Source organism: Gasterosteus aculeatus, chromosome 15 (genome assembly GCF_964276395.1).
Source record: "Gasterosteus aculeatus chromosome 15, fGasAcu3.hap1.1, whole genome shotgun sequence".
NCBI classification, from domain to species: domain Eukaryota; kingdom Metazoa; phylum Chordata; class Actinopteri; order Perciformes; family Gasterosteidae; genus Gasterosteus; species Gasterosteus aculeatus.
The window spans coordinates 3,030,103-3,090,691 of NC_135703.1; the positions used below are offsets into that span (position 1 = coordinate 3,030,103).

At 48.9% G+C, this 60,589-nt stretch overlaps 4 protein-coding genes across 21 annotated transcripts in view; all 4 read right to left on the reverse strand.

Annotated features, from left to right (window-relative positions):
* Positions 1-433: 433 nt before the first annotated feature.
* LOC120832560 (uncharacterized) lies at positions 434-12,798 on the reverse strand. 2 transcript variants are annotated; one of them, XM_078089408.1, is made up of 5 exons: positions 12,234-12,751; positions 11,518-11,585; positions 3,568-3,787; positions 3,185-3,303; positions 434-2,859 (listed from the first exon to the last, which is right to left on the reverse strand). In XM_078089408.1, exons 3-5 carry the CDS (start codon positions 3,764-3,766, stop codon positions 1,954-1,956), a joined length of 1,224 nt encoding a protein of 407 aa, XP_077945534.1. In that variant the 5' UTR covers positions 3,767-3,787; positions 11,518-11,585; positions 12,234-12,751; the 3' UTR covers positions 434-1,953. The 2 variants fall into 2 exon arrangements, with proteins under 2 accessions (XP_077945534.1, XP_077945533.1); XM_078089407.1 differs by lacking the exon at positions 11,518-11,585 and having other exon boundaries at positions 12,234-12,798.
* A 1,189-nt stretch (positions 12,799-13,987) lies between these two features.
* On the reverse strand, positions 13,988-38,414 carry syt14a (synaptotagmin XIVa). 4 transcript variants are annotated; one of them, XM_040198894.2, is made up of 9 exons: positions 37,655-38,414; positions 33,103-33,150; positions 29,083-29,235; positions 26,446-26,673; positions 21,083-21,348; positions 20,548-20,997; positions 19,860-20,046; positions 19,206-19,262; positions 13,989-16,940 (listed from the first exon to the last, which is right to left on the reverse strand). In XM_040198894.2, the coding sequence occupies exons 1-9, from the start codon at positions 37,665-37,667 to the stop codon at positions 16,627-16,629; spliced, it is 1,716 nt and encodes a 571-aa protein (XP_040054828.2). In that variant the 5' UTR covers positions 37,668-38,414; the 3' UTR covers positions 13,989-16,626. The 4 variants fall into 4 exon arrangements, with proteins under 4 accessions (XP_040054833.2, XP_040054828.2, XP_077945531.1 ...); XM_040198899.2 differs by lacking the exon at positions 19,206-19,262 and having other exon boundaries at positions 13,988-16,940; XM_078089405.1 differs by lacking the exon at positions 33,103-33,150 and having other exon boundaries at positions 37,655-37,732.
* Positions 38,415-40,049: 1,635 nt separating this feature from the next.
* On the reverse strand, positions 40,050-43,784 carry sdsl (serine dehydratase-like). The gene is made up of 9 exons (XM_040198964.2): positions 43,183-43,784; positions 42,539-42,720; positions 42,334-42,370; positions 42,099-42,238; positions 41,913-42,001; positions 41,600-41,833; positions 41,373-41,503; positions 41,173-41,259; positions 40,050-41,032 (listed from the first exon to the last, which is right to left on the reverse strand). Exons 2-9 carry the CDS (start codon positions 42,683-42,685, stop codon positions 40,929-40,931), a joined length of 969 nt encoding a protein of 322 aa, XP_040054898.2. The 5' UTR covers positions 42,686-42,720; positions 43,183-43,784; the 3' UTR covers positions 40,050-40,928.
* An 80-nt stretch (positions 43,785-43,864) lies between these two features.
* LOC120832610 (apoptosis-stimulating of p53 protein 1) overlaps positions 43,865-60,589 on the reverse strand; it is a 26,524-nt gene continuing 9,799 nt past the window's right edge. For 4 of the 14 annotated variants that reach the window (XM_078089389.1, XM_078089387.1, XM_078089397.1 and 1 more), the window contains 20 exons: positions 55,732-55,827; positions 54,628-54,684; positions 54,305-54,425; positions 54,061-54,140; positions 53,769-53,936; positions 53,321-53,461; positions 53,034-53,229; positions 52,569-52,697; positions 50,364-50,431; positions 50,044-50,245; positions 48,851-49,072; positions 48,547-48,771; positions 48,290-48,440; positions 48,041-48,078; positions 47,581-47,939; positions 47,355-47,492; positions 46,577-46,710; positions 46,013-46,179; positions 45,724-45,923; positions 43,865-45,420 (listed from right to left, as the gene is read on the reverse strand). In XM_078089389.1, the coding sequence (XP_077945515.1) occupies positions 45,379-45,420; positions 45,724-45,923; positions 46,013-46,179; positions 46,577-46,710; positions 47,355-47,492; positions 47,581-47,939; positions 48,041-48,078; positions 48,290-48,440; positions 48,547-48,771; positions 48,851-49,072; positions 50,044-50,245; positions 50,364-50,431; positions 52,569-52,697; positions 53,034-53,229; positions 53,321-53,461; positions 53,769-53,936; positions 54,061-54,140; positions 54,305-54,425; positions 54,628-54,684; positions 55,732-55,827 (2,934 nt within the window). In that variant the 3' untranslated portion in view covers positions 43,865-45,378. Of the gene's footprint in view, positions 45,421-45,723; positions 45,924-46,012; positions 46,180-46,576; positions 46,711-47,354; positions 47,493-47,580; positions 47,940-48,040; positions 48,079-48,289; positions 48,441-48,546; positions 48,772-48,850; positions 49,073-50,043; positions 50,246-50,363; positions 50,432-52,568; positions 52,698-53,033; positions 53,230-53,320; positions 53,462-53,768; positions 53,937-54,060; positions 54,141-54,304; positions 54,426-54,627; positions 54,685-55,731; positions 55,828-58,188; positions 58,430-60,589 lie in introns of those variants that run through there. The other 10 variants (XM_078089391.1, XM_078089390.1, XM_078089399.1 and 7 more) reach the window with 7 other exon arrangements.

Here is a 60,589-nt window from a genome sequence, read left to right on the forward strand (position 1 = left end):
ACACAGCATCCCACCGATACACAGCATCTGCTGCGGTCATAACAACAAGAAACCCTGAATGAAGAAGTGCTTTGTCTTGTATGTCCCTGGCTTATCTGTGGGCTGTAGGGATCCCGTGTGTGTGTGTGTGTGTGTGTGTGTGTGTGAGTACTGCAGGGACAATGGATGGGACAGGGAGCAAAGGGAGCAGTGTGGAGGTGACTGCTCTGAGCGTAATGTCAAAAAGATTAACAAGAATTGAGCGGCGCGGTGACACCTGAGAGACATTTGGCGAGTGCAATAAGCTGTGGGTGCTGCACTCCGCTGAGCATCAGACGGATGGGAGGCGAGGAGCGCGCACACACACACACACACACACATGCACGCACAAACGCCACAGTACCTTGAACGTGTGGTGATGCAAAAGGGGGGGAAAAAAAGGACGATCCAGTTGTGGGTTTTTTCAACATTTCTTTTACTGATCTTTACACTTTTCACAAAACATCACACAGAAATTATCAGAGCAGACGTGGCTCTTTGTTTTTTTTATAACAGGCATTGCAGTTTGCATTTTCCTTCCTCAGAAACAAAAACTGCTTTGTCAGTTGTTTTTTTTAATCTTCAAAAAATACCACCGATAGTCACCGTTTATTATTTTTTTTAATCACTTAGGGCTTAGAGAAATGAAACGATACAGGCTGATACGCGACTTGTCTGGATGCAGATGTGTCACTGTGGTCCAAACAGTATTGTGGGTGCACAGCTGTTATTTTAACCCCGCCCCCAAACAAAGAAGAGAGGACAAGTGGCAGCAGTGATTCCCCTTATGAGAGCATCCTGGTCCCTTTCGGTGCGTCACACAACAAACAGAACACGGACTCATTAATCTTTACATCTTGAAGCAACTTTGGTTTTTTGGGGTTCGCCGTCGGCGTGCGGACTCTTCTCTTCAGAGGCGCCAGAACGACACGCACTAACACACAGGAGGCCAGCGACCGCGCCGACTCGTCTACTTCGCTCTCACGCCACATGAGAAGAAGCTGGAGCTGCTTCTCGTCAGCGGACGGACCCGGCCAAACCGCGACGAGCCTTTTTTCCGAGAGAAGGGGCCCGCGCGCCATCCGCCCCTCAAACACTCCGACAACCCTCTGGGGAGGTCGTGCACGGTCAAGACGGGTAGCGCGAGGAAAACATGCATTTTGAAGTAAAACAAACCGAACGCATTTTGCCGTCTGATGGCCCGCGTCCCGTTTCAGGCAAACGCAACGCCAGATACGTAGTAAGTAACGAGAACAAATACAGTAACACACAATCTACACGGAGCCATGAAAACACTAAGGCACTTGAACTTGTGATTCGATATTTCCGATGTTTGCGATTGTTGTCTCTTGAAGTAATGTGAACGCAGGCGCTGCGCCGTCGCCCGAGACGGCGTCGGGATCAACATAAAAAGAATTGCTTAAAATCAAGTTTTAAAATGCTACATCATATGCAAACACACACACACACACACACACACACGCACGCACGCACACGCACAGAAGCGCACGCACTTCCCAAGTGCACAAGCCTTCACTCCACAGGCTCAGTTTAGGGTCCCGAAACGGGACCGGCGCGCCAACAGGAAGCCCCGCTGAGGCCGGGGGGGGCTGGGTCTCAGAGACGTCACTCGTGGTACATATGAAACCACCCTGCGTGACCTTGCGTGACCTTGGCCTACAGACAGTTTGATAAAAATGTCGACAGCGGCCCGGAGGCATCGGCGTGATTTCTTTTCTTCTCGTTCGACTATGACATCAGCGGCATGGGGTTGAAGGTAGTTTCAAATAAAGCCGACCTGGCGTTGATACATTGCGGGCGGCTCACACCTTCGTCTGCTACGAGGAGAAACGCTCTTCATCGGACGACGGCGGTCGCCATCGTTACACGTTTTCTTTTTTTTAACAGACTCAAGTGACTCGTTGAAAATCGCGGTCATTGTCTCTGAGGCCTGCGGTGCCAGAAGCTCACCTTGTGGAGCTCCTTTCCCGCGGCCTTAGAGTCCAACTGACGAGGTCTCACTTCCTGCCCCCCTTCCTCCTCCTCCTCCTCCTCCTCCTCTTCCTCCTGCGGCCCCTCCTCTTCCTCCTTCCCCCCTTCCGCCATGCGGCTTTCCTGCTTTGTCCTTGTGTGTCCCAGCGAGCTCCTAGTCCTACTTTTCCTGCTCGACTTGTCCTTAACAACATCTAGGGAAGGCCCAGCTTCCCCTCTATCATCCTCTTCCTCCTCCTCCTCCTCCTCTTCTCCCTCTTCATTTTCCTCTTCCTCCTCCTCCTCCTCCTCTTCTTCATCATCATCCTCCTCATCTTCATGCTCTTCTATGGCCACCGTCATCCCTAACTTACTATGGCCGGCTAGTTGAAAAAAAGGGGAGGAGTGCGGCGTGGTCGGGCAGGCCGAGAGAGCTGCGTCGTACACGGAGAACGGGAGGTGGAGGTAGTGTCCCGCGGCCGCCGCCGCCGCCGCAGCGGCGTAGATGCAGCAGCAGGTCTGGGCGCAGTCGGGGCGGAGGTCCCCCTGCCCCCCGCGGACCATTCGGAAGCGCTTACGAAAGGGCGGCCCGGCCTGGGGTGCGAGGCAGATCCGGGCGGGCAAGGCTCCGTGGAGAGCCTGGCCGGCGGGGTTGGCGCCGGGCGCCGGGACGCAGGAGCCGCCGGCAAACGCCGGGTTGGGCGGGAAGCACCAGTCGGTGCTCTGGAGGAGGATCTCAGCTCGCAGGCGCCGCAGGAGGTTGTTGACCAGGACGGAGCGCCGGAGGAAGGCCTCGGGGTCGTCGATGAAGCGCATCTTCTCCAGGGAGAGGCGCAGCACGTGGGCGCGCTCCTCCAGGACCGGCGCCACCTGAAGGACATCGTCCCGTTAGAGTATTTCGTTGGGACGCACAACATTCAGGGCTTATGGTCAAATTTAAATGATCTCACATGATGTAATAACTTATTTCATCGGTCAGTTGGGAAGAGAATCACTTCATGGCAGAAAGTGTGAAGAATATCTGATCCTAAATTCATTACATTCTGATTTAGAATCCCCTCAAATTCATGACCGCCAGTAAATTTGAATCTCGGGAATTCCAAATGTATCCACCATATTGTCCCCATTATAACTGGTGCAGGTAGTAAAGCCTGACATTGTCGGATACACGGGGAACTGGCGCGTCTACACTCACCGTTTGGCAGTACGTCCTGAAGCTGAATCGGGGCTCGTCGTCATCCTCAACAAACTTCCTCTTGAAGTACGCGATCCTCGACACCGACACGCGATCGGGGACCCGCCTGCAGGGGGCTTCTGCAGGAGGAGCAAGTGACACATGTGAAAATCCCATCATTTGTCAAAAGTTCAGTAATAAACAAGAATACAGAATTGAACTGCGCGTCAAACTTTACAAATCTCAGATGCAGTAATATAAATATATATTTTTCAAAAGCACAAGTGTTTTTAATTAAGGATACGATGCAAAAAAGTCACCAGTCTAACGTGAAGAAGCCCGAGAGTTATGACTTATGAAGCGATAATAACACCGTAGGAGGCCATCCGCAGAAACATCCGCACCTCGCGTGAGCGGCTCCACGGGGGCGCGCGTGAGCGGCTCCACGGGGGCGCGCGGTGGCGGCGACGACGACGGCGGCGGCGGCGCGCTCGACCGGCGGGCCGCGGCGCAGCGCTCAGAGTCCCACGCGGGCCGGTAGGTGGCGAGCGGAGGGTCTCCCTCTGGGTCCAGGAAAGGATTCATGGACAGAACTAAGGTCATCGCTCTCTCTCCGATTCAGGTCTGGGGGGGAAAAAAAAACAGACGGGAAATCAGCGCTTAATGAGCCAAACCCCTAAAACACCCGAGGGTTAAAAGAGTAACAGCTTTAAAAATAAATCAGCTTCACTCACTATTTTGTCAAATAATTCTCATAAAAGTTATTTTTAATCACGCTATTTTTTACACGTTGTGTCGATGGATCCAACCTTTCAGCGATGCGGTAAATGTAAACAAGATGCTCGTCTGCGGTGCAAGCGGCTTCTGTGCAAAATGTTGCCGCATGTTTTACCAGTACGTGCATCTCACAGGGGCCACGTGACAAATCAAAGCCGTAATAATGCCGAGCACTAAATTAAAAAAAACAAACATCTTTTTAAAGGGGGCAGATGGCTGGCAACTCTGAAATGCGGCGTACTGTTACACGCGGGACACAGATGGAGCGGTGACACCCGCTCCCACCATCGAGTCCCTGTTGGTTAGTCGGTGGGAGAGTTGGCGAGATCCCGGGGACCGAAAAGGCCGCCAAGCTCGAGTGGATTCCTTTTATTGGCTTGACCCAAAACAGATCCGAGATCATTTTGGATCCGTTGGCCCCGCCCCCTTCACGCCAGGAGCCAGCTGTTTCCCAGCCCCGCCCCCTAGCTGAACAGATATCATCATCCCACGAGCTCGACACGCTGAGGCGGCCCCCGTCTCAGACCCACCCGTTGGGTCGCTGATTAAACTGTCCGCTCCGATGAGCCCCCCATGAACCCCCCCCACGACCCCCCAGCTCGGATGTTTTATTTCTGTGTGCCCCGCTGGAACCTCCCAGAGAGGACAAGAAGCCCCCTCATGCGAGAGTACGATGTGCACAGGGCCGGCTGGAGGAAATGCTCAAGGGGGTCAAAGGGCGTAGTGAAGACGCAGATGCCTGCAGGTCGTTGGTCGTGGAGCGGTTTGAGATGAACGGTAACTTTAGCGTGATCACAATGTGATTGAGCACTTTGCCCGTTAATGTTCTTCCATCAGGATGGAGTCCGTGTGCCATTCCATTTTGTTCGTCTTTTACACAATTAACAATTTGACATCGCCAACTGACGCCGTGCCCAGGTGGGAAGCATGTGATGGATCACACACTTATCGCGAGGCGTTGGGGTGAGCGGGGGGGGGGTGACATCATCATCATCAACCTATGGCGGTGAATAGAAGCAGCTGGTGACTCAACGTGCATCAGAGGAGACACATGATCGTCTACATCTGCTTCAGGCCAATCGGGATTGTAAAAGGACTGTGGTAGAACCGTTTTGGTTGGGGGGGGGGGGGGGGGGATAAATTACTCTTCCGCTTGCTGCCACACTTCCCCCCGACATATTTGGATGTTAATGCGTGTGGAGGAGCTGGAGGGCGGATGAAACGGAGAGACATCAGGTTCTCTCTCTCTCTGACCGCTGGAGCCTGAAACTCAAACTGTCCCACTTCCACTTCCTGATCCATCGCGCCGCATTACGGCTTCTAACGTGTCACTGCTGAGGCTCGCCCCCCCCCCCCCCACCAAGGACCACCGACTCAGGCCAATTATGTCACTGTTACTGAGCGCCGTGGTTAATTAGCGGCTTAAGCCCCCCCCCCACCCCCGAGCTGCTTTTTTTTACCCTCAGCTATTTTTCATCTCCATCACCGCTGTTGCTACGTGTGCTCGGGCACAAAGACAACAAGCACGACATCATCGCTCCCTCTGCCCTCTTTAGGGACCCCCCCCCTCCCCCTCCAAACCCCCCCTCCTCCAATCTCTCTTCCCCTCTCGTTCTCTCTGACATGCTGTCAACAGCGGTCACAGTCGGCAGCCCCCCCCCCCCAAAAAAAACAATGAGAATACCGACAGAGCAGCTTCCCCGCATGTACAGCAATGCTTGTTCTTCAAAGACAAGCGGTGGGAGGGGGGGAGATGGGGGGGGGGGACAAGTGCGAATGCGAAAGACAATCGGAGAAACGGAGGGTTGAGAAATGAAATTGCGGAACGAGGAGAGAATAATCCCCCCGGGGGCGAGGGGGGGATGGGGGGGGGGTATCATTCCTCCTCTTTCTGTTCCTGTCTTCGTCTCGCAGGAACGTGATTGTGTTTAACACAGTGTGTGTCTTTGAAGGGGGGGGGGGCTGTGTGTGTGTGTGTGCGTGTGTGCGTCTGCTTCACCTATGCTCACTCTCCTCTGGCTTCATCCCCCGTATCCTCCCTCCCTCACAGCTTCCCTTCCCCGCGTCACACTCTCCATCTCGCCTCCTTTTCCATTACACCCTTTGATGATGAGCAGTTAATTGCGGTGCCACGAGCCGAAATGTGAGGGCGGTGGGGGGGGGGGCGCGATAGAGAGATAGGGGGGAGAGGTGGAGATGGAGGGCGGAGGGATGGATGGATGGATGGATGGAATGAGTCAAGGAAGGGAAGATAAGTGCCTTAGGAGGCTTGTCATGAGCCAGACGGATCGCCTGCAGGGATGATTTCTGCTGCTGTGATTGACTCGCTGCCTCCAGCGCCGAGATAGACAAACACGCACACACAAACGCACACGCACACACACGCTCGGCTTGCTGTATCCTAAAATATTTTAGAGAGGAAGTCGACTGAGGCTCCACAGACACAGAGTCGGCCGATGTTTACACGCATCAATCCCAAAACTCGTTGTAGATTTTCGAATAAATTCCGGCGATGTCGGGAGTCACAACATCTGGATTCTCTTAATTCCGTGGGAGAGCAACGCGACTAAATCCTCCTTCAAAAAGAGGCTTCGGGATGAAAACCGCTCTTAACTTTGCGTTAAGATTCCTTAAACCAAACGGACGCAGGTATTCGCCCTCATCCTGCATTATTATGGAAATCAAAACGCGTCAGCGGAGCACGTTCGCTTCACTCGTCAGTTATTTTTTTTGTATATAAATCATTGCGTGCACAAGTGTTTTCGATCAACTCTTGGCGCTAACGTTAGCTCAGCATGAGGCCTCCATTGATGGATCTCTTTGGAGAACGACCTTGTGGTAACTAAGCAGGACGGGATTATTGTGTTTTCTAATAAAGTATAAATAGAAACCAATTTCCTCAATTTCATCCCGAGGACACACCATAAGTGTCCTTAAGTGCCATCCGTACAGGATATTGAGGCCCGGCGTAGACGTGTTTACATAAGGATCGCCTGACTTTATTATTTTTTTTAGATTTTGACATTTGGGAGGCAAAATTGCTTCACGATACCCACAGCTGCTTTTTATGATGAAAGCGGCGCCGTCGCAGGGAATAGTACAAAAGGCCCGCCGCTCGTTCCCCCGTGTTGAAAATCAATTCAGAAACATAAACAGCCCGACAGTAAACAGTGTAGCAATATAAACGGGGGGGTGAGGGGGGCTTTTATTTTATTTACTCAATGTCTTCCTTACAACATATGGAGCTTTTGGGGAGTTTTTAAGAGTTTCAAATGACTTGTCTTCCCCTTACGGTCGATGAAAAAACTTTTATTTTTTAAGGGTTACTTAAGCCCAAAATAAGAGGGGTCGGGGGGGTTGTGCAATGATTCCGGGGGAGTTTGAAGCTTAAACTTGATCCTCTCTCTCTCTCTCCTTTCTCTGTGGCCTCAAAAATGCTAATTGATCCAGCATGTGTTTGACAGAGTGTATGTTGTAACCCTTCGTGTGTGCGCGTGCGTGTTGAGTGTGTTTTATGTGGCAGCGTGTTCCCGAGCCTCCGGGGAACCGATAGCGCTGAAGAAGTCATGGTTTTCGCATCAAATGGATCCCAGCCTGCCTGCAATGCGTCAGGATTGGACGCCGTGGCTTCGTCGGTGGATCGGGGATTCTGGGCCGGTTAGATTTTTGTTCTGCCGTACTGCGCAAACCGCGATTGACACGACTACGCGCCCGGACACACCGTAGTGAAGGCGAGCGCGGCGCCCGCGTTGATTGCGCTTCCACGTCTGCTGCCCCGAGAACTCTGGGAAAGAAACAGCTGTTGTTGAAGCAACGTCGATGATAAAACATCTGTCTGGCTAAGTTGCGATCGCCGTAATTGCAGCGATCACAATTGTGCGTCTCTTGGCCAAATCCTTTAATGGCTTTTTTTTTTTCTTCCCTTTTGTGTTGCAGCAAAATAAGCAGCGGCTTGTACGAACGCGCTGCCGACTCGTCATCCGCTTAAAAACCAGAACCTTCTCAAGTGACTGCATTGCAAATATCCTCCCCAATCTACTCCAACGACGGACAGTGTGAGGAGCTTCTGTCCGGCTCTTCGTCTTAACCCGGCTGTGTGCAAAGGAAGAGGAGGATCAGCGTCTGATGAATTAAAGAGCAATATATGATGGGACCAACTGTGAATAACAACCATGTCGGATATAAAATCAAATAATATTGGGATGCAATTCACTGAACGAAGGTGAACAGAATCCATCTTTTTCTTCTTCTTCTGTTTTCTTCTGCTCATGTGATCTTCTAAAGAGGCAACGACAACACAAAGTCACTTAAAACGCTCCTGACGCACAACCGCTCATTTAACCCGTCGGTGCGAAACGGAGGAATCGCCTGACATTCATCCCACGCGCATGAAGCACGGCGGGGGGGGGGGGGGGGGCGGGGGGGGCACTCCGGCTGTAACCTGCTGCACATCCGCAAAACGAGACGGATCCTTCCTTCTAACTCGCTCTCGACGACGTCGGCTCTTGGAAGTGACAGCCCTCTGTGAAGACAGGTGTGTGTGTGTGTGCGTGCGCGGGAACAGTTCGTACATCTCCACGCTGGGAAGATAAGCGGGCGTAGCCCCGAAAGAGCCGCCCTGCGGTCGCCTCGGCGGGAGCCTCCTCGCCGCTTTGAATCCCGCAGGAGGAGGAGGAGAGAAAAGACCCGGTGGGTGGCGGTGGCGACGGGATTTGCCGGTACCTGTTGTACCTTTAAGGCGCCGCCCGGGTTTTAAGATCTCGCTCTCGTCTGCGGCGGCCGTAGGGCCTCAGTGCAAAAACACGACACGATAGTTATTGTGTAAAAATGTGTGGGTGCAATTGAAATGTGAAAATATGATCAAATTAAAAACCTTCCATGTCGCATGAGTACAGATTGTAAAGCTGAGGCCAACAGATCAGATGGCTCAGTAAAGGCTGAATAAAAATAAATAGTTTGCAGCATTTCTTAATGCAATTAATGTATCAAGCACATTAGATAGAAACAGCACAGCGGGCTGAAGACAAATGAAGTGGAAGACCGAGTATCGTCTGGAGATGATCATCACACTGTGACTAAACCACGAGATACGCTTCCTCTCGATGTGGAGCTGCTCCGTCCCCTCGCTGCGCCAGTTGGCGTGGGGGTGGAGAGCGCGCGCAAGTGCCGCCGCATGTACGAGGGCGAAGCGCACAGCGAGAGAGAACCGATGGAGAGCAGATAATAGGTGTCATTAAATCAAGTTCTCCTTCAGAGTGGCGCCAACAAAGCGCCGTGCGGCGTGAATCCAAATTGAGACGCTCAGATAGCGAGCAATTAGCCCCCCGCTGGCAGCGCGGACCGCGGCTACGCCGAAACACTCCCGACGGTTCCCGCTGGGCGCATCAGAGGGGAAAAAGGCCTGAAGATGCTTTGCCAGAAGCGTGTGTTTGATGCAAACAGTTGGAGTTTTCAGAGAGAAGCTTTTAGGCACCGAGAGCCTCGCGCTTGGATGCCAGGATCCCTGACGCAGCTTCACGAATCCACATCAGGTCATTAAAAACACGTCATGTTTTGTTTGCCTCGTAGGACCACAAAAACGCCGGTCTGGAGCAGCGGCGTGTGGGTGAGTCAGTCAGGGAGGTAACACACCGGCGGGGACTCACTCCGACTGAGAGCCGCCATCGGTGCCGAGAAGCAAATCACATCTCGTGCTGATGGAAATCAGTCCAATGTGGTTTGGACTCTCTGTGAGGGGGGGTCCGACTTGTCAAGGCTCCCCCCCCCCCTGACGTTGGACCAAAACAACAGTGGCATGTTGGTATTTTCTTTTGGCTGCATCTTAGGTCGTGTTTTCGCCAGCTTGCAGCCTGTCAGGACTCATCAGAGCAGCTCGCAGTGTGTTGAGGGCCGTCTCAGGCCGCGGTGGCGTGACTGAGCTGCGCTCGAGGGCCTCCGGGAGGTTGCGTGCGTGTGTGTGTGTGGGGGTGACACATGTGTTGTGGCAGGTCAGCTGTGCGGCGCTGCGTTATGTGCAGTGTGGGGACGGCGTGTTGTGGCTGTGGGGCCTGACGGGCCGGCGGTGGATGCAGCACGTCGGAGGCAGACAAGGACGTCGGTATGCGGCTATTAACGCACAAAATAACTGGTTGGTGAGTGCATAACGTAACCCCCCCCCCCCCCCCCCCCAAACGGATTTTCAAGCTTTTTCTTTTTTTTTTTTTAACGGTAATGAAGGGGATCAGGAATTCCCCACAGATATTTATGATATGTGAAGGCATCTCGTGCTGGAACGTGAAGCATTTTGAACCTTAATCTCTCGTCTAAATAAATTCACGTTGCTATGCAGGTCTAGATCCGTCGCAGACACGCCGGAGCGCGGAAAGGAATCTTTGAGGAGGAAGGAAAGAGGAGAGCGCCTTCTCTTTGGAGCAACTACCGGATTTCAAGGTGTTGTGACTGCGAAGTCGCGAGGTCTCACCTAGAAATAAATGTCTGTGTCGCACCTTTTTTTCTTCTCTTTTTCCTTTGCACTCGTGCAGAAACAAGTGCGCGTTCGCTCCCGTTTGTCCACCTCGGTTGGATGTGTGTCTCGCCGGAGCACAAAGACGTATTCATGGTGGGGAAGCGGTGCTCGAGGGGAAAAAAAAGAAGTCTGGGGCTACACCCTGCGGTCCACGCGCACACGCACACGCCGAGGCGGCCCAACTTGTATTGGCTGAGACCTTTTGGCCAAAACAGAGCGGGGGAAAGAGAGGGACAAAGGGGAAGAAATGTGAAGCCCGTCACCGATGACACGCCGCAGGAATGCTTCTCCCCCGGTGGCGGCCCAACTCTTCCCTCCGCGTTGAAACGTCTCACGCAGCTGCTCTGGCTGAGAAAACATGATCAATACAGAGGACCAACGGCACGCGGCGAGGGCCGATTACTCCGGCACGCGTCACGGATTCAATCTCCTCGTCTTCTACGTCTTGAAATGCTGCTCCAGATGTGAGTCTTTGCCCCCCCCCCCCCCACTCTCTCCCCCCTCTCTCCCGCTGAGGTAAATGAATGGCCGGGAGGGGGCTGCAGGATACCGACAGGTTCACATCCTTAATGAGCGGGAGAGTCTGCTGAGAGCAAGATACGATTGATAGCGCCGTGACAGAACTGAGAGAGAGGAGGTGGGGGGGGGGGGATGGGGGAGTCGCGGCGAGGAGCTTTTGATAGAGGCGATGGGGTGGAGGGATTTTTGGCAGGCGGCAAAGAGAAGGAATCTGGCATCAGCTGGCTGCCAGGAACCCGTCCACCGCGCCGCCGCGAAGCAGGAGCGCTTCCTCTTGTCACGCCCCCCCTGCCCCCCCCCACCCCCCCCGCCCCGCCCGCTTCTCTGGTCTGTTAGTTTAATCTGAGCTGGATTTTCCTCCCCTGTTGCGTGCCTCGCCATATCCCGCATAACACACTTCTCCCCCCTCCGAGGGGGAGACGAATAGCCAAAAGGTGGAATTCCTGGCAAGTGACTCCGGATGTTGTTGGCAGCGAGAGGAGGTGAAGTCTTTAACCAAAAGACATGATAAAGAAAAAGGGAGGAATGGAGTGTTTTACTCCATAAAACTTGCCATGTTGGAGCGTCCTGGATGCTCTCCGGGGGCCCGGCGGCTCCTGAGTGACTCAATGGGTCTCAGCGCTGCACAGGAGTGACATCAAGGAGAGAATTACAACCGCAGCTCACGATGAAGCCAAACGGACCCAAAAAGCTGCTTCTTTTTCAGAAAATGGATGCGGTAATAACAGACGACCGCCATCGTCGGGAGCCGCAGCCGAGAGAGAGCGGTCCTCGCGAAATAATAATGAAGTGAGGCTGGATGGGGGCCAGGAGGGGCCCGTTGTGTCCGCCTGCATAAAGGGGACCAGAGTCACTGTGTCTTGTTGGTCCCGGTTCTCATAAATCCCGATTGTTCTACTACAGGTTGTATCAAAGGATCAACAGCACGTGAACGCATCAGGCAGAGTCAATGACAACAGCAATTTAGCCACAATGGACAGAACATTTTTGCTTTGCTAAATTGTATTTTCATGAAACAGAATGACCATTAAAATTATTTTGAATGCAAAATAATAAAAGAAACAGCCTCAACTTAACGACAACTTATTGATTAACTATATAAGTGAATGCGTCAACACGGAAAATGTAGGTAGTGAGTCCAAATGTCCCCCTGAAGTCTCACGTTAGAGGCGCGGAGACGCCAAAGGTCCCAATGAAAGAACTTTTACTTTTCCCAAATGAAGCCGCTGTCCTGAGCGACCCGCCGGGACACCGGGGACGCGGGCTCACCTGTCTGCGGCGCTTCGGACCTCGTCCTCGGATCCACACTTGCGTTTCGTGGCAAAGAAATCCAAAAGCGCGTCGATGAAAAACCGGGAAGGAAAAAAATAAAAATAAAATTAAAAAAAGAGTCCCAGTGAATAAACGCCACTCCGTCCTCTGCACTAACCCACGGCGGCCGTTTAATTACCCCCTATGCAATTACCAGCTAATTACCCAGTCGTCTAAATACTTGTCATTAAGCGCGCGCGTTTGCCTCGCTGTGCCCGCGCGCAGCATCCCCGCGCGCACCGCGCAGCCGACGACGACGACGACGACGGCGGCGGTGGTTTTGTTTCTCTTTTCCTCTGGGAGATACTGGGAAGCCGGGCTCTTGTGGTCGCGCTGCTGGTGGTGGTTTCCCATGTGCGGGAGGCTGCGCGGAGCTCACGTCGCTGCGGCTCGCTCGGCTGTGGAAAATGTGGAGAGAAGAAAAACAACAGCGGCGTCACAGCTTCAGCCCTTCAGGCGAAAACTACTGCCGAGGCGTTCAGGCGCGGCTCGGAATCCATCCCTTCCTCCTCGCCCCCCCCCCGTTTGAGGCGCGCTTGTGGGTCCGTCCGATCAACATCACTCTGCTATCAACTTACACACACACGCACACGCACACACACTCCGGCTTATACAATATTTCCGTTTGTCAGAGGAAATGTCCTTTCGTCTCTGCGTGACGTCACATTAACGCCAATTCGTCTACGGAATCCGTAGTTGTCACAATTCCGGGAGCACGTGAAGGCAATCTAACACTTCTCTTTTAGATGGGTTGTGCGTTGGAGATCTGCTCTGCAGGGATGTGACCGACAAAGAGAGGGGAGGGAGCGAGCCCCTCTCATCTGTCATGCATTTCCCCTTTGATTCAGCTGCAGCCACTGAATCTTATTTTCCAGCATTTCTCCCTCTGGGCCCTTTGTTCTGTGTTCAGCCATGGAATGTGCTGGAGAACACAGTTAATTGTAAAAACAGTACCTCTGATCTTGCTTCCACCCCCTCCTCTCTCTTTACCTTTGCTTCAAAGCTACAACTACCACACGGAGATTCATTTTAGTGGCAGGATCACACAAAGCAGCGGCGACATCACAGTGACACGTCTCTGCAGAGGGGAACAAAAACCTACGGCATGATATGTATTATATGTAATAAATCCGTCTGGGGGATCAGATGCACCTCACAAAATGATCAGCAGAGGAAACGCTGCTGCCAAGTGTATCCCTGTTGTCATGCCTTCCTAATTTGGACTCGAATCAGGAAGGTGTGATCGATATATATTCAATATCCAGGTGATGTTTGTACCTACGCATAACTGACGCCACTGTCACAGTTCCCCTCGTAGCCCACATGTTGTTAAAATCTTTCTTTTAAAAATATTTGTTTGCCTTAAATATTTCTTTTTCATTTCACCGGCCACTTGTAACATTATGGGGGGGTTTAATGCGACACCGTCTTACGAGGTGAAGGCCGTCTGCTGTCAAACAAAAGAATAATTCAAAGTTTGCGTGTGTGTGAAATTGAAGGTCAAATTGGCAAAACACTGCGAAATAAGCAGCAAAATGAAATACTTGCTCCACCTGTTGGTTGTTTACCGTCGATGGGGACGTTTCTTTACAAACAGATATCGCAGAGCGCGTGGAGAACAAAGTGGATGTTTTCTCATATGAATGTGGGTGGAGTTGCTTTTGGGTGGATGAGTGCGATGAGACGGAGAACAAACTACTCCAACACAAGTGCTTTTTTTCTTTGATCCTTTTAAAACAATAATATCACATATAAACTTTCTCTATCATATTTAACTTGTAATATATTTTACAAATTCAAATTACAAAGAAAAGTACAAGAAGAAGTACATTAAGACACTGTGACACAAGGTGGCTTAGTGAACAACAGTAAGGCACCGGCGCCCTCGCTGGTTTCCAAAGAGAACAAGAATCACCAACCAGCATTAAAAAAAACGGCATTTATCAATGCAAAATGAACCGCAAAGCATTGACATAATGTTAGAAAATAAAACGAATCAGTGGAACACATCTGGCGAATGATTAGGAGGCGCTCGCCGGGTCCGTGCGTTGGTTTGCACAGCGGCCACAAATAAAAGACATGTTAATCCTACTGAATAAATATAACGTGACAAGCGTCCGTCTCCAATCAGGAGGTTTGTTAACATTTGAATGTCAGATTTCAGGATCAGGATGAAAGTTTTTAAGTTACTTCTTGAGTTTTGGCAACTAAATGTCAGCCACCTAATTTCTTTGCTGAATCTGTAGTTTTTTAATTTTGGTTGCGATTGCCCATCTGAACTCGAATACCCTAAAAGAACCCTTGCAATTAAGTCTGCGCTTGAATCTTTTTAAAGCGGAGATTTTAAAAACACATTCTTCAAATCTACAAATCAAGTGGTAAACTAGTGAGTTCACCTCTAGCTATTCCGTTACTTACTGCGATTAAAATCCCCTTGGCCAGTTCTTGACTTCCATAGATTGTTAGCAAAGTCACTGTAATCACGCCAGCCGTAGGACGTGTTGGGTGGCACATGAATGAGAATCCACATTTCAAAAGGCAACTTCTTCACTACTAAGTCTCGACTACACGCACAACGATTGATTCACTCAAGTCCAGGCGGAGGATCCGGGCCGATCATATTTACTGTAGGATTCAAATGATGGGACGCATCTCTCTCGTTCACCAGCTGTGTTCCGCCGCCGCCGTGAAGGCTGCGCTAAAAAAAAACGCATCAAAGCTGCAGGTTAACATCTGATCCACTGTGGAACTGTCATTATTGATACAAAAATAGATATGAAAACATTTACTGTATATAAAGTATGCGGCGGAACCATCGAGAAGTGGGTGAATAAATTCAGAAGTTGTCACACAGCCAGCGAGAAAAATGCAACGACTACCTACATCGAGCCCCCCTTTACTGCCCCTTTCCAGTCACACACACACACACACACACACACACACACACACACACACGGTAAACACTGCACAAAGCGAGCTTTCACTACAGGCACAGCAAGGAGTCCACGCATCATCCGTTTGTCCTTAAACGACAGGAATCGGGGGAGTCGCCGTGGCTAAAAAAAACAAAAATCCCCCCCCGGGTGAGGCAGGGCGGGTGCCGTGGGTGCTTTCTGTTATCATGGGTGCAGGTGTGTGCGCTCTGAGCGTGTGAGTCCACACTTACAGAAACCTGTAAAGTGGCGTAACCGTAAGGCAAGGCGAGCAGCCACAGCCCCCGTTAGCACCAGAGCGGGGCGGCGGGTCACATGACATGGCAGGCGTTATTATTGTTGAACGTCTTTGAATATGTTTTTGACGTTGCGTGTGACTTTTGAGTTGTGGATGGAAACTCAACATCACACAAAACCACCGCGGCAAAACTACTTTGTCTTTTTCTAAATATAACACTCGTCAGTCTGTCAGCGCCTCCGCAAACTGCTGTTTTATGAGAGATATCTAACAATGTGAAATGCAAATGTCATCCGAGAGAGCTCGGTGTCGACATCAGCCGCGACACTTCCGCTGTCAGGTCGTATGTCGCGAATTGGATTTGCCTGACGACGGATGTCTAAAGTGATTTAGTTGATGTTTTGTTTGCTTCCGCCGGAGCTCAGACGAGGGAGAGACGCGGCGCCCGAGCGGATCCGTGAGAGCGATCTCATTCAGCTGCGGTCTCTGACATCCGCCGACACCCAACATGGCCGCCGCTTCATCGGTCACTTCTAATGCAGGAGACAGTTGATGAAGTAGAAACGTTTGGATGTGGCGGGAAAAAAACAGAGGCATTAACAACAAGGTGAAAACAACTAAATTGTATCCAGATTCCAAAAACAAAGAAAAGAGAGGTGGTTGTGATTAATATGTGGCCAATGGCGTAGCTTCATTTAGCCACACCTCTCTCTACGAGAACAGACACCGGAAGAAATTCAAAACCAAATAATGATCTAACAACACCAGCAACAACAACCGCACAGCGCTGCCTTACGCTCAGCACGGTGAGATGTTTAAGGCCTTTAGCGACGGCGGTGCAAAGTGAGGTGGTGAGTGGCTTCTCAAAAGGGAACTTTGCCCTCGGTCGACCCCTAAAGTCGTGACGTAAACCTGTCGAACAAGTTGCATGTTGGGAACCTGTCAGATAAAAGGTCGGTTTGTGCTGGATTAAACAAAATGAGGACAGCTTCGTCCAGAGCCGCGCCCATGGAACGGCTCCAACACATAAAAACAGAGTGCCGTCTACAGAGACCTATCGTTCCTTACAAGGCGATCCACGAGAAGGAAAAGGCCTTATGACTTAATCGATGGCTGTCGGTGAGATTGTGCCGGAAAGGCGGCGAGTGGCCTTCCTCCATCGCCGCTGAACCCCCTGCCGCTAGGACTCCAACAAGCTGTGCCAGCGGCACACCTGCTGTCCTTTGGACTCCTTCATCTGAGTCCAGTGGGTGAGCTCCTCCTCCCCGGAGCTGTTGAGGCCCAGCGAGATCCAGCCGATCATCTCCTTGCGCTTCATGCTGCGCTTGTTGTAGACGGAGAGGATGAGCGTGACGTCCGACAGCTGGAAGAGGGCCACCTGGAAGACGAAGGTCTCCCTGTAGGTGGGGTTGGGCTGACCTCGACAGATGGAGGTCTTGCACTTGGACATCTCGTGGCCCATGGAGTTCAGTAAGGTCAGCTTGACGTATGTATCTGAGGGAGAAAACAGGTGGAGGAAACTATTAAAGGGGAAATGATGTGAACCTTTAGAGATCCTTTTCGTTTTTTTATTTTATTTATGGCACCTGAGGCGAGTGCTGGATCGTTATTGCTAAATCCTCACGCATTTAGCTTTGAATTAAAGCGCTTCTACCTGCCGCAGCTGTGTTTCTCTCTGCAGCAGAATGTGACCCATTTTTCGCACAAAGGTTTCTTGTAATCACGCCGCTGCAGCAGTTGATGTATGGGATCATTCCGACATAGTGTGCCTTTTTTTTTCTCTTCTCTTCCTCTGATCAAACACACTCTACTCTGTGTGTGTGTGTGTGTGTGTGTGTGTGTGTGTGTGTGTGTTCCTGATAGCGAGAGAGCGAGAATTCAAAGCGTGCATGCGGCGTTACTTCTGTCTTGTTGCCATGCAACAACTGCACGTCTAGCCCGATGTCGGGGAGCCTGTTGAGGATGAGAAATGGCGTGGAAGAAGTTCGCAATACGACTCCTGTAGAATGAATGTTCCTCATCAGGACGGCCCTCCAGGAGCCACTGTGGCTTTTCTCTGACTTTGACATAACGCCGGCGTCGCGGCGTCGCGCGTGCACAGACTTTTAGAGCTCCTGGGCGGCCTCGTCCAAAAATGGGGCGCGTGCATGCTGCGAACAAATGACACATGCACCAAGCGACTGGTGTGTGTCACTCCAACACTTCATGACATCCACATCCAAAAGCTGCAGCGGATATTTGTAAATCGATCAGAAAACGTCATCTTTGGACACGTTTGCTGACGATGATGTCGTTCTGTGTGACACTCCCCGCCGTTTCTACTCTACTCTAAATGCGTGCACATTCCCAGAGAATCGTTCCCAAATGAGTCTCATTCGTTTAAAGAGAAGACAAAAAAAAGAATCCCCACCGGCACCATCGAGTGATTCAGCGCTCACGGTTTCCTTTTTCCTCCTCATTTCCTTGCAGAAATCAGGAGAGAAACTGAAGCCACAAATCCAGCGGTAACGCAAAGGAGGGAAGACTGGCAATCACAATGTCTCTTTGAGAGTGTTTCGCCCCTCGTCTACCGCCGTACTCCACAATGACGCCGTGCATTATGTTCCTGTCTAAAGGGGGAGTATAAGGAATGAATTGCAGAGGCTTTCATGCTGTCGAGTGCCAGCTGCCTTCCAACGCCTCGCTCCCCGCCTTGAATCACACATTCAGTTGCTCTCTTTGACATAAAAGCACAGTGAAAAAAATAGCCTTGATTTCTTTTTCGACTGCTGCTGAATGGGCTCCGTGGAGCCGTGGATGCCTTAAGTGGTCAGCGGCGGTGATGCACGGCTCTTTGGTATTGTGGCTGAATGAGAGGGGCTGCGACTGATGATTAACTTGACTTGGCGGCTCGGCACTGTTTTGAAATGGCAGAGAAGGAGCTCTGAAATTGCTCTCCACCGCTCCACTTTGTGAGGAGCACAAAGTCAATCAAGGCCTTCATAAGGATTTTGCACAAAGAAAAAAATTCCATTTTTGTCAGTGTTACCAGATGTGACTATTTCCAAAACGCAATTTATAGACAGTATATGTGAAAGCTCCTCAGGGAAGCATAAACATGACCAAAATCCGGCAGATACTCAAGGAGACATTAATGAGGATAAGAAACGCGGCACTTAATGGGAGGACAGCGCGGGGGTCTATTGTATGAATGTTTCTGCTCTTCTCTGCCACACAACTCCCATTTCTGTTATTTTCTGTTGTAAGCAAAGCTGAACATTTTTAAAAAACGACACCCAAAGCATGCCCAAAGCGTGCCGCTGAGCCAGCGGTGGCATTTCCTTCTGGCTGCCCGGCGGCCACCGAGCAAACGGGATCGAGTTAGCGTGACAAGCGTTGCTCGGGAGTGGAAACACGGGACGGCCCGCAGGCCTCACGGGCACGCACACAGAGGAGTGACACGACACAGGTAGCCAGAGCGGGGTGCAGGACGCAAACACAAGGGGCGGGGCTTTACAGCAGGCGGCCATCTTCATGGATGAGTGTTTCCATTTTAAAGTGTGTGTGTGTGTGTGTGCGGGGGGGGGTAGCGATGAAGACGGGGAAGTAACGCCCGTGTTCATCGGGGAAGCGGTGTTGATTTGACACCACCTTTAGAATTGGGGAAAGACGGAAACTACCAGCGGCACCATTGGAAGGGCCTTGTGTTGGATCGACTGCATCCATGAAGACGGGTTCAACGGCGATCACACGTCACTTTGCGGCAGGACAGAGACTCACCTCTGATTATATAAACCTGTCCACCTATCAAGTGTTTTAGACAACAGAACAGCCCATCTGACAACAAGGGTTGGACAGCAGTAAGAAAAAACAACGGACCGAGATGTCAAAACGGTTGTAAAGGAGCGAGACCTTCAGGTGCAGACTTAACAGAAAATGCGAGGAAAGAGAAACAAGGTCAGAGGGCCAAACAACATTCACAGAGTTCAACAACAGGAGTCTTTGAACCGGTACATGAGGGGCAACCGAAAAGCAGGCGGTGCAGCTGAGATAGAGCCGACTATCTCTCAGCCGGGGAATATTTCCTCTTAGTTGGTACAATTAAAGCAAAAAGCAGTTCATATGCATCCAACACAAGGTCTTTAGCGGTTTGACCACACTTGGCATGAGTGATTAAAGGGGAGATCTATTCATATCATCTATTATAAATCTAATCCAAACATTATGATTGAAGTTTGGTCTTGCAAATCAATGTTAATGGTTGTGACATTTGCTTTAGAAGCAGATTAGAGCGGCGTTATCACATCATACATTGGCTGCCTAGACATCCATCCCTCAGGCTCAACCCCCCCCATCCCTCTCCTGGAAAAAGGTTCACACGCATCACTGCTCTCCTGACGGGAGAACTCAAACAGAACGCTTTAGAGTACTTACTGGGTGGCTTGTTGGCGGCGTTTTTAAAGTGAATGCCTTTAATGATCTCCACGGAGAGCCGACCTGTCGTGGCGTTGTACACCAGGCCCACGAGGATCTCTGGTGTGGAAGTCTGACTCACTGACTGGAATGATGAGGCGCTTTCACTGCATGTCGTGTCCGAGAGGCTGACCTGCGATTCACCGCCCTGGAAACATTCGGGAAAGGACTCACTAGTAAGCGTTACACAGTCCACAAATCCCTCTATTGATCTATTAATAGCAATGACACCAATGCTTATTTTTTCCCCATTTCCTCTTTAGTTCCTAATATCACCAATAGCATTTGAGAGGTGCAGTATTCAATCATTTTAGACACCGTATGTTGCTCTTTTACCAAATAAACCAATACAGGACCAATTCCTCGTTGGATACATGACTAATGTCCTTTGTGGTTTGAGATGCTGATTTTCCTCCTTGTATTCGAAATCTGATTCTCAAGAAAGAAGCCCGCGTCACTAAATTTACTTTTATTTTCTGATGTGAAAAGGACGCAGTGCCAACCATCCGTCAGACACATTAAACCAACAATACAACAAAAGGAGCTGCTCCTTCACGCTGGAGATTATAACGTCATCCAGAAAATGTTACCTAATCACATGAAAGGTCGGTGGAGGCTCCATTAGTCACGAGGCTCTGGTCCGACTTACCGGGAGAGCACAGCAGGGGTCCAACATGACCGGCACGGACACTTTGCCCTGAAGGTTGAGCTTGGTGAGGTAGAACACCTTTTCCCCGAGCACCTTCTCCTTCTTCATCCGCCGCACACTGTAAAGGCGGAACCGGACGGCGTAGTTGCCGATCAGCTCCGACTCCACGTGGCTGAAGTGGAAGGTCTCGGTGAAGATCGGGCAGGGGCCTCTGGCGATGCCCGTCTTGGCCCTCTGCTTCTTGGTGGGCAGCAGCACCAGGTGGACCTGCCAGGAGATGTTGCCCGTGCGCTTCGCGGCGGGGAGATCCGACACCGCCATGATGGTGACCGCCAGCTGCTGGTCCTCCGAGTCGTAGTCGAACACCGCGTCCAGAGTGCCGTGCTTGGCCAGCGCATCCGGGTCGTAACCTTTCGGCAGCCGAGCGGCTGAACCGCGGGCCGACATGTTCTGGAGAAACCGAATAGAAGCTCAGCGGTGAATACAAACCCCCCCGTTCCCCCCGTTCCCCCTCCCTCGCACGGGTGGTCGTTACCTCGGGGCTGAGCACAGCTGTGCTGTCGCTGGGTACGTCCTCCTCGTAGCCCTTGTTGAGGTAACTCTCGGGGCCGTCGCTGCACTCGCTGGGGCATTTGCCAAAGGACAGGCGGGGGCTGCCGCTGGTGTAGGACAGGTCGCACTTGGCGTCCCCCAGGTCCGACAGCGTGCAGGACATCCTGGGGGAGCCGTTCTCGTCCTGGTAGGGAGGGGGCTGGAGCTCGTCCAGCGGCGGCGTTCGTCTCATCCTCTGGATGCAGTTGGCTGGTTTGGGGGGACGCCGGCAGAGAGATGGGGGGGGGGGGGGGGGGGTCACAAGAACGTACGGTTCGGGATTGTACCAAGTGAACTGCGCCATATCAAACACAAGTGCTACATTAACGCTCCAGGTATCAAATTTAGCACCTTTTAACTACTTGGTGAAATTCGGTGCAGAGGATGAACCCTGTCGACTGGTAATCCCTCGACTTTACATCCACAGCGAGTCTGAAGGTTCCAACCAGCCTCTCAGCAACAGCAACAGGATCGGGATTCATTTTTATACTAGAGAAGGCAATTTGCCACACGCACATCGGTTTAAGCGAAGTGAAAGAAATGCTGCAGCGTTGTTGAGACTTTTTTTTCCTCTTTCGTCAATGTTATTCTGCCGTTAACTTTGAGGTCGAGGCCCCACTTTGCCTCAGCAGCGCCTCACAGAGCTGCATCGCAGCCACAGCCGGCGCTGTAAGCAAGGCAATTATACTGGTGGAGCAAAGCTTGTACACAAACTCAAAAGGGCTTCAGACAACAAGAAGATGCCGAGAAAAAGCATTAAAAAAAAAAGAGACAAAATGAAACGTATTGCAGGGTGGGAGAAGCCCAGAGGCTGATTGATTGAGAGGTGAAAAGGGTCCAAGCGAGTGCAGCTTTGGCGTGGGAATGAAGGGAAGACTATTGGATAACATGCTGATAAGTATTTGTTTGGTTTTGAAACAGGCCAAAACATCTGAATCCACTTTGAACAACAGCGGAGATAACGAGAGAAAAGGTCACTGGGAGACGGGCTAATGAATGAAACCTAGTAGTGTTTTTATTGCCGTCTTCACCAGTTTTCTATAAGCTAAACGTGTACGTATGTGCATGTTGTGATAGAGCGGTGCAGGAATGAGTCCTAACAGCCAGCGACCAGGATAGTCGTTCATTTGCTTTTCATTGGCTTTGTGTGACGCTGACGTCGTTTGGCCTCTTTTGCACTAATCGATGAATTTACAGAATTATTGATACATACAGTGAAGCTTTACACAGACATTCATATGTATGTATTCCTGCACAGCCATGCCATTTGATTTACCGTTCTGTAAATTAAGGTTTGATCTGTGGCCGCTCCTCAATGCTCGTATCATATTTATCATTCATGCAGTTCTTCAGCATTGAGTCGAACGCCGCTGTGTGCAATTTATCACACATTTCATTTCCGCTCTCTGAAGTGGCACACGTTCTGCCTGTCCTCGTGAGCATGATGTGCTTTCTGGGAGGAATTTTGTGAATGCACAACCTAAATAAAACATCAGATATGCACCATTAAAGGACCAAACTGAATACTTCTTAATCTGCCGCGATTTCATGCCTCTCACCTTTGTAAATGATTCAGTTTGCCTGCGAGGCGGTGAACGAGGCTACGCTGAGAGTCTCTGTGCCACTTATAAAGAACCTTGAATAGTGTTGTCAGCTGCATTCTCAAATATGCCTCCATTGTCCAATTTGGATTCACAAAAAAAAAGCGAGAAGCCGATGCTGAGACTCCCATCGGGACACTGGCGCCCCGAAATAAAGAAAACAAAAAGATGAAGATAAACCTTATTCCTTTTATTGTCTCCATAACTTTTGGGAAAAGCCAACGCTGTGATGTGACGTAAGCTTTCTCCCGAGTTCTTGAAACTTTCACTCTTAATAATGTCAGTAGGAGGCGCCGCGTCAAAGTATCACGTTACAGCGGCACGGTGGAGTCTTAACTAAGTGTCACGCAGGCCTTGATAAAAAGGAGCAAATCCACTTTTTCTCTTCTGCTGAGCCGGGGGGCGTTTGATTTGATGGGAGCTGCGGTGTAAAAGCACCCCTCTTTCCTCCAGCCCGCTAATTGGGACGGTTACAGTTCCTCCTCTCGTCTAACCCCCCCCCCATCCCGCTTTCCTTCGCAGGGTTTCACCCCCTCTGTGCTGCCAGTCGCCTTGTTTTGCCTCGTTGTACCTCGACGCGTAGGGAAGCATTTTGTGCTTTTGTGAATCCTGACTGCGAGACTCGGGTATAAATATCTTTGGTGACAAATGAGCAGAGCAGCACCTCACTGTCCTCAGCACCGACGCCTTGAGTGGCCCCTCAATCAGCAGCTATTAATATTACAAGCAGCAAACGCCTCTGGGCTAAAGGAATGGCTTTATGTGGCACATTCCAGCGGGTGATAACTCATAAACATACTTTTATAGGTCAAAGCTGCACAACCTCAACCTTGGGAAATGTGTCCGCGTGCAGTTCGGAGATGTAGTCAGGATGCAATTAGCTTAGCTTAGCATAAAGACTGGGAGTAGGATGAAGGCACACCCTGTTTAGAGTCTATTAGACGAACGTTAACATAATGAAAACCTGTTCGAAATGACATCGTGAGAGCCGCCATTTACGTTCAATGAATCATTTAGACTGAAGCGCTTCTAAGACAGCGAAATAATTCACGCGGCAAAGCGACCGGGCCCCGGAGAAGAGAGCCGGTCCACAAACTGTCCTTCCAATGGCTCCTTCTCACTTGTTCCGGATACCGCAGCCTCTGCACAACTGCCCTCATGTATGATACATGTATGATATATTCCTTGGGTGGGAGGTGGGAAGTCGGGAGAGAATCGCGCAGACTCCATTTGAGTTTTACGGCAGGTTGTTTGTAATTGAAATGGAGGGAAGGAGTGACCGGGTGCGCGTGGACCGGCGTGAGGTCACTGCGTGGTCGCTGCCGATCCGTGACGGGTTGGTGGGAGAGAAAAGCGCAGCCACCAAAGCCTCACCTCAGGGAGGAAAATAACGAACCGCTAATACTTTCTGCCAAAGTGCAGTCATGGATGAGCGGCGTTCTCGCTCCACTTCCTCTGTGCACTACAGATCAGATTACTGCGTTGCTTATTACAAGTAAACTGATTAGAAATAATCCGATGATCCAAACGAGTTTAGAGAAAATGCAAACGTACCCGATTTTCCCTTAATGGAATAATCAGCTTTTAAAATGTTGAATATAATCCTCCAAACCTTTGAGGCTGTTTGACTCGAGGAAACAAACAGAGGAACTTTATGTGGATAAGATGTTGCTGTATGAATAAACTAAGTTCAGATGATTGCTGTCGGGCACATACATGACTCAAATCACGGCCGCTTCGACACTGACCGCTACTGAACAAAACACCCCCCCCGAAAAAATCCACTGTTTGCTTATGTGAAATAAATGTCATTAAAAGTTACAGTACTACTGCATATTTATGGTCGTATCCTTAAAAGAGCTGGTGGCCTTGGATTAAGAATATAATAACACAGTTAAATTCCTGGTTCTGTTGGGAAGTCAATCAGTGATTTGTTGCATGAAACATGCGAGGGGTCTTGAGGTGATTAACAGAAGCAGAGAGCGCGTTTGTGCCACACAACCTCATGCTTAATATTTCAGACTTCCCTCTAGTCTTTGCTTTTGATCTTTTAAATTGCCTCACAATTAAATTTGGTTGGGCCTTTTATGCGGATGAAAGGAGGGAACAAATGAGTCTGGTTGACATGGGGTTGGAAGTTTAGCTGAAATGATTTTCTCATTAATTGATCAATGGAATTAAATCCTGCTTCTTCAAATATGAGTCTCAGTGAGTAACGAAACAATGAATATAATTACTACATTCCATTTGACCTGCTGTTTAGATTTATGTACAATCATGTGTTTTGAGGAATAATCTTGCTCTGTATCATCAGCTCGGTGTCAAAGCAAACTGCTCCTCCGAGTCTCCGAACCACCACATCAATTAATTTAGGCCGTGGTGTGTTGGGGATGACGCACTCCTCTACTGCGTGTGCAACCCAAATGACCATAAATATATTTATGTAATATCCCCGAATCTGCAGGATGACAAGGACCATCTAGCGGTCGTGGGGAGACACGCAGCGTTCGCAGCCCTTGCATAACGACAACCTCGCTCAGTGCTTCTCTACTAATGGAGACAGGAGCATGTCAGGCGCTGTTTATCCCTCAGCCACACATTCAAACATTGCCATAAATAGATGGTGCCAGACACTTGGAAGCTACGGTCTTATATAACGCAGAGCGGGTTGGTGATTCACAGGCCGAGGACCCTGGCGATGATTAGGTTGTTTTTGTCTTTGAAAAGCACCGGCAGACGTTAACGCGGCAGATTTCCGTCTTTGTTTGTGTCCAAATAAAAATACGGCGTGAAGGTCTGATGCAGCTCCGCACGGGGACATCGCCGCCTCAGTTTTTGTTCTCCATTAAATCTGTTGCATCCGTCCTTACAGTTACAGTTTTTATTGATTCCTTAATTCGGCTTAAAAAAACAAACACCTACCACTAAAGCTCTCCGTTACCTTTGTCTTCTGTAATCATTTAAATGAGATTATACAAGTGGACCAGTGAGCGGCAAGCTATGAATAACAGCTGTTCCTTTCCTTTCCCTCAAACATCTCATCCTGGAGTTTATTTTTCAATGAATTCATCCACTCAGTTCCTCCACCTGAACCCATGAATCCATCGTCATAACGACCGCAGCGCATCCAGAGATAAGTCCTAAGTGTGTCACACGCGCTAAATGATTGATACGCATCCAGGGTGCGCAGGAGGTGTGTGTGTGTGTGCGCGTGTGTGCGCGCATCACACAAACATCCGATCCAAATAGGTCGGCGCGCCGGCGTTCTCGAAGCTTAATGTTGAATTAAAAGAAGAACCCGCCTTCCCTCCGCTGCGGTGAAACGCCTTGTGATGGCGAGAGTCGGGCAGATGGGAAACAGAGATGCATCAAAAGAAGAAAAAAAAAAAAAAGGAGAGAAGTGGGAGGCTGCGGCTGTGCTGATTATGCAGACAGTCGACTGTTTCACAACACTCCCACGGAGAGTGTGCTGAACGGGAGCTTCGCTTTGATCACCTCTCTGGATTAACTGCCAGTGAGTGTGTATGTTCACGTGTGTGTGTGTGTGTGTGTGTGGTGCGTTTGTGTACGTCGGTTCCGAGGTGAAGAGGAGTCGGTGCACGTGGCTCGAGCTTACTGCAGAGACGACGGAGGGGAAATCTCGGGAATTGATAATGAATGGCGATGATCTTATAAAATACAACTCCCAGTTGGATTGAGGGCCTACCGGCGTCGGCCGAGGCGTCGCTGCTGTAGCCGTTGTAGTCGGCGGTCAGGGGGCTGTACTTCGGACGGCTCTCCCAGCGGAAGCCCCCCGCCTGCTTGGCGTTGGCGGGCGCCTTGGCTCCTCCCCGCAGGCCCTGTGAGCGGCTGACCGCCTCCTGATACTGACCCATCAGCTCGTCCTCGCTGTCCGACGACGAGTCCTGCAGGTCGGCGTCGGCGTAGGCCTTGCCTGTTTGGGGGCGAAGAGAGACGGCCCCTGTTACCGCGGCCCAATCCTAATCCCAATCCCAATCCCAACCTCTACTCGCTGGGGTACTGGGACCGGACCGGACCTATGGGACGGACTGGCAGCCCCTACTGGCCCCAGACCGTCACAGGGAGTCTGCTGAGCTGATTCACGTGAAGGTGACGTGTCAGACTGGTTCTCTAAACTCACCGAAACTAAACTTGTTTGAAAGGAACAATAATGAGAGATTTCATATATCTATCGGTGTTTTATTCCGTTCTTTTTGTGATTTTTGATGTCATGAATCATACGTTCATCTTGTATGAACACTTTAAATTCCCCCTGTGCGTTTAAGGTGACACTCTTTAAAAAAAATAAAAAATAAAATGTCAGTTTTACAAATGGCATTAAATCAAACTAATTTGAATTATTGTGGTAGTGGCATATACATTTTGCGGAGAAAAAAAAGTAGTTATTGTTTAATAAAATCCATTCATCCATTCAGGGCGTTTGGTCGTGGCAGCTGTTGCTGATTGGATCATTCATACGGAGCGCCACTGATCATTCAGTCACAGCTTTGTTAAGGAGATGCAGTTAAAAAGACATCTGCACACTCACACTCACATCCTATTTTATGTATTTTAATTCATTTATACCGCCTCAAATGATCTAAATTATCCTGCCACTGCTTTGTGTGTGTGTTGAATTGAGTGAGAAAAATCACAAGGCGTCGTGATTCATTTTGTTGTTCGGTTCTGACGGTCGTGACACGCGATGTAATCGTCTCTCAAAGGGACGATGATGTTTAGATTTTTCCTTTGTCGGAGATGCTGAATGTGTCCTTGAGATGTACGTGAAAAACCGGCGACAGAGAACACCTAGACAGCATCGCCCTGATGCCATCAATAGTTTAGTGGGATTAGAACAAACAAATCCTTTCTGGATTTGTGCTGGTGTCACATGTCTACGAGGATTGCATAAATCTGTGATGTTATTCCAGGTCTTACTGGTGATTAATTGCTCTGATAATAAAAGTCACGTGTCAGGCAATATTTGTCATGTGCGATCCGGTTGGTGGAAGCCTGCAGGTACGGAATGCTGATTATTTGTGACAACCGAGGTGCTTACAACCGTAAAAACAGATGTGAGCCAGATGTTAAAGTAGCGCCTTCAAAGCATTGGACGTTGAATCGTGCATTTTGAGTCACACAAAGACCAGAAAAATAAAGGAAGGGAGTAATCGTCACTGACGTTGCCATGGAGCTCTGCCGTGATTTGACACGTTATGCAACAAAGAGCTTTGTTATGCAACGGAAGAATATTTATAGAAAAATGAATAAGTAATAATGTGAAGTGAATAAATTGTGGAATGCAAGTTTGTTGGCTATTTATAATGCAGACCTCTGGAAAAATGATATCTCTGTTAAACCTGAATATTCAGTGTCTCTGGTAATCGGGCAAACTGCTACATGGGATTTTTTAATGAGGAGGTAATGAAAAACAATGTATAAATTCTAAACCGCAGGTGAGAGACAATTAATATCTTCTAGACTTTCAATAAAAGCCGCCCGTACAACATCCTTACTTTACGTCGCCCAGCCGGGTGAAGCTGCAGCTCCACCTTTGCTCCAACAAGGGGCAGCAGAGCGTTAGGACGACTTCACCCAGACGCACACTGAGCAATCTCGCCTCAGACTGACTGTATTCCCAAAACGCATTTCATTTCAAGAGCGTTCAGTAAAAAGATAAAGGTTATGCATTTGTCAAAAAGAGCAGAGAATTATTACGTAACCGAGAGGATAAAAACTGAATTGTTGCATTTGTCCCGTGGTTTTGTTTCATCACTCATTGCGCCGAAAGACACCAAGAGCGATTGCCTCGCCGCTTCACACGCCTGCCTTTGTTTTTAACTGAATATGTAGCAGGCGGCAGAGCAAACTCCCTGCGTGGGATCCCCTGAGGGCCACCAGCCCTTTGAACCCCCGAGGCCCCGTGGATGGAAGACAGGTAAACAAGCCCACATCTATCAGCGGCGGCGGGGGTTGAAAAGGCCACTGGCGGCGGATAATGTCGCCCGGCGGAGGTCGGGCGGTCGTACGGATCCGCGCGACGACTTCACTCCGGGGTCAGAAATCTGAATCCTCTCGTGGAAGCTCTCAAGAAAGGGCCGAGGTACCGTTATGAATCTGTAGCCTAAACTGCAAGTATTCAAATATATTTAAATATAACCAAAGCCTGTCGCCTTTTTGTACCTTGATACACATCTCCAAATCATCCAAAGTCATCCTCAAAGTCATGCTTCTTTATTTAAAATGCCAAAACTCACCAGAAAACGTGTAAAACGAGGGTCACGAGCCAGGTGGGAGCTAACTTAGATGTACCGTGTACCTTTGAGCAGGACCGCGAGCTCACCTTGCGGCTCGTTTTTCTTCCTGAAGTCATCGAGGCACTGAAGGCTCGCTGGGCTCTCCAGAGCCAACTTGCTGTTGAGGTACCAGAACAGGAGGGTGACGAGGATGATGAAGAGTCCGATGGCGGTCAGAAACCCCAGCACCTCTGGAGAGACTGGGATGCAGAAAGTCTCGTCAGCTCATCATTTTGGTGAACTAGAATGTGGCTGAATGTGTTCCGCCGAATGCTGCTATTAGTTTAACTGCGGCTGTAATTCTGCTGCTGGAAATGCACCAATTCTGGTAACCAAGACAAGTTATTGTGGCCATAAACCATCATATCTCCTGTGGATATAACTGGACATACTGTGTACAGCAGTATGGTGTCCTCCTTGGGGTTGTTAAAGTATTCAAATAAATGCGGTTGGTCTGTGATGAAATTTCACAGTAAAATGAAAGTTTTCACTCCCACACTCAAAAAAGAAAAAACATGCAAGTGACTCTCCACCAGTTTAAGACGGAGTGAAACAAGTCGTGGAAAGCGTTAGAGAGAGAGAGAGAGAGGCACACACAAACACACACAGACACACACAACTGGGTTGTTGCCATAGCAACAGGTTCAGGTGCAGAGTCACTCCAGACACACAGGCCAATCAGAGCGCATCAAACGCAGCGCCGACTGGCCCACACCGGACGGGACGTTCGCTCCGGTGCGCTAACAAACCCGCTCAGAGCAGACTAGAGCCGATGGAGACAACCAGAGGGAGCCGTTTTCACAGAGGACGCCGCATCTGCGTGACCTTCCACCTCGTAATCGACCTTGCCACCGCCCTCATGGAGGCGGCGTACGTCCTCACCGAGGGAGTCTGTTCACACGCTGTCGCACATCAACACACCGAAGAGCTCCATGACACTAAAAAGGAGTTAATGCGTCATTTCTCCCCACCAGAGGATGTGCGTGAGAGCACAGTGGTGTCATTCCCGTCGTTTATTCCCAAATAACATACAACACACAGAAGGGTTGTTTACGACTAAGTTAAACTCTTTAGGACTTCATCCATAAAGTTGAGGGATTTATGAGGGAAACCAAAACAAGGCGGATATAAATATTACAAAAATATAACAATGCTACAGGTGGCATCATTTAGTTTGACTCTCCACATGTTTGAAACTACATTCTTTTACAAATGTTTAGTCCATGAGCAGAAGCTGATGATATCATAAGGTTTCCTTTCTCAGAAGAAGCGCACAAGACAGCACATGACCGATTTAACAGTCTTCCTCATGAAGAGTAAACTGATATTATTTCAACCCTGAACTGGTGATAATGTGGAGGAATCAAGGGTTAACAATAAAAAAAAGACATACGCATACTGTATACGTATGTGTGTAGATTCTCTACATGAGCAACAATCAGGTGCAGAGGTCCTGTAAGTACAGAGAAGTGATAAAGGAGAAACAAGAAGAAAGGTTACAACACAATTGTTTTCTTGTAATTAGGAAGAATAGAGCGTTGACTCTTCAGATTACTGCTGGGCTCATTCACAATGATGTATGAAGCCTTTCGCAGCGCGGAAGTCACTGCATGCAAAGTCCATTTTGTCCCATTTAACCCGTCGACTGTCTTGGCAGATGGAGGATAATGAGCTCATTTGGCAAGGAAGCGTACTGAGATGACATCTTACTTTCCCATCAATTATGTGGTTTTCCGTTATTCATAATATCCACACAATGCCCGCAACAAGTGACCGGACTCCCCTCTGACTCCCTTTTGCATTTGTTTCGTTTCTGTAACGTAGCGAGGGCTGCTTAAAAAGAAGAAGGAGCGATGAGCCCTGATTATCGTTTGGTCACGTGATGAGGTGGGAGCGGGAGGCGTTGTCCCACGGGAGCGCCGGTCTGCTCGCACCGCACCAGCCTCGCCGCGTTGACTGAATTATTCACAGCACAGATGGAGCGGGATCCTGCTCTCTTTAATTCCCCAACTGGCCCAAAAACAGGGAAACGAACATTTCTCTCTTTACCCTTGGCTTCCTGTCTTAAGAGTACAATATTCCGTTTTACTGCGCGTTTGCATTTCGACGTGGGACGAGGCGCCGCCGGAGGAGCGCTCAAAGCGGCGTGACGCGCTGTCCGTGTGGCTTTGCTCATTTTACTTTGTCATTTTCAACAGAAACTCAGCGCTCTGTTGATTCTGAGCGTTTGGATCCTCGCCTGACCTGCATTCACTGACTGGAAGTGACTGAAAATTAGCCTGATAAGTCAAATATTACATGATTTATAAAAAAATAAGAACATGATCTTCATTAAATACATTTGTCACAGTGAGGTTTTTTAACAGTAAATGAAGAACAATGGCAGACATCATTTTAAGGACTTAGGGCTCAGGGTGTAGGTTTGAGGATGGAAGGAGATGTAGGAGTGACTAGCAGCTGGTAGGGGAGAGAGGCCATGTTAACGTCACTGTCTCCCCCAGTAGGTGTTTTAACATGCTGAAAATAACAGCTATATCTGTATTTTGACATTCAGCTAAAGGGAGTGTCCAAACGCCGCCCAAGGACACCGTGACCCGTCCTTGTGTTTAGCAAATGGAAGGTTCATCGGGGGCAGGAAGGTTTCATCTCGACTAAAAGTGTTTCACTCAAGTGTAAAGAGTAGAACTGGATTGAATAGATGGGCACCGTTATTACAGATTCCTGATCTGACACCTAGAGAACCTCCAGGAGCAGGAGGACGTTGCCGGGGGGAAAAGGACGTCGCGGTTACTAAACTGACCGTGTTGCCATGGCGACCGGACTCAGGTATGTATGTGGGAGGAAAAGGAAAAATGATGGATGGCTGCTTCAAGGTGATGTGCTGTGCATGGTGGTGTTTTTTGATCATACATATTGTACACGCGAGGATGTAAACGTGCTGTAGTCTGAGGTTCTGGGGGCTGTGATGTCTTTGTTGGGTTCTGTCCGCATGGTAACAGTTGCCATGTTGAATGTCAAAAAGCACAAAACCGTCCCGAAACCACAAAAAACTAAAACACACACACACACACACCACCAGCACTCTCACCAGCCTCCCATACACACTCCCACACACGGTCGTACAATGGCTCGAAGCAAAGTACTGACTGTGTGGCCACAGACCTGTCCACACACACACACAACCAATGGACCGACACAAATCCCCCAACATGTACCCACACTCACACAACCAGACAGACGATTCGGGGGCTCATACACGGAGAGAAGCCACAGGGGGCTCATCCCTCCATCCGGGATGTGACACCTCCATCGTGGCACAGAGAGGCACGGAGGGCTCTGACTCAACACGCAGGATTATGATTCCTCAAAGGTAGCCGGATGTTCTAAAAGGCTTCTTGTTTCAACTTCACGTTTGCCGCAGCGGCATCATCGTGGCCTTAAAAAAGAAGCACAACGTGTCCTGAGAGTAAAGGTTGCAAACAAAGTCTCTTATGAAGTGAAGGATGCTTCATTTGGGTATTCTTTACCTAAATGGATGATTGATTTTTTATACGCTTAACTGTTATAAATAAAGAAAATATATGTATTCTACAGACTAATATGAGAGAACTACTGGCTGATTAAAAGATAACATGGGATTTCATGTGTTTATACATCCACATTTGTGATTCCCATACTTCTTCCATACGTCAAACAGATACCAGTGTTTAAATGGTTCTACGTACAAAACATTATTAATGGTGACCATGTTGGTTGGCCATGTACTCTTTTCTGACTGGTGCTTAAAAGGCTTATTAGTTTAAATAAATAGGGACAAATATGTTTTCCATTTATTTACAATACATGACTCAATCTCCGTGACATCAGTGCAGGCCAACTATTTATTTTTTGTTGCTTTGTTCAATAGCTTGAACGTCCTCAGTTGTCATTTCCAGAAAAAAACAAAAAACAAGGGACACAAGCGGTGAGTGGGACGGGAGGACGAGGACGACTGGTAATGCACGATAAGGAGAAGGGCAGGGTGGGGGGGGCAAAGGTCGGCCTGCCAGAGCTCTGATCTGCCCTACCTTTTCTGACGCAGATCAGCTCATGCACTCCACAGTTACGCTCGCCACCTGGAAAGACAATGCAGTTTCAATGAGCCACAGCGAGCCAGAGCAGACATCACGTGATGGAACACAGATTCCTGCATGTAGGACACAGACAGAGACTGGACGGGACAATCTGATGGGGTGGGGGGTGGGGGGGGGGTGCACAAACTCACAGTTAGTCCGCTAAAGTGACTGAAACACATGCATGTCGGTGCGGCACCGAGGGAAAGCTCGGGTGTGAAACGTGACGCGAGGGCTTCCATCCAGACAGTAACTGGGACTGGATTCTGTTACTCACACTTGTGAGGGGCCTCCTGGTCTCTGAGCTCCGCCTGGAGGATCCCTCCACAGGTGGAGCTTTCAAAGCACGTTTTTTTGTTGCACCTTCGTACCATTTGAAAATCTCAATCTCAACTGCGAGTCGTTGTTGTCCAGCGGGTCGGTTACGGCAGCTGCGTGTGGGAGGAAGCTCCCGTTTCCTCATTCACTCCCCACACACATCAGAAATAACATGTCCTCCTGTACGTGACCTTCACAAGATCTGTCACGCCTCATTTCAAACGTCTTCACCTCCCAATGTCTCGATGTCATATTGAAGTAAACGACTTCCCTGGTGAGTGACAGTCTTTGTTGAGGAGCTGTGACAACAACAGGGCCGGTTACTGAAAACACGACAACTGGTCGGGGACACCTGGGACACCTGTGAACACACTTTGTGCCTCGCTTGTGCGAGCTAAATCGAGGGGGGGCCTGGCCCCGTTGTTTTTAAGGCTTTGTCCCAGTTTCTTTAATGGATCTCCTGGACCGGCCCCCTCCAATCAGGCTGCCGATGCCGCAACAAAGAAAGGGGGGCCGAGGAAGCCGGATGACCTGCTAGCAGACTGTTTGAGGTCGGTGGGGAGCGAGAAGAACAATGGGAAACAAACTTCTGGCCCCCGAACTCGAAGCTGTTAGTCAAACGTCAGACCCTTTTATCTGCCTTTTTTTCGGGTCAGCTGGACAGCTCGGTGGTGACAATGCTAATGCTAGCATTGTCGCAGGCTGTGGGACAGGACAAAGGGACAAAGAGAAGCCAGTGGTCCTACGGCGTGTCTTTGTATTCCTTCACGTCCCCTCGATTACAGACTCTCTTGTCGGACGCTGTTAACATAGAAGCCGCTCGCTCTCTTCCTTGGAAGTGGCAGAGGGAAGGTTGGTTTAATCAAACGTGTTTGTGTTGTCATAACAACAGGCGCCACAGGGGAGAGACGGAGCCCGGCAGTGAGTGGAGGGGACGGCGCGCCAGAGATTAGCCCGATCCGAGTCCATAGAGTGGCCGACGCGCTACAGCAGCACTGCACACACTGCACATACCACACCGCACTACATTACACACACCACACACTGCTTCACATACACCTTTTTGTGAAGCGCAGCTAGCTGTTGCCTTATTTTTAGATCGCGCAAACCCACATGTACCCAATTTAGAACCAGGATATTCAGTCGCTCAGTGGTAATAACGGCACCGGGCTGCAAACAGCGATATAGAAGTTAAGAAAAATATATTTTCTTTACTTCCAGCTAATCGGTTTCCTGTGTATTTGTGCTGGGACAAATTCCGCAGGGCCAGATTGACTAAATATTACATTTGATAACATGTATCTTCATTATGCATACTTTAAGCTGCATTATTCATTTATTCTGGCCATTTTGGAACAACTCAAACAAGTCTGCTGCTGACGACGCTTCACTTATCAGCTCTCCAAATGGCCGGGCCCGGATCTGCCCGGCTCTGCCCGGCTCTGCCCGGATCTGCCCGGATCTGCCCGGCCTGCTTTTGATGCCACACAGGTTCGGTCAGTGGGTTCACCGGATTCAGCCTGCGGCTGAGGGGAATAAGCACCATTTTACACTATGCCATCAGTCATTTCATCCATTTTTAATACAAAGATATCGAGCTTTAACCACATCATTAATAATCAAGGCTGCCGCTCAGCGGTTTAGAGAGTAATGCTCTATTCCAGCTACAGCGTTTCATGGCTGAAATGCTCCAAAGACACATTGGTTATTATTCCCACATAACATAATATGGCTTTGACAGGAAGCAACGTGGTTTAACGCACTGCCTGGCTTGTCTTGGGGTATTTCTTTCTACCATACACGTCCTATCGGCTTCAGCTCAACTGGTTGACGAAGCCACCAGATTGCAAATGACGCTTTGGTGAGATTTGAGAGAAATCCTGACAAAATGTCAGCCTTAAAAAAAGCTTCTTTGTTGTTGACATTTCAGCACATCACAAATCCACAGCTCATCCTGCTCTGCCTCCTCTGTACTTAGTGGATGTAGATATAACATGTGTCATTACTGCAATTCATATTAGCTCGGTGAAGACGCTCATTGATCTTTTTCTTCCCGGTGTGCACGCTGTGTGTATCCAATTAATTAGCCACAGGAGCTGTGATATTTTGGGAATTTAAGGCTGCACGCTTTGATAATGGTTTTAGGATGATAATGGTTCAGAGATGAACCACAACCTGAACAAGTTAAATCCACAGGTTGGATTGCTCGGCTGAATGTCAGTTGATACTTAAAGTCTTTAAATAGCTAAACTTTTCTGAGTCGAACCCAAGGTTGTTTCCTTAAACTGTTGTAAGGAGATCTAAGATACTTTAATAGAAACAATCGAAATTTAAAAAGCCATTTGGCTTTTTAATGTACTTGAATTTGAGCAATCTGTGAATTAAAAAATAAGTCATGTTAATAGATAATTGAAATCATTGTTTCATTTTTCTTTTACGTGGAAGTGACAATGCACACCAATAAACCGTTGTACTGTAAGTGAGCCAGAGTTGGTCAGAGAGGCAAATCTATTTTCTATTTTGAGACCATGTTGACACAGAAAACTTCTGGAGTAGCTACATGAAAACCTTAAAGGAGACGAGCTGAACTGAAAATTAAAATACTTTTCAAACTTTAGGCCATGAACGGATCACACCAGCCGAAATGCCAAATGAACACAAGGCCCCTTTTCCACTTCCCAGCGCAACGCCGCCGGCGCCGCTGCTCGGACCGCGGCCATCTTCAAGCCCTGCACTCACCGGGCTCTCAACTACACACCTGCAGCGGTCCTGCACAGGTGCCATCCTTTGTCCACAGACAGAATTACCGCTAAAGTTGGGTGTCTCCGGGACCACATTCGGCCACGATGACTGACGCACACAGACTCGCTACAGTGAAAAAATACACCACTGATTATTGCACATCCAAAAAAAACCAGCACCACATCCCTCGGCCCTCTAAAATGTCAGACCTGTGACACCTCATGATGTTCACCCATCGGAACATCACAAGAACAGACAGATCCGGTGCTCCACATTAGTCTGTGTGGCTGTGAGAAAGCTTTTTTTAAAAGTGTAATGCTAAACAACACAAAAATAAAACACTCAGCTGTGGTTGAAACCAAATGAACTAAACTGTCGGCGTTGCTGCACCGGAGGAGTCTCCTGCTGGACCATCGGTGGTCCAGTGGTGGTTTCCTCTTGGCCTCCTACTCTCTTCGTCCTAAGACCTTGAAGCTTTACGGGTGTTGGGGGGGGTGCTACTGGCCTAGTGGTTCAGATGTAAACCATGTACCGGGATTGCAACGTTGCAAAGGTTGTGGCTGGGAAACTTAGTTGTAGAATCTGACGTCTCGTTATAAACGAAGGCGTCATTCCGTGTGACACGTAATGAAATGTTTCAGAGTAAATTCAACAATTTAAAGCTCATCACTTAAAAAGGGCAAGCTGCAGATATTGATTTATTTTGGGAAACACAAATTAAATGACTGCAGTGTCTGACTGAAAAAGATAAAAAAATGCTCTCTTTATTATTGCGAAACAGCCCATTTGTAATTGAGCGTTATGAAGTCCTCGCATTATGATACTTAAACTGATTGAATAAACACCAAAGCTGCTTACGACCTGCAAAGTTACACGAGCAGAATGAAGGTGAGCAACCACAGGTCCGTGAGACACACACAGACACACAGAGGACCATCTCATCACGAGGTAACCACGAGCCGGACTCGGTACTTTGGATCCTACAAAGCCGAGGAGCGGGGCTTCCGTGGCGGGTCTCAGTCCGCCTCCAACGCGGCGGTCACTGGAGGAACACTCGGACCCCATCGGCCCAAGTTGTAAAGCGGCAGAGAGGGAAGGAGCGAGTTGACGTGGGTTCGATTACCGGGAGAAGAGAAAGGAACCATTCGGTTGTTTCTCGGTGTCCGTTGAACGTTGTGAGCGCGGCGCGGCGGAGCGGAGCTGTTCCTTTCAGCACCAGCGTGTCCCGGCCAGCAGAATAAAACCCCGCTTCAAAAGAAATACTAAATAAAACATTAAAAATGAACTACTTTCAGCGAGCACAGCCAAACCGCTCTCCCAAAATCACGTGTGCCGTTTTTTTTGTTTTTTGTTTTTTTATTCTGAAGGATTCACCCGTGACACTAATTATTTTCCAGGCTTGGTGGTTAATCACTAAGGAGAGGAGAATGTTATTGGCCTTACTTACCATCGATCGCCATGATGTTCTGTTTGGGCTTCCACAAGACGCGGGCGAGGAAGACGGGGGGGAGCGGCCCACTGCCGGGCTGAGGGAGGGGAGGGGAGGGGAGGCGGGGGGGGGACTCGCGTCGTGGTACAGTCCGAGAGGCACCGGCGGGAGGTCTCCGCTTCTCCTGAGACAAACCGTGCGCGGTTCAGGGGAAAACGTGGCGCGCACATCGCAGACGGTCGGAGCTCAGTTAACGTTATTGCATTTCTTTCATGGGAGCTGGTGATTTAATGGTGTGACGTTAGCCTAATTTAGCTAGTCCGCTAGCTTTGTTGTATAAGCAACATGCTAATAAAACGTCACGGTGAGAGCTTAATTTAGTCAATCGGAAAGTTGTCTAACGAGTATTATTACATCTCACTGTGATTTAATTTTTTTTTTACTTTTAGCAGAAGTAGATTTCGTTTATGAAAGTTAGTTCAGCTAACCCTGGAGTTATGCTAAAGAAGATTATTAAATGCTAACGTAATACAGCATTAGAATGCTAACACTTCCTTTAGCTAACCAACGTTATTAGCTAATAATGATTCATCACCGAACACAAATTAAATGTGTTTTAGAAAACCGAAAGATATGTAGTTTTTGGAAGGTTAAGATACACTATTAAACACCTACATGATTTATATTGAAAGTAACCTTAATTGGGTCCACAATCACTCTTAACCTACTTAACGTTAAGTTGCTTTAATTGAGACCTGCCGGGACGTCATTCCGCAGTGCGCGTGCGCATTGGGCGTTACGGTAAGAGCGCTTGGGACCTGACCTGAAATAAGAGCAACAATAAATGTCACTAAATGAATGAATGATAAATTATTATGGCTGTCAATAGATTAAAAAATATAATTAATTAATCGCACATTTTGATTAATTCATTAATCCTCGTGCGCTCAGTGTTTGAAGAGCCAACAATCTCCACACATTTGGCAAAAACGTCTTTTATGGACACCGTGGTGGTCCTCTGTATGCTGTGTGCCCGCAGGGTAACGTTAGATGTTGAGATGGAAGTAGCATAGCAGCTAGCTTAGCCTAGCAGCTGTGCTACTAAGTAGCTTAGCCCCTTTCTTTTTGACACATGGAGTAATTTCTCTGTTCAGTTCTCCGCTGTACGTCGCACCACTGCTCAATGTAACTGACTGCAGCTGGCGGCCGTTTCGTTTCCATGGTCAACTTCCGGGGGAAGTAAAAAAAAAACGTTAAATACGTTAAGATATTTTGTTGCATTAATCTAGGGCACATTAATCGCATAAATTAATGCATTAATGTTGACAGCCCTACAAATGATACAAAATAAGAATGAACACATGCAAACAGTTTTTCAAAGAAAATGTCATTCCAATCATGTGAATACCTACTCAAATAAATAAATGAATGTACACAGGCCAGTATAATTTAAAAAATGACAGAACACATTCAGAAACTTGAGGGCTACAATAAGTGACTTAGTTCTAATTGGCGTTTGTGGAGAAATTCATGATAAAATACGTTCAAACCGTGTAGCCTATACCTACATTAAAGTTGTCTAACTGATCATTATGCTGGCACCTGAAAGGGTAAAATATTAAATGAAAGTAAGAAAAAAACTACGATAAGCTCATAAAGAGATATAATACCATGAGCCTAACGGGCTAACAGGAACACACGCGTGAGGTCTTCCTCTCCCCTCCGGTCATTCTCGTTTCTATTTTTAGCCGCAGCTCGACTCAAATGCCCCCTGCTGGGCTCATCACAGCGGCTCCTTCCCGTTGCCATGGAAATGCGCGTCTCCATCTGCGGGCCCTCCAAAATCACGCTTAGCAGCAAGTGCCTCAGGATGAACCTAAAACTTGTGAAAATAAAAGTCAAACGAACCATGAGCAATAAATAAAGCTCAAGCTTCCGATGGAGATCATTGTAACCCGTAAAATGTATTTATGTCCACAGGATGTGGAGAGCTTTAAGAATACCGACCTTCGGGTTTGATACGGGGAACTACCGAGGGATAAAAGACTTGATCCCATGTTATTATTCTCAGCATTCAGTGTAAGGCTCGAGGAATTAACGCCTCCAGTGCAGCATGATGATGAATATGATGTCGTCCCTCATAAACCTGCTGATGGTGTTTACTGCAGAACATTATAGGAGGTGTGCATATACATCTTAGAAAAACAACACCAAGCAAAACCAAAGTAGTCACACAACTACAGTGTCAAATATAACACAATAAAGACCAAAGTCCAAGTCAAATATGCAGAATAAGAAGGACTATATTCACGTCTGATTGCTGTTTTCAACAGGAATATATCTTTCAAATATTACTATTTTGTTTTTAGGGTTCCTTTCTAAAATACAAATACACACAAGCATCTTGGCGGAATTTCATGAAAACAGACTTTATTTGATTGACAACAGCCACTTTATTCATGTACTAACTTAAAACAAAATCTTTTGTTTTGATTCATAAATCACTTGAAGTGCATTTTTAATAGATTCAGCTATATGTTATAAAATGTCACTGTCAGCTATAAAGTATATTTTCTCCTTTTACCTTTGTGAACTTCATATATTATGCAGCAGTCTGCGAGAGAAGACAAAGATACGAGCCGGTTGTTGAATGAAACACTTTCCTTCTGTCCCTGACGCAGACAGAAGAGCGAGAAGCTGTTTCCATGGCGATAACTTCCTACACACAACACAGATTGATTGAGCGGAAACATTTCATATGTTGGTGAAGGTGTCACAAAACAATTCAGCACAAAAGCTGCTTTCATTTAAAAATGTGGAAATCGTTCCGAGGCTTCAAATGAATTCAAATTAAAAAAAGACCAAGGGAAGACGAGAATGCACAGATATTTTAGGTGTAGTGCTCAAGTGTAATTAATTATCAAATCATATCAACAAGTATCTGTTAAAAACAGATATCGCCTTTCAGACTCTGGAGGGAGCGGGGACACCCCCGTGTGGGGAAAGGCCGGAATGGAACTCTGACAGTTGACTGAGCTGAGCACGTTAACCACATCCACACCTGATAACGCCATCAAGTGCTCGTAACCTAAGAAATCTCATTGCATTTTTACATTTTATGCAAACCAACAATGACACCACAATTATAGAACAAGCGCGCATTTCGTAATGACCAACATTGCAAATCACAGATTGGACTCTAAATTACGTGATAAACAACTGTAGTTCTTATTTCTAATCATCATTACTAATTGATCTCCGTTCCATCGTTCCCTGAACTGTTGCTGACACTTCAGGCCTGCAGCTTGTGTTTGAGGTGAGTCAGCTGCTCCATGTCGATGCTGCTGCCGCCGCACACGATCACCACCAGGGGGCCCAAGAGAGCCGGCAGCCGACCTACAAAGAGAGTGGTGCAACAACCACAATCAACTTGTGGCACTAATGAGGAGGGTTAGTGCCTCCCGACAGAAGGCCGGGGAAGGGGAAAGGGGGGGGTGTTGAAGCCTCAGGGAGATGACTGACTCCCGAGCGCTTACCTTCATCCTGTAATCTGCGCACAAGTCCGCTGTAGACGGCCGCTAGCGCCGCGCCGCACGCCATCTCCACCAGCACGCGCTCCTCGTCTACCACATCGAAGTCAACATTTTCAAAGTTAATTGTCTTACATGACATTTGGGCTGTATGTTCAGGGTTTACTGGCTCAAAGAACATTAAAAACACACACACACACACACACCTAGGAATGTTTCCACAGCGTGCAGAGCCTGCTGGTCCGTCACAAGTTCGGAGATGATGGTGAGCTCGCTGCACTGGCTGTATTCAAAAGCCTTCTTGCACACCGTCTTCGCTCCGAGACACTTTGCCTCACTGTGGGGGAGAAGGGGGATGGGGGGCAAAAAGGCAGGGGTAAAAAAAATAAACTCACCCGGTTCAAAGCATTTGAAACACCCGTTGAACTCTCACCTGGTGATGTCGTCCAGGGTGACCAACCTCCCCGCCTTGACCGCGGCGTTGAAGCAGTCGGCCCCCGCCGTCTCCATGGCGACGATTGGCACGTCCGTCCAACCCGCGTCCCTCAGCCCCTGGACGACGCCACAGAGGAGCCCTCCGCCGCCCACGGACACCAGCACGGCGCCGGGCCTCTCGCTGGGGCCCAAGGACGCCGCGACCTCGGCGATCACGCTGGCGTGGCCGTGCCTGGGCGAAGAGGGAGGCGCTTGTTACCGCGGAGGCGTCGCGGGAAGCTGGACACATTGATTGCGATGAGCGCTTCTACCAGAGCAGCGGGTGATCGAACGGGGGAACGTAGGTGAGCCCTTCGGTCCGCTGCAGCCTGAGAGCCTCGGCATTGGCATCGTCCCAAACCTTAAAAAGGTTTCACTTCATTCTCTCCTCTTAACACTCTTTTCTTTTCATTCCAAAGAGCGTCAGAGCCAAAAAGGTGATGGATATGATACCTTACCCTGCCCACGGTCTTGACCGTAGCACCTTGATCCCGGAGTCTTTGAAGAACCAGCTGAGGAGACGAGGACGGAACCACAATGGTTGCCGGTATATTCATTTGTCTGGCTACATAGGCTGCAGCCATACCCGCATTGCCACCTGCAATTAAGAAAAGACAATATATGTTATATGTTATTTATTATAGACTAAAATAAACACCAATCGATGCTGTACCGTGCGTATGAACATGTCACCTGAAGAGCAGACGACTCCTTTGGACTCTCCGGCGAGCTGCAGAAGACAGCGATGAAATGAAAAAGGGTCGGCTGTTGTCTTTTATACCGTAATGTAAAAATCATCAACACAATCTGTCCTCCTGTTGGGACATCAGGTTGTCTTGTGTCTGATGTGACGTGAAAAGCTTCTCCGCGCATCAACAGAGACCCGAGAGGCTCCCACCTGCTGGCAGAAGTGTCCGATGCCGCGGATCTTGAAGGAGCCGGAGGGCTGCGAGTTCTCCATCTTCAGGTACACGGTGGTCCCCGCGCGCTTGGACATGCCGACGCTCTCCAGCAGAGGCGTGTTCAGGTGGAAGGGCTTCGCCATGGTGCCCCGGCGGTTTCACGAACGCGAAGGTCGAACTGTGGTGGCCGCCGGCACAACAGGTAGCAGGTTTGGAGATCAACAGGTGATCCAAAATGAAAAACAACAGATGTTATATATTGATCACACAGTGCGCATGACACACATAAAGTGGTAAATAGTATCAAGATAATAGCGGGGTTTTAACGTTACACATGAATTATTAGTATTTTAGTAATTATGGCTGATGATTATTACATAATAAAAAAACAATTAAATGAATGAAAGCAGGACAAAGATAAAGCTGAGTGATAAACTTATTTCTGTTTGATAAATTGTTTGTTGTTCGATGGAAACATATTTGAGATTTGATATCAGTCAGTGGACATTTGGGTTCTATCTCTTGCTTCGGCCCCAAAAGTGTCGTACAGAAAGTCACAAAGTAACGTTAAAGCAACGACTTCGTTACGTCACAGCTACGTCACGTAACGGCGTGTTTATGGTATAAAATGTTGACTCACGTTTTGACGACACGTCCAGTTAAACTTTAAACGATAAGTTCCTTTAGTTTAAACGAAGTGAATCACAGTTTGCTGTCCGCTACGTTGTGCTAAGCTTCCCGGTGTGGTTATGCTAAGCTACCCGCTGCTAAGGAGCCCCACTGAGAAGAGAATCACGAGCAGCTCGCGAAACACTGCCACTTCCGGTTAAACTTCAAAATAAACTTAGCACTTAAATCTTTTTTTTCACAAATAATAGTAGATAAAGCTCATCTTTGGGAATATAAATACTAAATACATTTGTCTTTTTACATTTTCACATAATGACATTACATGCAGTCAATTTTGGGATTTTGTCACTTGAATGGGCTCAACTCTGAGGTTTAAGTTTTGTCTTTTGCAAGCCGTCTACATTTTTTTAGTTGTGTCGCTTACACAAAGCAATATTTAGTTTTAAAATAGGCGTGTTGCCTAAGAAGGAAAATCGTCAATAAGTATATGTGAAAAGAACTGTTGTCAGCACGGAGACTTGAGTGACCTGTGAACTTTGTCCCTTCTAAAGTCCACCTTTATGACTACAAATGTGTGCGTGATTGTGTCCCTCTGTGTGTGTGTGTGTGTGTCTCTGAGGCGTTTCTTCTTCGTGTTTCATTCAACACGCTCACAAAATCTTGAGGGAGTCAGTCACAGCGTTACTCATCGGTAGGGATTATAATATCTTTATTGTCATTGTTATTATTAATATACATTAACAGAATGCATCTACACCAAATGAATGGTTTGCACCCCTCACACCGATGTGCCATTCACACTCCAAACGTCACTCAACCTATCGCCTCATATTTTACACAGCATGTCAAAGGGAAAGTGTGAGAGCCTCCTCCCAACACTGGGGGGCAGCAGTGAGTGACGTCACCACTGACAAACATACAAAAGAAGTTGCTCGAATGAAGCAAACCAACCTGGGGATTAATACATTTCATCAATTAGCAATATTTATGTTGAAAAGATGATTTTCACACTTTAGCTTCCTCATGTGTTCAAAATTTGCTTTTCTTATAATATTGTTAGTGTTACAGCCTGTTATCAGCCTCCCCCCCCCAAAAAGCTATAGTAACCATGAGGATCATATATACTCGATTCCTCCTCCTCTTCACCTTGTAGCTGCTTTGGTTTTGCGATTTCATTTCACAAACACATTTCTCACTTTCTAGTTTCCCTTCTTTCCTCCTATTCCCTCCTCTCCTCCCAGCAGCAACCATCTTGCAGTTGAACAGATGTCGCTATGACAGCATGCAGCGCCGCTGAGGCGACTTGAATACATACTAGTAGTAAACGGTTCAGACATCCTAAACCATTCAACATGTGCATCGTCTGTCATTTTTAAAAGTTTGATTTAAAATACTCTTCTGATGTCAGTTCAAACAAAAACTTTTTTTTTTCTTTACCATGCCATGATATTATATTGCCAACATCTGTTCGTGCTTGCGTGGGTCGATGTGGACCCGAGCCGCCATGCATCAAAAGCTCGCTGGATTTTGTTTCTTAGAAACTGGAGTTGCACCTCCATCATTGTTCTTGAAACGCTGCTCCGTTTAAAAAACCTGAAAAAACAGACTTCCTTGAACACACCGTCAGAGTTTCCGTCCTCTCACTTTCCTCTCCCGTACTTCACATCTCACGCACACATTCAGCCGATCCAGTAACTGCAGCACTGCATTTAAATCTTCTCACCACAGTGGAAAAAGTGTTTCCGTACAACGCGATACGTCCGCTGACCACGCCGCCGCAGTTTCCAATTAACACCGTACAAAAATAAAGTGGCATTATTGAGATGAATGTCGGGTAGAGCCTTGAGGAGCTCAAAGAGCACGCAGCTGCATCCGATTCTTTTTCTACTCAGCTCCTCTCATGCGAATGAAGTCGTGTGAAGTTGCCAAACTACCGTTGCTGCAAATGAGATCGAGGCAAATTTCTTTTTACTGCGGCAACTCAGTGAAAATATATATTTGTGATTCTACCATAAAGTGTCTCAGTTCTCGCAGCGTCCAAACAAACGGGAACGCGGCGCTTCATTAGGGTGGTGAGCTCCAGCCTCGCCTCCCGACTACCTCCACCCTTTGTCCTATCCTCCTCGGCTGACGCCCACATGCCGCCGTGCCTCTTCTGCTGTGCGTGCGGCCTCTGTGAGCGTGCACGTGGCTCCTGATCTGGGCTTTAAGCCAGTGAGCGTTGTCTGGGTTTGATCCTTGGATACAGCTGGAGAGGGAGAGAGAGAGAGAGCTGGGTCAGTGCATCATGTTAACATTGTTCTCAAGGTGCCTGAACATCTTGGAGGTTCACACCGCGTCTGGATGATAATACGCCTGCAGTGCCTCGTTTCTGATGCTACATACTACAGTGTTTTGATGGGAACGTCTTGACCCCTTGCTTTAACTCCGCCCCCTGACCCCCTGTGAATGTCCAATCTCCCAGCAACCATAATGATGAATGACGACATTTGACAACAAACTCTCGTCTTTTGTGTCCGTTGTATCAGTTACAATCTCAGTGTCCTCTCACCCCCAGCAGGTTTCTGGGTACGTATCCCTCGCGGTCGTTAAGCCGCGCCCACCACCACTCCGTCTCAGTGTCGTCACGCCGACGCAGCACGCTGAGGGCGTCGCCCTCGCCGAAGGACAGCTCGTCAGCCTGCTGGCCCGTGTAGTCCCAGAGAGTGTAGACCAGGCCTTTGTTCATCACACCCATCTTCTCCTGGACGCCTGCGAGGGACACAGAGGACTCTCCGTCTCAATGACACTTGAATGTGGACCCGGGTGCTTTAGTCGCGGGTCCGTCTCTGACTACCAACCGTAGAGGAACTGAGAACACTGCACGTAGCCCTCCTCCATTTCTTCACACTTGTCCGCCGCCGTCTCCACGTCGCTAATTGTTGTGGCGAAAATGGCGGCGCCCGACTCCACCAGCATCTTACAGAGGTGGACGCTGTTGCACGACGCCGCGCAGTGCAGAGGAGTCCTGGGAGGGACGACGACAACAAACAAGGACTCAATACAGATGTTGTTCTTCATGCTATTCATAAAAGTATAGCGATTATCCAGTGAGGCACTCGTATCAAAAATCTAATTTCATCATCAGACAGGCCGACATTGAGCAGACACAAATTCAGTCAGACGCATCGGTAATTAATTAACCAGACTGTCCGTATTAGACTCTGTAATCTCTTCCTTCAATACAGCTGAGGCAGCCCAGTCAAAATGCAATCATATCAGTCATTGTTCCTCCTCACTGCAGCCTCACTGCCACAGAGCGCGTGTTCGTTAGCCGAACACTGCAGCCCTGCAGCAGCCTCTGTTCTATTATTAGTCCTCTCTATTGAATGCATGATTGAACGGCTGGCCCGAAAGTAACTGACCATCCGTCGCTGTCGGCCGCATTCACATTGACTCCAAAGTCCAGCAGGAACTTGACGATGTGGTGATGGCCGGCGCAGACGGCGTTATGAAGAGGAGTGATGCCTTCGTCGTTGGGCATGCTGGGATTTTCCACCTTAAAGACAGAGACGGTGAGGAAATACAGATATAAGACCTACAGAAGGATTGCGTATCACAGTAACCCCGCGGCTTCAGGGGCGGCGCGCTTTGTTCTTGGGAGCTCTGTGCTGTTGGGATACGCGCGTGCTCAACAATAACTTTCCCCACCTGCCACCTGAGAGCAGCTCTCCCCCGACAGAGGATCAAAGACATTAATGCTCTGGTGCTCGTGAAGGTATTGCAAAGCTTCAAAACGCTCCAGCTGTTGGAACATTTGTGAGGGTGTGTACGACACTCGTCTACCGATGTTCTTCTATTGCGTAAGGAAATGTTTCACTCGTTCGACGAAGAGATTTTTAACAAATTAAGTGTTAGAAGCAGATCAGATAGTTAACTTTGTCTGGAGACACTGTGTGGCAAAGCTGACCAAGTGTCCCGGTATGTTTATCACTACTGCGACGGTACATTGTGCAGCCTTTGCATTCAGTAAGTGTCTCCACAGGATTTCTACAGGCGTTTTCTACAAAGCTGTAGTGGGTTTGAACCACAACCAACGTGCGCTTGTAAAACCCTTCGACAACAAACAAGCATTCCAAATTAGAAAAAAAAGAGAATGTATTAGAATACAAACACGGTGACAACAACTTAATCTCGTGTTACCTCATAAATAATCCTTTGCACCAGATCAAACTCTCCCTCCAACGACGCGTCCAGCAGCAGAGCGAGCGGGTTGAACTTCACCCTCAGGCCGTGGCCCGTTCGCTCCGACGACGGCTTCTTCAGGTTAGTCCGCTTCACCTGCAGCGCGCGGGGAAGGAAAACAGGAAGTGCTGACGGTGCCGAATGGGAATTCCTAAGTGTACCCCACCAGAGTATCCATGCTTACCTTGGGCAGAGAAGGGGGGGCAAGGGGAGATGGAGAGGGGGAGGCGGGACCTGCAGAGTTTTGTGCAGGACTGGATCCTCTTTTGTTGTTGTTGTTCTGGTCCTCTGGCCGCTCAGTTGCCGGCGGGGGCCCGGTTTGGGCGGGCGGGGACACATTAACGCCGTTGTCTGCTTTTGCCGTCGTTTCTTTGGGTGTCTCTATAGAAACGGGAGGGGACGAGCGGCGGGAGCCCGAGTTTCGAGCCTCGCTCTCCGCCGCTCCGGCAGCGACGTGCTTGTCACAAGGTTCTACGCTTCCATTTGCCGAATGGAAGTTGTCCATTTCGCCCAAAATACAGTCAGGCTGGTAGAAGGTATTGGCTGTAATCAAGAGCGGAAACAGACGATTTATGCATCACCCTGAAGATCAAAAAGGGAAACGTGACACAGACCAACTGGTGCCGCCGTAACCTGCGTCTCACCTGAGCCTCCTTCCATGCCGCCGGCCAGCGTGTTGAACCTGCACGGAACAACCGGAAATCAGCTTTAACAAAGCAGCAACAACATCATCTTCCAGCTTCTGTTCCACATTCAGTTGCATGAAAATGTAGCAATTTGTTTTCATGGTTGTTTGTTTGCTTGCTTTATTGGGACAAATAAAACAGAATTTAACCATTGTTTTGCCCATGGAGCTAACATGGACAGTAACATGCATACAGTGAAGAACGGACCTTTGGTACAGCAGTTTTTGGATGTTCGGCCCTTGTGGGCCCTCGGGCTCCGTGATGGAGCTGCGTTTCTTCAGGGGCCGTGGAGCGTTGCTGAGGCGACGGCGAAGGACGTCCAGGTCAACGTCGCTCTGGTAACGGAGCTGGGAGTGGGCTGTGGGGGACAGGTGGGATTCTGTGAACTCTTACGTTTGTTTACATTCCGACAGGAAAGAAGAACAGGGCGGGACACGGCGTTGGGTGCGTCCTCTGGTACCGACCTACTGGGGTGAGCTTAGTGGGACTTAGGGGACGAGGGATGTTGTCCACGGTGGGAGGCGGGAGGATTTGCCCATCGCCGCTCTCGCCTCCTCCCTTCCCTCCTTCTTTATCCGTAAATTCCTCTCTCCCCGCTCTTCCTCCTCCTCCTCCTCCTCCTCCCCCCTGAAGGAAAGGGACGGGGGACGGAGAGGTGGAGGAGGTGGGGAGGATGGGTTTACCGTAAACTACGGAGAGAAAGAAAAGCTCAGATGGATTATTCATCGTGGACATTGTTGCAACATAAGTCTTTATATGTGGACTCACCTGCTTTGACAGCGGTCCGGTTGCTGAGGGAGCCGTAGCTTTTGGCCTGCGGCTGCTGGAGGTACATGCTGTAGATGGAGCTGCTGTTCATGGTGGCGGGGCCCTTCCTGGGGGACTGGGGTCTGGAGGGGTGGTCCGGGACATAAGGACGTACAGCCACCGCTGGGGGGGGATCCGTTCGCTCTGTTTGCGGGGACAAGGGAGACGGCTGGGAGGCGGAGCCTGAAGGGAGAGGCAGTGCACGGGAAATATGCAATTACATGACAAAGTATATTACAATTCGCTTTACGGATGCAACGCTGATATCTCTGTGAAAGGTATTATTCACAGTTCATCACAGTTTCCCTACATTTGTAAAAGCTTTGTCATTATTGGATAATTTTATGATTTGCCATCGACTTTTTGTCTAATATCATTCCAAAATGTAATGTAATCAGTCCATTGAACAATAGGTAATACGGTTTGATATGATGAATTAAAGTTTAGAGTTATACACTAAACATCACCATCATTCCTGTCAAATAGTACGGAAAAGCTACTGCAAACTTATTGTACAACACTTATGAACATTATAATGGATACAGTTCAGTTTACAAATATCAGGAATAATTTGAGCTGATTAGTAACTAATGATTCTTGAGACCGTAGCAAAGCAGGAGAGTTTGGAAATTGGCCGAACCTCCAGTGGAAATGGAGAGATGTGTAATTTGTTCAGCGATGAACGGGCAAAGTCCTCTCATTTCTCAAGCGGTCAGTAAACTAAACCTAAAAAACGATAGACGCTTACTATTTTTTTAGTCATGCTTTCTAAAATGTTGGTGCGAAAGACCTCAAAATCAATGTTATGAAAACCTTTTAATATTTTTAAGAGCGACGTGGGTGTTTTTCTGAGCTGCCTGAAAGTGGATTAATTAAATTATTCCAATACCGATTCTACTATTTAAGAATGTGTTAAACATGTTAAACGTGAATAAACATATGAACCTCTCCCTCCTCAAACTGTTTCTGTTAGAACCAGAATATTAGGGTCAGTAGAATGAACCCAGGGCGATTTCTGGGTATGAAAGTAAGTGGTTTAAGGCCTCCCCGACTTCTGAGTCATTATATATATAAATATATATACACAGTTTATAATGCGGGTTCGGCATTTGTCCACAATTGTCACTTTCTGTCTAAGAAACTCCGTGATTCACCTCGAATTGGACTTTGAGGGATGGAGACGCGTTGGTGTATTTCTTGTAAAGAGGAGGAGGAAGAGGATGAAGGGGTATTTGCAGCATTGGATCGGGGCCAGCCCAGGGTCCCGGGGGCGGAGCGGGGCAGGGAGCTGGTGGCGCACGGATGCCCTGCTGCCTGGTGGGTGGCACTGGGGTACGTACCGTAACCAGAGGGAGGCTGGGGAGAGGGAGAGACATTTAAATGAAGACAACACAACAGTTTGCATTGCATTACATGTCATTTAGTTTACTCTGAAGCCTGACGGCTGACGACTGGTGTGGAAACAGAGCTGTACCTGTTCGGGACCGTTGGTCCTCCAATCCAACGCGTTCTTACTGATGCTCGGCCACGACGCTTCGTTAGCTAAACGGAGAAAGAGAACGTTTTGAGGAAGGTTGAAACGAAGCGGTTATTTAGTGAAAAGTCAGGGAAAACAAACAAGCTTACGTTAGAGAAGGTTAAAGTAGGTTAGATGTAAGATAGAGTTAGAGAGATGAAGGTAAGTCCATATGTTGCGCTGAGAAGAAGTTGGGAGATGCTATTGCTATGGATGCTAACCGGTAGCCTCAATGTTTAACACAAGCTGCCAATTCATCAAATTGTACTGATGGTGCTCGTTCCACTGCACTGATCCATCTGCTTCTTCAACATATCACCCGTCACTAAGTGGGTGAAACCAGCCCACGTATCCAACACTCAACCTCCCGCCGCTCAGCCACGAGGCCTCAGTGGAACAGGACGCCAGTCACCCGCCACCGCGCTTCCCCGCATGCGCAGGTGGAGAGCCAAGAGAAGGCATTTAAACACTCAAACTGGAATAGGCCACGAAACACGACGATTCTCCCTCCACAAGGGTGGTGTTGCACCACTGAGGTCACGGCAGGTCGAGCAGAAAGTCGTTAGCCACTGTTGCCTATTAACTAGGGAAGTCAAGGTCTGAGTGAAAATGGCTGAATGTTATTGGGAAGCGAGTTAGTTCTGGGGAAAACAAAACTCGTGCATATACAGTTAGCACGCTAGCAGTTACGAATCAGCAGCGAGAAGAAAATCCTGCCGAGGCCGTTGGGTAAGTCTCTAGTTTTTCAGGTACTTTTAATAGTCAGTTGTGGGAAACATAGAACACGTGTCGGGTGGCTAGTTTGGTATTTTTGCAAGCTGCTACATAACCGTTCATCTCAGCTGATAGTCGCGCAGCCCCGCCACAGTTTTTGGCACATTTCACACTGATACTGATTAACCGGCGAAGCCGGGAGTCCTGCGGTCAGGAAGCGGCGCTGCTGTACACGCTTGACCTCAGGATGAACGACGGTCACGGCAGGAAAACAAACAGCCCGCTGTGTGCGAGGCGGAGGGCTGGCCAGCTGCCCTGTCGCGTGATTACAAGCGCTCACGCGGCGTCTTAAGCGGAAAGACATTACAGGACGTCCCGATGCAGGAGACGGGGGGGCCGAGGTCAGAGAGGAGTCCTCACTGCTTTCACTCTACTAGCTATGTAGATTATCGTACGTAATGATCCTCAGAAAATGTTGTTAAGTGACCAGCAATTGTTAAGCACTCTGAACTGTAAACATCAAGCATGTGTCTCTCCTTATCTCACACACACAGACAGCACTCAGCCTGTTTATAGCAACACGCGTACCTCAGGCTTCCTTTCCTTTATTTGTTGTGTCACTTGCTCGACTGTTGGCACAATTTACCGCTATGCGTTTTCCATTTTACGCTGGGACACAAACAAACACCGCTGTGGAATTTGCTCGGGCATTCCAAGTGAGTAGAAATACTACTGGTCTCGATGCACTGATGCAGTACTTTAAGCACAAGTGTCTGCGTGCAGCCTGGTACAACGCGGTCATGTTATGCCGACAAAGGGGATTCTCGCCATTCGGGATGGATGCTGACAAATTAAGCCAGTTTTATTAATAACCAGACGCGATGTTCCGTGAGAGGAAGGGTTCTGCATGTTTTGGTATTACACTTATTTGTAGGCGGGAGAGAAGATTAGCACATCGGCCTCATATAGCACGCGGCGTTAGCTTAGCTTAGCGCGAACCAGCCAAAATTGACCTTCTCACACCAGGGAGGAAGACGAGAAGAACCGATTCAGTCCAGACGAAGGTGTGCCCTCGGTTCTGTTTTGGTACGCCGGGCTTCCTAACTCTGAGCAGCTGCAGGCTATCAGATGTCATGTGACTCCTGCCTGCGTCCCTGTGCACACGACCCTCACATCCTGAGGTCGTTTTCTGTACAGCTCATTCAATTATGTTCCCAGAACCATCTGTACCGTTTGTTCTTTTGTTCCTAAACGCACCCTTCGGTTTGTCAGCCCAGGACTCTAAGAACACCTCGGCCTTTATTTAGGCTCAATAGAACAAATGAAGGAGGCACCGTGAACGGACCCGGGACACACGACGCAGACCATGCTGATCCAACACAGATAGAACTAAAGGGGGGGGGGGGGGTGGAGGGGGGTAAGTTTCTCTTGCGCCTTCAAGGGACTCACTGTGGTTACCGTCTCCCCCCTGAGGGGGCCGAGGACCCTCCCACGTCTCAGTGGGCTTCGACAGGACGATGTCTAAATCTGACTCTTTCCATTGGCCGGGAGGCTTCCTGCCGCCACTCCTGTCCTCTTCTGCTCGACCGCACCCGCCAGGACGGACAGGGACGATGACGAAAAAAAAACCGGGACATCGACACGAACATTATCACCACCGCGGGGACGCCACAACACAGGAAAGAGGGGACGGCGAGCGAGCGCCAGCGCGACATCAACACGGGACAAAACAACCATCACAGAATCACGTGTGAGACGACGACAACAGACAAGGGAGAAGGAAAAAAAAAAAAAAAGGAGTCAATGCAAACGGAGAGGAAAGAGACAGAAAGTTAGAGCCCAGGCAGAGATACGGAATAAGAGACATATGGAACCCTGAGGTAAACAACAGAGAGAGGGAGGAGACCCGCCGACCTGAGAGGGAGCGGACGTGGCCGAGCGGCGTGGGTTTGGGCGGCGGGTCCGCTGCCGGGCCGTGGCCCGCCTCCTGCCTGCCCTCTGCCGGCACCTGGATGTAGGGGCAGACGGCCGCCACTCGCCCCGAAACCGCAGCGCCCGGGTGGGCGGAGGCCTGAGGCGAGGACGGGCCTCCTCCGTTCATGCGGCTCAGCTGGACGCCAGACAGACGGGACAGAATCAGACTTTCAGAACTTCAAACCCGAGTGAGTGAAATGCAAAGGAAGCGGAGTTAAGACGCGCACTTCGGCTCGCTTCTTGTGAAGGCGTTCCCTCAGGTCTCCGATGCGTTGATCCATCACCGTCACCTGGGCGTTCCTCTTGTTCAGCAGCTCCTTGTTCTGCGCCAGCTTGCTGCTCTGCTCCACGTTGTGGCGGTTGCGAGCCTGAAGGGCAGAGCGAGGTCCGGTGAGGTGAGGCGTGTTTAGTTGTGCGGCGTATTTCAAGAAACAAGGCGATTAGAAGTGCTTCACATGAAACCATTAAAACCATCAAAACAGCAGGTCGAAGAATTTAAAAACAATTAACAACATTAAAACAATAAAGAAACTAAAAATAGAATAAAAGTTGCAGTGCAGTATCGGAAATAAACGGCAGTAAATTGCAGAAACTTAGGACTCGTTTGTTCTGCTTGAACCCCTTTTAATTCTTTGAAATAAAAGGTTTTTAAGTCTTGCGAATGGAATAATTCACCTGCAGCTCCTGGTAGAGTTTCCTCAGCTCCAGGGCCGCGGGGCCGGACAGGGGGGATCCCCTCTGGCCGGCGGTCGCCCCCTGGGAGCCGGCGTGTGGCCCCTGAGCCGGCGCAGCCGGGTGCAGCTGTAGGCGACCTCTCCTCAGGTCCTCCAGCTGCTGGCTCAACTGGTGAGAGCATTCACAGAGAGAGCTTAGCGGACCTTGCCGACTCAAACTCAGTTCTGCTTGATTTCCACTAATAGCCCCCCCCCCCCCCCCACGGTCCCTTCCTGTCCCCCCCAGGCGTTACCTGGTCTACTCTGACCACGGCAGACTGCAGCTCGGCCTGCTTCTCCTGGAACAGGCTGCTCACATGGTTGATCTCTGCAGCTGCACACGGACACAAGGGGGGTAGAATATGAGACGGACCACTAGCGTTGTCTTTGCTACACGATTAGCATGTCATCAACAGCAGTCTGTGTGTGTGTGTGTGTGTGTGTGTGTGTGTATAATCCACAGGGCCACCGTGGTCTCTGCGGTGCGGATATTCTCACAGAGGTTTCCGTTGATCAGTTTGCTGTAGTCCACTTGTCCTCTCATGGCTCGGATCTTCTTCAGCTTGGCTTCCTGAGTCTCCACCCGCTCCTTTAGCCGCTGCAGCTTCTCAGCTTCAGACTGACGAAGGCCGAAGAGGAAGAGACACAGGCTTCATTTCTCGTCGTTATTTCAGTCCGCATTCAACAAATAATTACGGTTGATTGGTTTATTGGACAATAAGCCTTGGAGCTAACTTCTGACCACCCGGGTATAAATGGCGTAAACAGGTTCTAGTCCCCTTTTCTTTTGTTAAGGACTGAAAAAAAGAGAGACAGCACACCTGAGTCTGTGCCTGGTTCAATCTGCCTCCTTGGTGAAGGTACCTCAGTCTCTGCTCCTGGAAGTAAACATGTAAACATTTAAAAAAACACACAATATTTCATACTTCATGCAGAGGAGAAGCCCGTCCTGTGTGATGCTGATGCAGTTTGCACCTCTTTCTGTACCAGTGAAGAGAGTCCCTTTCAACACACACACACACACACACACACACACACACACACACACACACACACACACACACACACACACAATACCGCGCAAAGAAAGAGGGAAATGGAATGTTGGCAAGAAGCGCCCCATCATTCACACACAAGCACACACACTGATTACGGCGTTACATAACAGCTGTTTGTTTCACTTCGTGCAGCAGCAGCGTTTTTGACTCGCCGATAAACGATGTGATCGTTGCCTCCGCGTTGCAGCTGGGGGGCCTTTTCCGCTCAGGAAGCGTAAGTAAGGACACTTACACACGGGAAGGACACGCTGAATAGCTGCCAATTAGCTGTGTAATGTTGCCAAAGGAAATACAGCAGTGGCAGTGTGACTTTGGACAAATTAACAAAGAGATTTTACTCATTTAGAAGAATAAGGTTTTTTTTTAGGTCCGTTTCCTCGAGTGCTTCCACTTCCTACAGATGACCTCATTTCCTGTCAACTCAAAGGTCACTTCCTAGTGTGGGAATGGCCGTGGTAGGTGTCTCACACAGACACACACACACACACACACACACACACACACACTCACACACAACAATCTAAAGCTGAACGGTTTTCTATTTGCTGAAATGGGGCCGTTCTTTCCTGCCAATCCTTAAACTCTGACCTGATCACATGTCCTGTTTGCGAGGAAGACGCGTGGCCCGAGATCTCGTGCACTCACGCGTGCACACAAACAAACACAAACACACACACACACACACACATACACACACACACACACACACACACACACTGCCAAGGACGAATGGGGCCTCAAAGCCGACCTTTTCAGACAGACTCTAAAATAGATAACCTCACATCAACTGACAGGCAATCCATCCGACAGCTTTGTTTGTGTGTGTGTGTGTGTGTGTGTGTAGGTGTGTATGTGCGCACACATTACCTTGGCGACCAACATCTGTTGCTGAGCCTCTATTTGTTGCTGTTGTCTTGTGGCCATTTCCTGCAGCTCAGAGAGGGTCAGCTCCACACGGGGAACCTAAACACACACACACACACACACACACACACACACACACACACATATATTAATGTAGTATGTACATAAAAAAGTGTTTGTGTTTCCCCCTCTGCACATCTTATCACTGTTTCCGTACAACATACATAACTGCGTGAGGACTGTTACTGACGAGGAGGTGAAAACCCAAACAGCCGGGAGGTAAATGCTAGACTGCAGCGCACAGCTGCACACACACACACACACACACACACACATCACCTAGCACTACAGGTCGCAGAGCACCTTCTCCGTGCTACGGAAATGTGATCAGGACAGCAGCTGGTGGCCTTGGCCCGAGTGAGTGAATGATGGTGACGGTTCGGGTGAGAAATCACCGTAATCCCGTCTGATCTGCTCCTTTTGTGACGCGGACGTTGAACAAAAGTCGCACAGCGCTCGGTTACGTAGCCAGTGGATGTTCTGCTGGACAAACAATTTACGGGGCGTACTTAGAAATGTGTGCGTGGCTGAGAGAAAACGGAAGGTTTCTTTCCGGTCACATCCTGCTATTGTGCACTCATGGACATGTGCGCGCGCACACACACAAACACACACACACACACACACACACACACACACGGTCTGTGATAGAAAAAAGGAATCTCCTCTTTGTGAATAGTGAACCGATAAGACAACGTTTCAAAGCTTTAAACGTCATTGATTGATTAACTCAGGACGTCGAGCAGATCTTCGGCAAAAAGGAGAACGTGACTCAGTGTGATGTCACATCATCAGTTTAGCTTATTGCACAGTGTGCGAGGGGTTAAATTAAGACTGCTGCACCGCCAAAAAAAGGCACAGTTTAATTTGTGACTTGATCCAGACGAGTAACGCTGATTGACGATGGCACCTAGCGAATAAGATTCTTCCCTTTTATGAGTCATTATGAGACTAATCATTACGGGTGATCTCATCTCTCATATGAAGGTCACATGGTGTGAATATCATTAGTCATAAGCAAATTCTATAATATTATCCGTTTAAAAATAGGTAAATAAACAATAACATGGATCACGTTATAAAAATGTCAATTAGCTCAGGTCACATAATTTGCAATATGTGTTAACATAAAAGCTCTTCAACGTTGTAGAACACCTGTATGTAGAAATGAGGATGAGAAAAGATTAGGATTAGTTTTTAAAATAGTCCTAAACAAACATCTCATGTCAAAGTAGAGGTTCCACACAGTCAACACACAAACAACTAAAGGAGTGTCAAGAACACAACTTAAAATGAATAGAATTTCCCTCCATCGCGCTGTTGTTTCTCATAAGAATGCAAATAGATCCGGACCGACCCTTCAGCAAGAACTCGGTCTGATGAATTGAGTTACTGCAGCAGTGAGCGACGGATCATTAGCGAGGCCGATCATCATCAGGATTTAAGGGGTTTGGGCCTCGGGGTCGAAGGGTCTCAAAAGGATCTGAGGCTTTGTTAAAAGTTCCAAAAAGTCTTCACCAGTGGAGAACAACTCGTGGGATTGGAAGCACGAACTCTGGCTTCATTATGAGGATCAGCGATTAGCCACGGCCGCGCTGCCCTCACCGCCTCCACAACCAATTCATTCTCCAAAACACAATGCCGACGCACAGTTTGAGTCATATTTCAGGCCAAGATATTACTCACATTACTCTGGTTTTCCAGTCATTGGATTACTGCTGACCTGTGGGATTCTGCAGAGTCCCACGTGCACGTTCATTATGAAGAGTCTGCAGGTACAAACGCATTCTGCTTTCCCCTTAAAGGAGACCAGGAGCACCAGTAGGACCAGAACACCACTGGCATCATGCCATCGCGTCGTGAGCAGCGACCTCTTCCATTTATCATCATTAAAAAATGCCACTTTGATTCGCTCATTTGTGAATGCACTTAAAGGCCATATTAATTACAATTGTGTAAGAATATGAACGATGTGAAAATGAACCACTGAATATCTCAACAAAATAGGGTTGAAGCGCTTTGCTTTGAAAAGCATCGAGGTGAATTCATGTGGTTTAAACTCGCCTTTATAAAATATCTTTAAAGCAATTTTTATGTTTAATTTCTTTTTGGTTCAAATGGAAAACTGAAGTGTCTTTGAGCTACAAATCTGTCTCACAGAACATCTGGCTTTAAAAGAATGATTCTGAAACGCTGTCACCTTCTGGAGCAAAGACAACTTGTGACATCCGTGTCCGTCCGTGGAGTTTAAACCCTTCTCTGCGTCCCCTGACGACGACCTCCATCCTAAAGTTAACAACCCGCCCGACACGCAACAAAACGCTGTCAACACATGCGTGTCAGCTCACGCTCGCATGCCCCCCCCCCTGCCGTGTCCCCCCGCCTGTGCTGTGCATTCACCTGCAGGCTGTCCCATGTGATCCTGCAGGAGCGGACTTTAATTTTGCTGCATTGTCCTTCAACAGTGAACTCCTGCACCAGATCCACCTCGTTCCACTCCATCCTGGCCGTGCGTCCAGAGGGAAACGCCGCAGAGGAGGCAGAAAGACGGAGCCGATCCCGACCACAACTTTCCCTCTCGTCCGCCCGCCGATGTGCCCGTGAATCGCGACGCGCTCTCTCCCTCTCTTGCTCGGCGCCCACGCTCCCCCCCCTCTCTGTCTCCCCCCCCCCCACCCACCTCTCTCTCCCTCTCGCTCTCTCTCTAATAGAAACTCTCTCCAATGTGACACGGCAAACAAATAAAGTGGGAAAGTCCTCCCTTTTCCCCTCGTTTCCACCCTTCCATCTTTCTACACCTCTTTCTCATTTTTTCACCTCTCATGTTCCTGTATCCCCCCCCACTCCCTTTCTCCATCCTTCTTAATCCCCTTCTCTTTTTCACATCTGCATTCCTTCATCTCTTTCTTTCATTCCATTTCACGCATCTGCGGCCGGCTTTTTTTTTTTTTTGCTGCAGCGACATTTCCTTCCCTCTCTCTCTCTTCCAAACACACACCTCCCTCTTTCTTTTCCCCTCTTTCTGTCTCCCGCTTCCTGTCAGAACGGGGGAATCACTGCACCACTGCCCTGCCGGGGCAGCAGCAATCAGCCTCCCGCTCCAGATGTGTGTGATGAAGAGGGAGATGACGACGTCGGCAGATTAACACACCGCGGAATAAGAGCTGGCTACTGCAGCGTCATATTTTTCCTTTATCTCCCTCTCTGCGACACACACACAAATACCCAGGTTATTTACACGCGCCGCCCTGTCAAATTTTTTGGGTTTCATTCCGTGAAACAGACACACATCTGTCTCACTCGGACAGAGACACACACACACACACACACTAACGCTGACATCCAGTGATGAAGGCAGAGTGGAATTTGTGCTGGTGCTGCTGTTCTGGGCTCGGCCCTTTCCTGAGAACCGTCACATTCATATTGATGAGGTGTGACTTTGCACATCTCATATTCACAGCGACAACGACTTCACGCCGTTTTCTCCGCCGAGCCTTCAGCACGTGGACACTTACTTTGCTCGGGGCGACACGAGAGCGAAGAGTCCGGCTCAGCGGTTTAACTTTCCAACGCGATTGTCGGCCGTCAGAACCCGTAGAAAAGCGACACGCTCCGAACATGTCCGAACATACGAGGACCCCCAAAGCCGTCCCGCCCCGCAGCTGTTCGCTGGTCTTTCACCGCCGTGTAATCTGTTGCGATCATATTCTGAAAGCACACGGATTTACACCTTCTCAGTGAGAGTATTGGATTTCCAAACAGTGAGTGCGTATGCATACATATAGGAGGCCCACACACACACACACAGGTTGTTCTGATTACACGTCCTTCCAGAAATGAAACCCATCCCTTTCCCATCTGCTGTACGCCCCCTGTAAAAATATTCCTCCTAGTCTGCAACAACAGGCTTCAGACATTCCTGCAGCGCTCTGACGAAGCCAAAAGGGGAACCGCTGCGGCGGTCGAGGGCCCGCTGCTCACAGAGACCACCGCCAAGCGGAGGGGTCGCGTCTCACAACCCCCCCCCCCCCCCCCCCCCCCCCCGCCGGGACTCTCCTACAACTACGGAATAATCTGAATTATTTTTATAGATTTCGAAGCTTCGTCCCAGCTTCAGCGAGGTGAACTTTGGTCACGTGTAGTGACCTCGAGTCCTTGAGACCCGGAGTGTCCCGTTACAAACGGAGGCCTTTCCAGTGACGACATGCGGTGGAGACGTTCCTCTTTGTCCGCACCGACACAAACTCAACGCACACATCTGACTTCTTCATATCCCCGGCGGCGCGCGGGTAGAGTTACACACCGCAGGGTCAAGGGACTTGATTCGAGTCGTCGTCTCTTCAGGCTGCAGAACACCTGTGCTGGGACACAACCCCACCCCCCCCGCCAAAATAAAACGTGTATCTCTACTACCTTATTGAATACAACAACCACACAGCCTGGCTTCCCGTGCGCAGACGGGAGGGGTGGATTCCCTGCAGTCGCATAAGCGATATTGAACATAAGATAAGACATTCCGTCGCCGTGAGTAACGTCGTTAGTGTCGAGATGAGCGATGGAGGACAAACTTAAAGCAATGTATCCCCCTCACATGCACACAAATGTCAGCGCTGTGTCACGTTAACATCGTTACGCGGGAGGAAACAGCATCTGGTGTGTGTCACACACCCGACTTGAAGTCATGCGTCCACAACCCCAAAGCAACACAACGAGACACACAAACACACACGGACAAAATAGCGCTGTCAGGCCCGAACACAGATGAGCAGGAGACGCCGCACCGCGCTGGCACAAAGCGTCC

What these genes read in the sequence shown, in the direction of transcription:
- LOC120832560 (XM_078089407.1), bottom strand. Translation starts at nt 3,766, where the DNA reads ATGACCTTAGTTCTGTCCATGAATCCTTTCCTGGACCCAGAGGGAGAC. An exon ending in CGTGGAGCCGCTCACGCGAG is followed by an intron (nt 3,304 to 3,567) that starts GTGCGGATGTTT and finishes CTCCTCCTGCAG; the next exon opens with AAGCCCCCTGCAGGCGGGTC. An exon ending in TCAGGACGTACTGCCAAACG is followed by an intron (nt 2,860 to 3,184) that starts GTGAGTGTAGAC and finishes GATGTCCTTCAG; the next exon opens with GTGGCGCCGGTCCTGGAGGA.
- syt14a (XM_040198894.2), bottom strand. An exon ending in CGACGCCTCGGCCGACGCCG is followed by an intron (nt 21,349 to 26,445) that starts GTAGGCCCTCAA and finishes CCCCCAAACCAG; the next exon opens with CCAACTGCATCCAGAGGATG. An exon ending in CAGCTGTGCTCAGCCCCGAG is followed by an intron (nt 20,998 to 21,082) that starts GTAACGACCACC and finishes CGGTTTCTCCAG; the next exon opens with AACATGTCGGCCCGCGGTTC.
- sdsl (XM_040198964.2), bottom strand. Translation starts at nt 42,685, where the DNA reads ATGGCGAAGCCCTTCCACCTGAACACGCCTCTGCTGGAGAGCGTCGGC. An exon ending in ACCCTGGACGACATCACCAG is followed by an intron (nt 41,504 to 41,599) that starts GTGAGAGTTCAA and finishes TCTCCCCCACAG; the next exon opens with TGAGGCAAAGTGTCTCGGAG. An exon ending in CGCTGTGGAAACATTCCTAG is followed by an intron (nt 41,260 to 41,372) that starts GTGTGTGTGTGT and finishes TCGATGTGGTAG; the next exon opens with ACGAGGAGCGCGTGCTGGTG.